This window comes from Rhinatrema bivittatum, chromosome 12, assembly GCF_901001135.1.
Source record: "Rhinatrema bivittatum chromosome 12, aRhiBiv1.1, whole genome shotgun sequence".
Classification (NCBI taxonomy): Eukaryota; Metazoa; Chordata; class Amphibia; order Gymnophiona; family Rhinatrematidae; genus Rhinatrema; species Rhinatrema bivittatum.
In genome coordinates this window covers 12,763,845-12,835,125 of record NC_042626.1, presented here as the reverse complement: position 1 = coordinate 12,835,125, position 71,281 = coordinate 12,763,845, and the positions used below count along the sequence as shown (strand labels likewise).

The window sequence follows — 71,281 nt, the reverse complement described above, 5'->3', positions numbered from 1 at the left end:
CGGGTGCTGCAGCTTTGATGTAGAAAGCGGGAACGTGTGGTTAGTCAGAGGAAGAGGCAAGTATGAATTTAAAGCAACAACAACAACAACCAAAAAACCCCCTTTTAACCCCAGTTTACATTAAAGATCCTCATATTACGGTACTTCTCATATACCATACAGACATTAGTGTATTCTTCCATTACTTCCAGTAAACGAGGAGTGTAAATTATTGTAAAACAAAACCTCTCAGCTTCTGTCCTTTTTAATTAGTTGAATAGTTTAAAAAGAATTCATCGATCACCTACGCCAAAGCACTGTGGGGCCGATGCAAAAAAAAAAAAATGCGTTGAAAGCGGGTGCTGAGCGTCCCGCGCCCGCTTCCCTAATGCATGCCCAGGCAGCTCTCCCGGGGGCACCACGCAATATTTTAATTAGGGGGTCGCGCTGTCGAGGAGGCGCTAGGGTCGATTGAGTGCCCCTGGCGCCTCCTTGACAACCGGCACTTCGGAAAACGGACGCTGGTTAACTGAGCGTTGGTTTCCCGAACCTGACTGCCGGAACTTTTTAAAAAAATGGTTTTTTTTTCTTTCGTTCCTCCGACTTAATATCACCAGGATATTACGACTGAATATCACCAGGATATTAAGTCGAAGGATGTACAGAAAAGCGGTATTTTCTGCTTTTCTGTACAACTTTTTTTTTTTTTTTGCATTCGGAGTGAATAACTAATAGCCTCATTCACATGCGCTTTTTTTTTCTTTTTTTGACTCAACAATTTTCTCCTGTGCCTTTGGGCTGAATTGGCACTGGGGGCTGTAATCTGGCAACACCTGCCATACGCCTAGGTTCCTCTCCAAGATCCTGCAATGGTGTGTCCTAAGGCTGGTCCCTAGGCGTTACCATTTGTGCACTGACTGGGACTCCCTCCCTCACTTGCTCCTACCCCAGGGGCTGCGAGCAGCGGCGGATCCCCGAGGAAGACTGGTCCCCGGGATTCGCCACCCAGGCTGGCCCAGGAGATACCACTTGGTCTGCCGAGCGCGGCTCTGTCACGGCCGCTCTCGGCAGACCACGTGACTAGCGCGACCGGCCCACCGGGGGATGCCCGATCCCCCGATAGGCCAATCCGCCCCTGGCTGCGAGCCAAGTGCTACTTCTGCAGCAGTCTCCCCCTGACCCAGCGAGCAGAAGCCCCCGGAGCCCAGGTGCTCTGCATGGCAGCACTGACAGTGGCAGGGAGCCAGCCAGCTGCCCTTCTTGCAAACATTTCTGATGCTCTGAGGATCTGTAGTGATGACCAAGCTTGAAGACTCGCTTTCTTGTAATCTAGAAAACCCACTGTCTGAATGATGTAGGGGAGAGTTCCACTGCTGGGCGGGAGAAAAGCACAGGAACTCAGTTTACGGCTGCCAAAAAAAGAAAAAAAAAAGTGCTGATAGATTCTGCTGGCCTTAAATAGTGACTTGGTGCTCCGCACTGCTAAGGAAGGACCACAGCACATTTTTTTTACCCCCTTCTGCCAGAGGGTATCAAGGCCTGCACCTCTCTGCAGCACAGGGTTACCGATTGTCCCTTCATTTAGTGGCAAATCTGAATTCTAACAACAGTATCATTTGCAAAAATGCCCAAATTATTATCACGTCTGTATGAATCATTCCATGTCTGTCCAAACGTGGGCAGCGGACGGGTCTGCGGGTCCCGTGCCGTGGGCTCAGCAGTATTTGGGATCTGGGGGTCTTATATTATTTCTTGAAGCATATAAATGTGTGAGTCTGGGCAGAGGCTGTCCAGCGGTGCAGAAAATGGCGACAGCAAAGCCTGTGTCCTTAGGAAAGGTTGTCTGGCAAACTGCCAGTAGACAAAGGAAAAAAAATCCCAACATTTTCAAGAGTTGGCAGCTCTGCTGCAGGAGTGATCACATTCACAGCCCTCTGCAGGTTATGATCATATTTATACCTCTCTGCGGTGCTCAGAGTGTATGTGCAATTCTCTGGAAACCCAATGATATTTATCTCTGCAAATGGTTTCTGTACCCGTAAATTAAGATGGAAATCATATTTACATCCTTCTGCAAGCCAGTGCTGATACTGGGGAGAGTACGCACACCTCTGTGCAGGCTGACAATACTGATGGAAACGAGACAGTAAAAGCCAGCCATACAGGGCTCCTGCCGCATGTGGGATTTCACCGCCACGGCGGGGCAAACACTTCTGGTCCTCAAAAGAACAAGGCTGGAAGGGGAACAGGTGGAGCAGGGTTAGGCATCTCCAGTCCTGAAGTGCCGCAAACAGGACCGGCATTCAGGATCTCCACAATGAATATGCATGAGCGAGATTGGCATGCACCGCCTCCATTGTATGCAAATATATCTCATGCATAATTCCTTGTGGAGATCCTGAAAAAGCACATCCGTCTCTGGCATTCCAGGACTGGAGTTGCCTGTCCCTGGGTTACAGCAATGATTCAGGAGTCGCCCCTGGTACGTGAGACCAAGACCACTCCTTGCATGACTCCCCCCCCCCCCCCCCCGTCTACCTCCAAGACCCTGGGCCAGGCTTAGCTCTTCAGTGCCCCTAGACAAAGCGGGGGAGGGGGAAGGTTTCCTATGGATGCAGGAGTGGCTGAGGTGGGAGAAGGGACCTGCGGGAGGGGGGGGGGACGGTCACCTCCTGTGACCCGGGGGGGGGGGGCATTTTCTTTCAAGGGCTGCTCAGCCTGAGCGGCAGCAACCCATCAGCCTTACTCCCTTAAAGGCGCAGAAGCAAGCCAGGGGTAACTCTGACAGCGCTCCAGACGCTGCCGGCCGGCCCCTGAGCCTTTGAGGGTGGTGGGTCCAGCAGAAAGCTGCCCCTCTGGTTAAAGGCTGCTGGCACAGAGGAGGAGATGCCCCTAGCGGGAAACAGGCCTGCCAAGACCATTTTTTTTTCTGTCTGTCTCGCTCTCTCTCTTAATCTGATTTTCCTGGGCAGCAAGTTTGAAAAACCAATTATAACTTGGTTTACTATTTTTCCATGCTTTCATTTCTTTCCGCTTCTCCCTCCTTCTCCAGCTTCTGGTTTCCCACCGCTCTCCCTGCTTCCCCTTCGCTCTTTCTCTGCTCCCTCCTAGCGCCCTCAGTATTTATTTATTTATCATCACCTGTAAATCGCCTCCCTGGTTTATTCTAAATCCCACAAAGCCATGTGCAAGAGCACAGAACACAAATTTAAAACATTAAACAAACATCCCAGTCACCTTTCTCTCCCAACTTTAAGACGATATTAGCTGAGCCTATCCACCCCCCCGTGTCTTTCATGTTTTCCCGGATTTCATTAGACCTTTTTCCTCTCTCTAAGCTCTAACGGAGGTTCATGCCACGGTTTAAGGCCCGTCAAGGAAAAGGCCCTATTCTGAAGCCCAACATGTCGGTGGCAACTGCAGCGGAAACTGATTTGGGACCTTAGCGACCTGCCGGACTGATTTCACGTGAGGTGGACGACGTCCATTCAGTGCCTTAAATGCCAACACTAATTGAGCAAAATCTTTCCTTGTGCCCAGGGAGGGATCACGTGGATTGAGTTTACCCCCCCCCCCCAGTCATTTTGAAAAAGAGCTGACTTCTCTGCCTCCCAGCCCCCCCGCCTCTTCTCCTGACCATTACGAAAGCATTGCATAGCTTCAGACCTTTCCTTGGAAACTTGTGGTCTGAGTCATTTCTTGGAATCTGAATTTCTGTCATTTCTTCGCAGAGTTCGGCCTCCGTACAGCAGCCTTCTCACACAGATAAGCTCATCTGGTTTGGTGCCTGCTGTGTGGTTTGTACTGAATTTCTTCTCTGTGTTGAGCAGCTCCCCAAGGACTGAATTAGGTGGAAGCAGACTCCGCTCAGATGAGCTAGGACTGCTTGAGGGCTAAGCTTGCCACCATCCCAACCTTGAGCCTTTCTGTGACCTCGGGCACGTTACATTATTTCTCTGTGCCTCACTTCCAATCTTGGCGTAGCCACATACTCGAGGCATGACCTTGGTCAAGCCACTTTCTCTTTTTTATACCTCGCTTTACCCAGTTCTAAGGAGCTGGCAATAATGTTTCTCCTCCCTTTTGGAAGCTGTGATGTAGGCCAGATGTTAAGAAATACTCTGCCAGGCTGTCCACCCTGGAGGCAGCTGTATGTCTGCACCTGGAATACCTAACGTAAACTATATTGGGACTGAATGAGTAGGGTTGCCAACCGGCTCCGGATTTTCAGGACCAGGCTGATCCGGTCCTGGTTTTACTTCCCCTGCACGCAGGTACTTATAGTCTTGATTTTCTGAGGGAATGCAATAAGTAAATTAGGATAAGTCCCAGCATGCAATGGGGTAAAACCAGGACCGGATCAACCTATCCTGAAAATCTGGAGCCGGTCGGCAACCCTGTGAATGAGAGATGCTGTATATGTCACAGATATTATTCCAGAGGCCAGCACAATGCCAAGCCCTATGCATTGCCTTGCGGAGCACCGTTCTGGGTCAGCCAGAAGCAGCACTCACAGGGGAGGGAGGGAGTCTCACACATTGCTGAAACAGCAAACCTACTGTTTGGACTTAGGGTGCACTCACACCTCGCTCCAGAGGGAGCTGCGGTCTGTGTGTGGCCCCTGGGCCACAGACTCTCACTGCAGTGTCTGGGTTAGGGGGAGGCAGAGTTAGAAAAATAGGTGACTAACCGCAGAGTAGTCGTGAATAGAGACTTGTGGTGCCAAAGTCTACTAGAGACCGGTTCTGACTGAGCTGGAATCCCAAAGAAGCAGGAGGAATCAGGTTAAAAATACAATAAAATTAAAAAAGTAATTTTCCCAGCCCAGCGGTTACTCGTTAGCTGTTTGAACTGCCAAGAGGCTATTTCATTTTAACCTCTAGCTGTGGCACCCGTCTCTAGATCTGTTTAAAACTAGAAGTTCTGCTGAAGTAACCCTTAAGACAGGAACTGCTTTTACAATGACACTCAGAGAGCTATCAAAAACAAAAAACTTGATGTTAGCGGTCAACCAAAGAGCAGTGTGATATATCATAGTGAAGTGAAGTCTGCATTGTGCATAATCACTCACTGGAAGCTGCTGCAATAATTGCTCTATATGTGGCAGAATATGTGCGAGAGAACAAGGCAAATAGCTGCTGATGGTGACAGTCAACCGGGAGTGACTCTCAGGTGACATAACACGTGGCGTTAAAGGCCAGATGCATTATGGGTTTTGACTTCTGAGAATAACAACATTCCGACCTCAGCATGGCCACACTATGGGCTTGTGTGGAGCCACATCCACGGTGCTGTTGACTCATAATTCCATGGTCAGGGTGCTGAATAGTGGAAATCAGTTAGCTCAGTGTGCTGTTCAGTGGAACTGTCTGGGGTCCCGATCCGTGGTGCGGTCTTTAGGGTACTGACTGGTGGAGTTGTGTTTAGGATGCTGATCTGTGGAGCTCTGTTCAGGATCTTGCTTGACAGATCTGTGGAATGGATGGTGGTCAGAGGGAGAGAAGAGGCCTATTTCATGCACATGCCAGATTCACAGGTCTACCACAAGCATGCACAAAGCCCTTCTGCTTGGTCTTGTGAGCAAACCACCATATCCTATCTGCCTGAATGTTTAACACAAGAGGTGCAATGTTTGCTCAGACCACGGGTCCATTGAGTTCAGCATCCTGCCTCTGACAGTGGCCAATCTGAATATCTAGGTGGTACCCAGTAGATCCCAAACAGCAGATCTGTTTCTTGTTGCCCACTCCCAGGATTAAGGGGGTGGCTTTCCCCAAGTCAACCTGGTTAATAATCGTTTATGGACTTTTCCTCCAGGAACTTGTCCAAACCGTAAAGAAACAAGGAGATGTATGAACATTGTTACCTTCTATCTTTGGTAGAAAATTTGCATATGGTTATAACCACTAACCAATAGCAGGTTAGCTTTCAAAATGCTCAGTGACATCACAATGTGCTCTGACCTGCCTGAGATTTCAAATGAAGGAATCTGTTTTCCTATAGGTAACTAAGCTAAAAAAATACCCCAGGCAGATTTTCAGTGTGTGTGTGTGTGTGTGTTGTGTGTGTGTGTGTGTGTGTGGAGGGGGGGGGGGGGGTCATGTGAAAAGCATGAGCTGGAGGTCTGTGGCAGAAATGTGACTGAAACTGAGTCAACAGCTCAAAGGTTATTAGAGGGCACAGATTTGCAGAGGGGTGGGTGGATATGTGTGTGTGGGGGGGGGGCAGAATGACACACAGACATGGTGATTTCATAAAGCCAGTTTTATGAGGCAGCCAGGCCAAAAATATCACATTCCCGAGTCTGGTAAATGATTTTTGAGACTTCTTATTAGCAAAGATCTTTACATCCCTGCATTTTCAGGGTCTCCATCTAGCTAGTTAGACTCAGACTGAAGTGGGTGCTCCATGCTATGGCGCAGGATTCTGCTGTACTCCAGGTATTCAGGCTTCCAGCGAATGCATTCAAATTCAGCAATTTCATTGGTAGGGATCAGAAAGAGAGGGAGAGAGCAAAGCCGCCACCAGCCTGCCCGTGGAAGGCTGACACGCATTCTGCAATGGGTTATATTGTCAGTCGAAGGAAGCACAGTGATGCAGTGCCCTAGTCAGAAGCAATATCCCTCATAATTTGCAAGATTTACGACTATGCTGTGCTGATGCTTTTTATAATAACATATTCATGCTCTAAGCTGAGCATAAACTTAGTGAATATATATTTATATCTGATGTCAAACTGGTTAACTGTACATGTATTTATGCGACCATACATTGATCATTTAGTATTCATGCATGAATATTCATGAATAATCATTTGCATATTACTACTTTTGCTTGTGAAATATGTTTCATGCCCCTCCCTCTGCAAGCACTAAACTGCTATAGGACCCAGTTTCTGAGAGAGACTTCTTGGACAATTATGGTTCGTTGTTTACCAATGCATTGTGATGTTGCGATCCCATTTCTTCCATTTGAACCCAGCAAGTGCCAAAATGCATCAGGACAGGTACCAAAAAGACAGGAATGGCCCGGCTTTAGTCTCCCTCCAGAAACTGGACGGTGCGGCAGCTCTGGACGTGTGCTGTTGAATATGTAACCGGGATGGGTTGGCACAGAGCCTGCTTTCTACTTTTCTGTTGTTGTTGAATGGGGACTTGGCTCTTGGAATCTGCTTCAACCCCCATTCTGCATTTCTGTTGGGAAGAGAAGAAACAGCCTCGGAGTCGGGCACCTTCGTCCCTAGCAGCCACCTTGCTCACAAAGCTTAGCTCCTCAGTGGCCGCCTTCCCGATTCCAGAACCTGGCAGAAGTGGCCCCTTGTTCTGAATGGTAACAAAGTAACAGAATCCTTTGTAACTCACCCGGTTCTGTCCAGTTGCCTCTGCCGTTACTGCCCACCCTCTCTATTGGTTCCAAGCTTGCTTGGATTTATTCTTGCCTTTGGTAACTGCTGGTAGGTATCCAGCACTCCCTCTGAACCACTCTCGGCTTCTTTTTTCTTTTTTTTTGTAATGACATGGGGTCACGGTTTAAAGTTAGAAGAGGGGAAGGTCAGAGGAAACGTCAGGAAATACATTGTCCTGCAGCGAGCAAGGTTCGTTCTGTCTGGGAGACTGTGAGCATGAGAACCGGACCTGTGCCCTCTGCACCACCACTCTTGCCTGGGCCGGGGACTCTCCGTTGTATTCTTGGGAGTTTAAGGTGGTTGCTTGCTTGGGCCTTGATTTCTGGCAGCCTGGAGGACTTCTCTGAGGGCCAGGAATCTAACTGAGAGGCAGATCAGAGATGGCAAACAGCAGGTCACACAGTTTCCCCATTGACATAAATTCCTTAACAGCAAATACCCGCAGCCTCTTATGACTCAACCCTCCCTTTCTTTCCTTAAAGGGATGCTTTTGATGTACAGAGACAGCACTGATGCAGGGGAAGGGCTTACTCTATTTGCTCTCTTGCAGGCTCTATCGCTTCAACAATAGCATCTTTTGTAGTGCTGTTGGGCGTCGCCATAGGGTGTGGTATAAATAGTACTGGGGTGAAAATCTAGGTCTTATTTATAAGTAGAGCCATAGGGTGGAGTCCAGGGGTGTGGCACAAGCCAAGAAAACTAACAAAAATGGTTGGCTAGCAATGAGACTGAGAAATGCCTTAAGTAAGGTTCCTCCTTCAGGCAGTGAGCCTACAAGGAAACACCTTGTCAGGAAGGCCTTGGTGTGAGTTTCTATGCAGTAAGGAGCCAGGCGTGCTGGTCTGTGTGTACAAGCAATAGTGTGAGGGGAGCAGGGCATCCTGGGCATAACATCAACCTGCGAAATATCCCTGCCAATATCCCCTCAGTGGTAACACGCTAGAGAACTATATAGATCTTCTCTAGAAATCACATGATCTTTGGCAGTCTATTATCTTTGGCAGTCTATCATTAAAACCCAGCCTCTAGCCTATATTAGGCACCGCTCATGTTAATTATGTTATTACCCCCATATATCTTAATCCAAGTTAATTCGACCTGTTCATTGTAAGACATTTACTTGTCATTGTTGTTATTGTTTAAAATGTAAACCGAATTGATCAATAATTTTGTTATTGGAAAGTCGGTATAGAAAAATGCTAAATAATAATAATAAATATATATATGAACAGTGCCGCAGCTGTAGTCCTGGGCTGAGTATATTAAAAGAACCAGAGGCGGAGTCCATAAACAATCCTATGGGTGGAGTCTTGAGTATTTATGAGGGTAATCTTATAACAGCCCTAAGTGGACTTATGCACATATTCCGCTTCCAAAGCGGACCTACCGGCCACGTTTGCACCTGCCAGAGAGCGGGGTCAAGTGTCCATGCAAAGATTTATGTGCGCACTTCCAAAAATCGAACGTGCACGTGCAAATGATTTCTCCTCTTTGTAGTACGTATAAAAGTGCTTCCATGCGTACTTTTACACGTGCAAACCCCCGAGTATCCCCTATACTATAGGGAGAGCCTTGGACCAGTACATGAACAGTACTGTTGGGGGCACCCTGGACTGGATGTACGAGCAGTATCACAGGTGAGGTCTTCTGGCCCGTGTCGTTGAGTCTTAGATGATCCACGGAGGGAGTCCTTTCACTTTTTCTGTCCTCTGCTTTCCATAGCCAAACAGCAGCAAGGTTAGAGAGACAGAGAGGCATATTTGAGTGATTTGTGCAGTTACTGGTTTGGAAGAATACAATTTAGGCTTTGGTTCCTGCCAGCTCCCTTCAGTTTAAACACTGCCCCCATGCTGTTCCCAGTTTGCTTTGATACAAGACCTACACGGACACAAATAGCATAAATCACTTTTTTCTTTTAGGTGATTTCGAGGCTAAGGTTTATCAGTGCTAAGCTCAGTTTCTTTAAGCTGAACTGAGTTCCCTTTCATGTTAATGTGCAATTTGGGGCAGTGCTAGAAGGGTACAGTTCCAAGTGCTGTGCATCTTTTGAACAAACAGAAAGATGATGGCAGAAAAAGATCATACAGCCTGTCTAGTCTGTCCATCCACACCAAGTGCTCAGTTCTACAGTCTCGCTCCCTCCTTCGCTGCTTACCCCAGGCTTTCTGGAGTTCAGATCCTGTCCTTGTCCCCACCACCTCCACGGGGAGGCCGTTCCACGCATCCACCACCCTCTCTGTAAAGAAATATTTCCTTAGATTACGCCTGAGTCTACCCTCTTTCAACCTCGTTCTAGAGACTCCTTTCCTTTCAAAGAGGCTCACCTCCTGTGCATTGATACCTCTGAGATATTTAAATGTCTCTGTCATATTTCCCCTAGCCTGCATTTCCTCTAGGGGATACATATTCAGATCTTTATCTATCCCCAGTACACTATACAGCAAAGACCAGCCACCATTTTGGTTGCCATCCTTTGAACCGGCTCCATCCTGTTTATATCCTTTTGAAGGTTCAGTCTCCCGCATTATTCACGGTGTCCAAATGAGGTCTCACCAAGAATTTATACAGGGGCAATGTCACCTTTTCTGCTAACCATTCCTCTTCCTCTGCACCCAAGCATCTTCCTGGCTTTTGCCATTGCCTTTTCTACCTGTTTGGCCATCTTGAGATCATTAGATTTGACTCGCCCTCAAATCTTGCTCTTAATTCATGCATAGAAGAATTTTACTCCTTATACAGAACCGCTCCCTTGGGTTTTGTGCAGGTGAAATGAATAACTGCATTTTTTTAGCATTAATCTTAGCTGCCAGAATCCAGACCATTCCTCAAGTTTCGCTAAATCCCTCCTCATGTTTTCCATACCTTCCTGGGTGTCTACCCTGTTGCAGATTTTGGTATCATCCACATTGCACAAAAAGACAAACCTTTCCCAATAGTCCTTCCACAATATCACTTATGGATATGTTGAAAAGAACCGGTCCAAGGATTAATCCTTGTGTCACACCGCTAGTAGCACCCCTCTCCTTGGAGTGAACTCCATTTACCACTACCCTTTATCATCTCCCTCTCAACTAGTTTCTAACCCAGTCAGGGCCTGGAAGGGGCCACCGCAGGCTGGAATTCAGCATTTTCAACATGCTCGTCCTCCTGGGATTCTCTAAACCTTGAGTTGAAAAATCTTCAGGAGGATAGCGGTGTTAGTCTGGTGCAACAAAAATGACAGGAGTCAGGTGGTACCTTATAGAATAACCAATGTATTGATGCTTGAGCGTTCGAGAACAGAGTCACTTTCTCAGATGCATGAAGTGATGTACAGGAGATGGGTAAAATATATACAGAACAAAGAGAAGGCATTGGATTAGGCAGAACATTGTATCGAGAGAGTGTTAATAGCCTACTGACAGCTGAGGTAAATGTGAACAGACAGAATGATCTGATAACAGTTACGTTCATGGATAGTTGTAGTGAGTCATGAAGCCATTGTCTCTGTTCAGACCTTGGGTGATGGTGTTAAGGTTTTTGATGAGTTCCAGTTCAGCAGCTTCATTCTGGAGTGTTCCTTTGAAGTTCTTAAGGACAGACAGAGAATGTCCTGGAAGGTTGAAATGTTCTCCTGTTGGTTTCTGGTTGTTGTCATTTATTCTTTTCCTTAGGGATTGACCTGTTTGTCCTATGTAGACAGCAGAGGGACATTGCTGGCAGGTGATGACGTATATTACACTGGAAGAAGAGCAGGTGAATGAGCCCCGGATGTTGTAGTCGATGTTGTTGGGTCCTGTGATGGTGTTGTCTGGGTTAATATGTGGACAGAGCTGGCATCTGGGTTTATGGCAGAGTCCAAACCTTGAGTTGTGTGACTCATCTATGCCATTCCCTTACCCCCCAGTATCACAATTACATATGCAATTATTGAGCTGGGTAAGGAAGTTTGTGGTGATCCAGTGAAAGCACCACCTTTTCCACTTCATATCAGAAAGAGGGTCAGTGAAATATTCTTCTCTAACTAAAAGCCGATGCAGCGGCTTCCAGTTAATCGGCCTTTTCCTCCTCTTTCATTAGATCATGTCTGCCTTGCAGGCTATGTGCATTCCAGTGCTCTGATGAGCCCTCTTGTTTGCTTCGTTAGTGCTGCTCTTACAGAATCCCTCTAGCCCATCCCATGCCACGCATTGTGGACAGCCACGCATTGCAGACAGCCACAATGCTGTGCTGTTATCTGGGTTTCCTGCACCGACTTCCAGATTCTCCCTTCCTTCTCGTTACTCTTTGCTCACCTCTGAGTGAAGGGGGATACTTTCCAGCTACGTCATAGAAAGACAATGAAGCTAGCGGGGCACACAGAATAAAACAAATAGTAGGTGAGGCAGCTGTAAATGGCACAGACCTAGCTTCAGCGGGAAACAAATGTTGCAGGACGAATATCTCCAGCTGTTTACACCTCTGGGGAATGCGGCAGAATGGAGGCCGCGGCCTCTGCGTTCACGCCGGTTTGGCCTGCCTTCATTTTTCCCTGCCGCTCTTCTTCAGCTGAGACTGCAGCCATTGTTCATAATTTGGCAGTGTGGAGCATCGCTCGCTTGGAGGTGTCTTCGGGGAGGAATCCCCTTATCGGGAGATTTTCCAATCTCTGCCCGAGGCAGGAATGCAGTGACTCAGAAGAAAAGCGTTTCTGCTCTGAGGAATCTCTCTAAGCCCTTTATTGCGCACTCCCTCCTTCCTTCTACCTGCTGGGGCGGCTGGCAGTCCTGCAGCTTGGGGTGTGCCAGGGGGAGTCAAAAGCCCTTGCAGTGGGCATCTTATGCTGTCATTTCCACAGCACTGACGTCCTTTTAGTAAAAATAACATGTGTCGTGTTTACAGCACCACTGGACATACATAGCCCTGTCCAATGGTGATAAGCATTCAGGTATAGTAAGTCCCTGCCTGAAAGTGGGTAGCTGAGGCAGTGGGAGATAAAGTGACTTGCCCTAGGTCACAAGGAGCCTCATTGGGAGAAGCAGGATTTAAACCCTGGCTTCTCTCTCTCTCACATACACAGAGCGCAAGCTGCAGCAGTGCAAGCTGCCCTCATATTTATTTATGTATTTATATTATGAAAATATTCACACTCGTGCCCTCAGCAATGTTTTAACAATGATCTGGAGAACTCACCTTCAGAAGAGATGCCAAGGGTCTTAGGCTAGTCTTGGCTTTATGGTAAGACCTCCTCATGCATCTGATGCTTGAAACAAAAGAAGCAGGACTTGTAAATGGCACTGTGCAATGGGATGAACATTTTTAGAAAGCAGGAATTGACCTAGAGTCGCTCAGCACTTTCCAGGAGGTGAGGGGTAAGAATATACATGTTTTCAGTTTGCTTCATTTCATTTGTTTTCAGCCCGTTTTTGGCTGAATTTCATTTGGGGGGGGGGATTTTTTTATTACAGCAAACAGTGCATACTATTTTTCAAACAAAAATGTAAAAAAATTTTCATTTTTTCATGAGTAATTTTGAATTTGATTTAATGATACAAAACCAAAATGGCCTCGTTAGGGACCTATATAACATAAGCTGATCAGAGCACTTTTGGCCATTTCCATTTGTAAATTGTCATCTTTGCGGCTTCCCTGACAGATACTCCCATGTGATCAATGCAGAAAGCAAGACAACCAATTCCAGAAAGCCGTGGCATAATTAAAAAAAAGAAATCTATGCTTCTGGCACGATCCAGTCACCTCACAGACCGTGAAGCTCCTCAGATTCGAAGGGTTGAGGGGATACCATTTTCCAGTGGAAGATCTGAGGGAACCCTCGGCCTCGTGAGTGTGGCTCATCCCGAGTTCAGTCCGTGGCCATCAGAGGTCATCGCCTTGCAGGACATTACCCCAGCGCCATGAATACGGCGGCTTCCTTGGAGCCCTTTCAATTACGCGCCGCTAGTCATCCTGCACCTTCTTTTTATTGTGGGGCTGTGTCGGAGGGCATCTTAGAGACCCACATCTCGATTGTCACAGCACGCAGCCCTGGGCTGCTCGGTTGGCACCCATTATGCCTGAGCCTAGGATGGCAAACATTTAGGGGGCAGCGCAGCGGGCTGGCTAAGATTTGCCACCTTCCAGGTCCGCTGACGCTCATTCAGCAGATAACGGCCCTCTGCCTCCCCGTAACAGCCCCTCACAGGAGGCTGGGGGTGGCGGTTTGGGTTTGAAAGCAACAAAAGTGCCCAGAGGCGGCAAAATCCTAAATCTGTCCCTGACAGCACGCCTACTGTTTGTTTCCAGCAAAATGCCAGTTGGCCTAGATTCCTCCCTGCAATGTTCTTACTCACGATCCCTGTCCCAGGCTATTTTTATTCTCCATGTTTTTATGAATCTGGGAACTACAGATGTTCCCTCTTGTGTAGTCCCAGCTTCTAAAAATGTCTGCACTGTCTCCTGGAGACATAACCAAAGAAGAAAACATGTTCATCTGCCTCCCCTCATCTCTAGAAAATGTTTCCTTTTAATACTCTCAGTTTTACTTGCCTTTTCTGGTCCATCTGCTTCCCTCTCTATTTCTGCCCCGTGCCCCTGAAATATTCCTGGACCTGCCCCTGATTCGTGCAGTTGAACCAACACAACTCCTTATTCCAATAGTGCAGAGGGAACGCAGCTACAAATTGGACGTATCTGACAGGCCCATTGGTGTTTAAAAGGATCCTTCAACTAATTATGAGGCGTGAGGGAGACAAGGAATTAGCCCAGTTACTTTGCCAGAGATGTAAAAAAAAAAAAAAAATCAATTTAAATTTTGCTGGGAATTGGCCAAAATTGAGGAAGCTGCTGTTTTTTCAACTTATTATGCTGCATATATGCTTTGTATGTTTCTGATGACGAATGGTGAAACAGCATAACCCCCCCCACCACCCCCAACTGTGGAGAGACCATAAAGAACATACGGAGGTGCATTGGTCAGCACTCACACCGTGCGACCACAAGAGCATTTGTAGGCTGTGATATATTGTCGAGGACCAGCAAAGGCTCATAGGCCTCATTGGTCAGCACTCACACCGTGCGACCACAAGAGCATTTGTAGGCTGTGATATATTGTCGAGGACCAGCAAAGGCTCATAGGCCTCATTGGTCAGCACTCACACCGTGCGACAACAAGAGCACTTGTAGGCTGTGATATATTGTCGAGGACCAGCAAAGGCTCATAGGCCTCATTGGTCAGCACTCACACCGTGCGACCACAAGAGCATTTGTAGGCTGTGATATATTGTCGAGGACCAGCAAAGGCTCATAGGCCTCATTGGTCAGCACTCACACCGTGCGACCACAGAGCACTTGTAGGCTGTGATATATTGTCGAGGACCAGCAAAGGCTCATAGGCCTCATTGGTCAGCACTCACACCGTGCGACCACAAGAGCACTTGTAGGCTGTGATATATTGTCGAGGACCAGCAAAGGCTCATAGGCCTCATTGGTCAGCACTCACACCGTGCGACCACAAGAGCATTTGTAGGCTGTGATATATTGTCGAGGACCAGCAAAGGCTCATAGGCCTCATTGGTCAGCACTCACACCGTGCGACCACAAGAGCACTTGTAGGCTGTGATATATTGTCGAGGACCAGCAAAGGCTCATAGGCCTCTTCTAAAGAGAATCTGCTGACACAGAAAAACCCACGGGAGAGCCGGCAAGCGCCCGCTCTCCCGGCACACAATTCAGAAAAAAAAATATGTAAATGAGGGCCCGCGGTAAAAGGAGCAGCAGCTGTCATCGGGTTTGACAGCCGATGCTCAATTTTACTGGTGTCGGTTCTCAAACCCGCTGACAGCCACGGGTTCGGAAAACAGACGCCAGCTAAATTGCGTGTCCATCTTGCAACCTGCAGGCCACGGGCAGATTTTTAATTTTTTTTTTTAATTTTTGGGGCCTCCGACTTAATATGGCCATGATATTAAGTCGGAGGGTGCACAGAAAAGCAGTTTTTTCTGCTTTTCTGTGCACTTCCCCGGTGCCGGCCGAAATTAACGCCAGCCTTTGGCAGAGTTAATTTCTGAGAGTAAAATGTGCAGCTTGGCTGCATATTTTACTTACTGAATCGTGCGGGAATAACTAATAGGGCCATCAACATGCATGTTGCGGACGCTATTAGTTTCGGGGGAGTTGGCCGCACATTTTCCATGCACTATTACCCCTTACTGTATAAGGGGTAAAAATAGCGCGTGGAAAACTCACGGCCAAACGGGGGCTAACAGTGCATTCAGCCTGAGCGCACTTTACTGCACCAGCCATCAGTAACTGGCCAATGCCAGCCCTATGAAGTCAGCCTATGCCTTTGTTCGTGGTGAAGAGTTCACAGCCTTTCATGCGGTGCGCGATGAAAGCCACCGGACATGGGCAGGGCAGAGGCCGTTTCCCTCCGAAACCCAGGGCACCCGACTGGCAGCAGCCAGGAACGTGCAGCTGCCTCCATCTTTGGAACTTCCTCTCTGCCCTAGCTCCGATCAAACCCCATAACAGAGACAAACCTCCACTGTTTCTGACTCAGCTCAGCACAGTTTTACTCCAGATTTCAATCACCTTCAACTGCTGCTGCTCCACGCCCCCGGTTTCACACCCTTCAGCCTGGGCATGGACTGATGGTTATCAGAACAGTTATGCAAACTTCTCCCCACTGCTCCTAGGACTGGGGCCATCTGTGGGTTCCATATCCTTTCTTCTCTCTAGAACCCCCTCACCTCTCCCCTCGCTTTTTTTTTTTTTTTTTTTTCTAAAGCCCTAATTTCTCTGCTATGTCCTGCAGCCTGCTGGGACAATCCCTCCCAGGGTCAAGACCCATGTCCAGTCCTTTACTGTACTTTGCGCAGCTGGCACCCCCACCCTGCTGAGCCTCTCGCATTAGGGAGCTGCGGGGAGGTTATAAACCGGACCCCTCCGGGCCTGGGAACAGAGGATGGAGCTGCTTCCTTCCCCGCCTGCAGTTTAATTTTAGTCTCGGGGACAGCCGCTGCCCCTCGGTCCCAAGCAGCCCTGCTTTCGCCTGCTCCCATGCAGGCCCCCCCGCCCGCTGCTGGGCTTTGCAGCCTCCTTAGCCTCTGCGGGATTAGTCACTCGCAGCAGCCTCAGGGCCGTCCCTCCACGTTCCTTGTTCATCCTCTGTCAGACAGTGTGGCAGATTCCTGAAGCGCTGACGGCATGCAGCAGGAATGTCGCTTTCCCTCTTAACCCATCATCATCATCTTTGTTTATTTATTCCAGCAGGAAAAGTGTTCGACCCAGATGTGCACTTCCTTTCCTTAGCTTGGTTTTCTGCTTGTCTGTCTTTCTTTAGAAATGGGGAGGAACCTTGGTTTTCAGATTTATTTTTTTTCCTGGGAGTTTCAGCATCCACTGATTTTTCTCCTGCATGTTATAATGAAGTCATTTTTTCCACTGACTTTATTATTATTATAACTTTGAAATTCCCAGGAAAAATAAGATACAAACTGAAAACAAAGGTCCCTACAAACGGGAACTAGTAAAGCCTGTAGGAGGGAAATAATACCTACTAATCAGTAGCCTATCATTCGGGCACATCAACAGTCAGTAAACTAATCTAATGGAAAGGTTCCTCCTGGTTTGTGCCGGTACAAGAACTCTCTCTGCCTCTGTCACTTTCTTGCTTTCTCAGCCTGGCCCTCTCTCTACCCTGCAGTGAGTCACGGGTTTCGGTTCGCATCTTGCACTCCTGTAACAATGGGATTTTAGAAACATGAGAACGTTTTGTATCATTTCTCATGGCCTTGTTACTCAGACTGTTATTTTGTTAACTTGCACACAACGAAATGTTAAGTTTGCAAGAAACTGAGACCTTACAGCAACATAACCTCAATAGTTTAACAGAGGTCTGCTTGTCTCTTTCTAAGAGAATATATCCAGATCTCTCTATAGCTTGCGAGTGCTCTACCTGTCACCCCTAAAGGAATGGGTAGGACCTTCTGAGACTGAGAGAGCTCCACCTGTCTCTTAAAGAGCGCTCCCAGGCCTTCCAGAGACTGAGAGAGCTCCACCTGTCTCTTAAAGAGAGCACCCAGGCCTTCCAGAGACTGAGAGAGCTCAACCTGTCTCTTAAAGAGAGCACCCAGGCCTTCCAGAGACTGAGAGAGCTCCACCTGTCTCTTAAAGAGAGCTCCCAGGCCTTCCAGAGACTGAGAGAGCTCCACCTGTCTCTTAAAGAGAGCACCCAGGCCTTCCAGAGACTGAGAGAGCTCCACCTGTCTCTTAAAGAGAGCACCCAGGCCTTCCAGAGACTGAGAGAGCTCCACCTGTCTCTTAAAGAGAGCTCCCAGGCCTTCCAGAGACTGAGAGAGCTCCACCTGTCTCTTAAAGAGAGCTCCCAGGCCTTCCAGAGACTGAGAGAGCTCCACCTGTCTCTTAAAGAGAGCACCCAGACCTTCCAGAGACTGAGAGAGCTCCACCTGTCTCTTAAAGAGAGCCCCCAGACCTTCCAGAGACTGAGAGAGCTCCACCTGTTTCCATACCCAATTATGTTAGCGACCTTCCTCTAAGAATGCTTTACATTTATTTATTTGATTTGACTTATATTCCGTTTGTTTTTTCAGGCGGATTACATCCAGGTTCTGTAGGTGAGAACTCTGCAGTTATGTGCAGAAGAGCCCTGTGCCTGCTTAGATCCAGTTCAGCAGAGTGTGGAGAAGTGCAAGAAACTTCTGTGCTGAGAGAAGCCAGCCTCACTGTCAGAGATTTCCCTGTCTGAGGAGAACCCTAATGCCTAGGGCAGGAAGCTAGGAATCACTAATGCTGGGAAAACCATTTCACTGCTCTGAAAAGCTGCTGTCAGTAAGAATATTAAGTGCAGGAAAGGAAAGGAAACAGTAAAAAAAAAAAAAAAAAAAGCAAGAAAGAAATGTATCTGAATAAAAGATGTTTCTTCTAATCGTTTCCAGGAATCTGGAGAGTGAGCTAGCGAGCAGCTGATGGCTGAAGAATGCAGCTTTTTATAGCCACAGTCTGTTTTCTGAATGAGCCAAAAATTGGTAACTGCGTCCTTTTCCCAGGAACAAGCTGTCACTTTCTCTTTTATGCTGTGAAAGACTTATTTATCCTGCAGAGAAAACACTGGAAGCGGAAGAGCTTGTGACACCGAAAGGGATGCTGTTTTCTCTCGCAGATTACGTGTTGAGAAATCTGAAAAGGCAGTGGGATATTGGGGAGGAAATGGCTGAGTGTGTACCAGTCCCGGGGAAGGTTACCTTAGGGTGGCGCTGACCACTGACCAGAGCCTTTTTTAATTGATGAATCTTAACCCCCCACAAATGTAGGACCCTTTTACTAGGTGACCAGTGGGGGAAATCTGGGCGATGGATTCTCAACTCATTTTATACCCCTAAATCTTCCCCTCCCTCTTCCCCAAGAAAGCTCTCACACTGTTCTCTCCCTCGGGTGCCTGGTACCCAGGGATGCAGTGAGGATGCTCTTTCCTTCGGGTACCTGGTACCCAGGGATGCAGTGAGGATGCTCTTTCCCTCGGGTGTCTGGTACCCAGGGATGCAGTGAGGATGCTCTTTCCCTCGGGTGTCTGGTACCCAGGGATGCAGTGAGGATGCTCTTTCCCTCGGGTGTCTGGTACCCAGGGATGCAGTGAGGATGCTCTTTCCCTCGGGTGTCTGGTACCCAGGGATGCAGTGAGGATGCCTTTCCCTCGGGTGCCTGGTACCCAGGGATGCAGTGAGGATGCTCTTTCCCTCGGGTGCCTGGTACCCAGGGATGCAGTGAGGATGCTCTTTCCTTTGGGTGCCTGGTACCCAGGGATGCAGTGAGGATGCTCTTTCCTTCGGGTACCTGGTACCCAGGGATGCAGTGAGGATGCTCTTTCCCTCGGGTGTCTGGTACCCAGGGATGCAGTGAGGATGCTCTTTCCCTCGGGTACCTGGTGCCCAGGGATGCAGTGAGGATGCTTTCCCTCAGCTGTCTGGTACCCAGGGATGCAATGAGGATGCTCTTTCCCTCGGGTACCTGGTGCCCAGGGATGCAGTGAGGATGCTCTTTCCCTCGGGTGCCTGGTACCCAGGGATGCAGTGAGGATGCTCTTTCCCTCGGGTGCCTGGTACCCAGGGATGCAGTGAGGAGGCTCTTTCCCTCGGGTGCCTGGTACCCAGGGATGCAGTGAGGATGCTCTTTCCCTCGGGTGTCTGGTACCCGGGGATGCAGTGAGGATGTTTTCCCCTCGGGTGTCTGGTACCCAGGGATGCAGTGAGAATGCTCTTTCCCTCGGGTGCCTGGTACCCAGGGAGGCAGTGAGGCAGTGAGGATGTTCGCTCCTCGGGTGCCTGGTACCCAGGGATGCAGTGAGGATGTTCGCTCCTCGGGTGCCTGGTACCCGGGGAGGCAGTGAGGATGTTCGCTCCTCGGGTGCCTGGTACCCGGGGATCAGTGAGGATGTTCGCTCCTCGGGTGCCTGGTACCCAGGGATGCAGTGAGGATGTTCGCTCCTCGGGTGCCTGGTACCCAGGGATGCAGTGAGGATGCTCTTTCCTTTGGGTGCCTGGTACCCAGGGATGCAGTGAGGATGCTCTTTCCTTCGGGTACCTGGTACCCAGGGATGCAGTGAGGATGCTCTTTCCCTCGGGTGACTGGTACCCAGGGATGCAGTGAGGATGCTCTTTCCCTCGGGTACCTGGTGCCCAGGGATGCAGTGAGGATGCTTTCCCTCAGCTGTCTGGTACCCAGGGATGCAATGAGGATGCTCTTTCCCTCGGGTACCTGGTGCCCAGGGATGCAGTGAGGATGCTCTTTCCCTCGGGTGCCTGGTACCCAGGGATGCAGTGAGGATGCTCTTTCCCTCGGGTGCCTGGTACCCAGGGATGCAGTGAGGAGGCTCTTTCCCTCGGGTGCCTGGTACCCAGGGATGCAGTGAGGATGCTCTTTCCCTCGGGTGTCTGGTACCCGGGGATGCAGTGAGGATGTTTTCCCCTCGGGTGTCTGGTACCCAGGGATGCAGTGAGGATGCTCTTTCCCTCGGGTGTTTGGTACCCTGGGATGCAGTGAGAATGCTCTTTCCCTCGGGTGCCTGGTACCCAGGGAGGCAGTGAGGCAGTGAGGATGTTCGCTCCTCGGGTGCCTGGTACCCAGGGATGCAGTGAGGATGTTCGCTCCTCGGGTGCCTGGTACCCGGGGAGGCAGTGAGGATGTTCGCTCCTCGGGTGCCTGGTACCCGGGGATCAGTGAGGATGTTCGCTCCTCAGGTGCCTGGTACCCGGGGAGGCAGTGAGGATGTTCGCTCCTCGGGTGCCTGGTACCCAGGGATGCAGTGAGGATGTTCACTCCTCGGGTGCCTGGTACCCAGGGATGCAGTGAGGATGTTCGATCCTCGGGTGCCTGGTACCCAGGCATGCAGTGAGGATGTTCGCTCCTCGAGTGCCTGGTACATGGGGAGGCAGTGAGGATGTTCGCTCCTCGGGTGCCTGGTACCCGGGGAGGCAGTGAGGATGTTCGCTCCTCGGGTGCCTGGTACCCGGGGATGCAGTGAGGATGTTTTCCCCTCGGGTGTTTGGTACCCTGGGATGCAGTGAGAATGCTCTTTCCCTCGGGTGCCTGGTACCCAGGGAGGCAGTGAGGCAGTGAGGATGTTCGCTCCTCGGGTGCCTGGTACCCAGGGAGGCAGTGAGGATGTTCGCTCCTCGGGTGCCTGGTACCCGGGGAGGCAGTGAGGATGTTCGCTCCTCGGGTGCCTGGTACCCGGGGATCAGTGACGATGTTCGCTCCTCAGGTGCCTGGTACCCGGGGAGGCAGTGAGGATGTTCGCTCCTCGGGTGCCTGGTACCCAGGGATGCAGTGAGGATGTTCGCTCCTCGGGTGCCTGGTACCCGGGGATCAGTGACGATGTTCGCTCCTCAGGTGCCTGGTACCCGGGGAGGCAGTGAGGATGTTCGCTCCTCGGGTGCCTGGTACCCGGGGATGCAGTGAGGATGTTCACTCCTCGGGTGCCTGGTACCCAGGGATGCAGTGAGGATGTTCGCTCCTCGGGTGCCTGGTACCCGGGGATGCAGTGAGGATGTTCACTCCTCGGGTGCCTGGTACCCAGGGATGCAGTGAGGATGTTCGCTCCTCGGGTGCCTGGTACATGGGGAGGCAGTGAGGATGTTCGCTCCTCGGGTGCCTGGTACATGGGGAGGCAGTGAGGATGTTCGCTCCTCGGGTGCCTGGTACATGGGGATGCAGTGAGGATGTTCGCTCCTCGGGTGCCTGGTACCCGGGGAGGCAGTGAGGATGTTCGCTCCTCGGGTGCCTGGTACATGGGGAGGCAGTGAGTATGGCTTTGCTTGCTTATTTCTTTTAATGAACAAGGTTAAACCTAAAAGCCGCATGGGTATCGGCAGCTCTTGCTCTCTCAGAGACAAGTCTGAAATCAGGATGGAGAAGCAAGGGGGTGCTCTGTACCGCCCTGGCAGCCCTAAAGTTTGGAAAAGCGCCTAAAGATCATCCTTGCGTCCATACTAAAACCCCACCAAATTATTTAAACAATTTTCTGTGTCTGATGCGTCACATTGTGGCAGAATCTGTGCAAAATGCAACATCTAATTGTACAGCCCTGCCAGGAACAAACAGCCACGGGCACGTCTGGGATGATCTGCCTTCAGGCTATAGGTTGCAAAGCAATTACAACTGATTTTGATTTCTGTGGTTGGTACCTTTTAAGCAGTCAGGATCTTAATGCATTTTACAGCTTTCGGTGCCTGGGTGCACGCTGAGATGGATAAGGAAGCGGCACATTTCTTTGTATCTTCGTCCCCCACCCTCGGGTTTTGTTACATAATGACCTCTACCCCCATCACACAGAGCCCCGGCCTTCTGCCGTACCTTGTGGGGAGGGGGGCATTGCTTCCACAGGAGGGCCCCCAGCTGCTGGGGGACCATCCTGGGCACCAGCTCTGCATCGCCTCGGCGGCCCTGTTCCCAGTTCTGTAAATTCAGCGTTCCAGGGCTCCAGCGGTTGATTTGCCCCTTCTAAGGTTGTCCCTGGCCAGAGGTGAAGGCTCTGAGGTGAGGGCTGGCTGCAGGTCCCTGCAGTGCAAAACCTAAGAGAGAGAGAGCAGACTGCCTAGCCTGGCGGTGCAGAGGAGCTGGCCCTGGCCCTCCGTCCCCCTGGGCTGGTCAGGGATGGGGGATGTCATGAAGGCGGCATTCACAGCCCCTGGAGGGAGTCTCAACGGCTGTGCAACAGTGACACCTAATGGCCAGATTCGGGATCCACGTCCGACAGGTTCCAGAGGGAGCGGTGGTTTGTGGCCCCCCCCCCTTGCTTGAGGACCTTTGCAGGACGGATCCCGGAGGAGGCTTAAGACCCCCTGGTGGTGTTGGCCTAACAGAGGTCAGAAACCCAAAGCAGCAGCAGGAGAGACGTGCCAGGTCATTTATCAAGGATTTCCTGTCCTGCATCAGAACGGTGCAGCAGCCGGGTGCTTCCGGGGTCTCGTTTAAAATAACCTCGAAGAAGACAGGCAGCGGAGAATTGTAAGAAAGTGAAAAAAAAAAACCAAAAAAAACCCCCAACCCCTAGCCAAATACCAATTTTCTATTAGCTTACAACTTTAAAACTGTTGATCAAACGTCGCACTTTCTCTTGGTGGATTTCTTGGGGCCAAGGTTGCAGGAGCTTAGGACCAGCTTAATACTGGGGGAAGGGCTTGATTTACATTTGAGGTGCTCCTAGGCTGAGGAGAGGGAGTTGCTTTCCAAGAATGGGGAGAGTGGCACAGAGAGGAGGGTGGGCTGGCAGTGATTCCAGCTGGTAGTGTTACCTGCCAATCCCTGCACTTTTAAGGGGGTGGACATGATCAGATGCTGCTGCTGCTGCTGCTTGGGCTGAGCAGTGCTTGAGAGAACATGCTGCCGGGAGAAGGTACCCCTTTCAGCCTCTTACCCCTAGTAGGGAATCCGGGCCTGGTTGTAGGCCCAGCGTCCTTTGCATCCCCCAAGTGAACACCAACCCCTGACTCTGGTCTTCAGGAGGAGCCGCAATCAGGAGATTCACGAGCTGTTATCTTCGTACAAAGACTTGAGTTTATGGGTTCATCATGCAGCCCTTCATGAGAACAGCAAGAGTTTAAGAGCAATAAATTCAGCAAAATTACTTGTCAAATGAATATTTTGGGAGCGTAGCACTGGACATTTTTGCCCTTAAACAGCAATTTGCAGTGCTAGCTGTCCGCCGCAAACGCCCCGTTCAGCAAATTTTGTCCACAGGGACTGAAATATGTGTGCAAAGACCTGAAGCAAACTACATTTGGAAGACTTTTTAACTCTTGGACACCACAAAGATGGACAGAGCAGATGTAGTGGACTGCAGAGTCAGAGAAAATTCTGACCAGCGGGGTGCATGCTTGGAAATCTTGATTTAACTGTGGCTTCCAGCACTCTCAGACTATTTCTGGTTCTTCTTTAATAACACGCATTGCGCCATGCGCTATTTTTTTATATTTTGTTGGAGGGAGAGGATGGAAGCAAAGGTTGCTCCGGTGAAAATATCGCAGTATGTTCAATGGGCAGCGCAGTGTCCGAGGGGAGCAATGGGTCAACATTCACATTGGGCTTCCTGTGAGTACCTGGCCGGGCAGAATCAGACGTGGAGAATACTTGGATGGGAGAGCACTAGAGAATGGCCACCAGTTGGGGAAACCAAAGATGCTAGTAAGCAGACTGAATTAAAGAAATGTAAGTCAGTCATTCGGTCAACTGAGTATGCTTAAAAGAAATGTACCATAGGGAATGGACCTAAACAGCCCACTGCCTGTGTGGCATTAGGGATGGGGAGGATTCCCGCAGTGAAAACCCGCTGATTGCTCTATGAAGGGATTCAGAATTTGTAAATATCCCCCACCCCCGAGCTCCTGAAGAAGGATAAATCCAAGCAGATCAGACACTGCTTTTTCCCTTGTTGCAAAGAGGTTTGTCAGGGATTGCACTGCAAATAGAAGTCTGCTCCTGAAATCAGAGGTGCATGCTGAAAATCACTTCTGTGGAACTGGACACGGGCTATCCAGAGCCTGTCTCAGGAGGCGCGAGCCAGCCAGCCACCCGTCCATCCATCAGATTCAGAAGAGCATTCAACAAACACACAGCGACTGTATCACATCAGGCACTGGAAATTAGGAAACCTGCTCCAAAGAGCAGAGTGTGTATTCTGGAAATGTGGGTTCCTGTTAGGGACATCTGGGTGCCTTCTTCAGAGACTAGGGTGTGTATTCCAGAAATATGGGTTGCTGCTGCTGCTGGAGTGCCTGTTCTGGAAATTGCTGCCTGATTTATGCCAGTAGTACCCACAAGCTGCCAACTTTCAAGCTAAGACAAGAGCTTGTGTGTCTTCAGTGGCAGTCCTTGTGTCGTGGGATAAATTCCCAGTGGATATTAGATTGGAGGTTATCTGAGTTTCCAAACGAAGGGGAAGATCTAGCTGGTCCCCTGGGGTAACTGGTAAAAGATGGGTTCGCAACAGTTTTCATTTTTTTATAAAATGTTAGAATTATGATTTTCTGGTCTTGTGTGTTTGTTTCTGTATTGTGTATTGTTTATTATGTTAGCTGTTTTTTTATTATTATTATTTTGATGGATATTGGTATGCATTTGTAATTTGTGTGTTTCTTGTTTTATATTTTTATGGAAAAAACTGGGAAGGTGGTTTAGAAATGTTTTAAATAAATGTTCCTTGCACTGTTTTTGGACAATGATTCAATGATGTTAAATATCTTCCCCCCCCCCCCCCATCTACATTTAGACCAGGATGACATTCCCTTCCCCCACTGTTTTTCACCCTTCCTTTCTTAAGGAGTGTGAGATCACACTAATCTCTATCCCCAGTTCTTGGCCAACAGGCATGAAGAGAGTCCTGACAGGCATAAATGTTGCCTTCAGGGACCTGCTCCTGGGTTCGGCTGGCGGCGGAGAATGCTAGGATGGCACCTCTCTTCTACAGCTTTCCAGGGAGGGATCCCAGGATGCCAGCATGCAAACCAGCCCCTTGCATCTGGCACATAAACCGGAGTAAACATTATCCATGGCTGTTCCAGAAACTCAGGGCACATACAAAGATCGAAGGCGCCCAAAAACTGGAACTCCCTCCACTGCTATCTGATTTCTGAGGGTCAAATCTCTTACCCTGCTTCTCTGCCTATAGGCACCATCATCTTAAATCCGACCCTAGCAGGCAGTGGCACCTTCTATTGAGCCAACACAAGAATTATCCAGTGATGTTCTGCATGAGATTTTGAGACAACATGGCTCAGCACTGAAACCCAAGGTAAGAGCTCAAAAACTGCATAGAATGAAGTCTGGAAAGAGTAATCATCATTTCCATGGGGGTCACAGGAGGCAAAGCCTGAGGCCATGCATTTTCTTTATTCATGCATTAAAAAAAGAATTCCTAATAATAATACAGGAAGCTAATGGAATGCAAAGGCATCTAGAATTTAAAAAGTATATTAGCCTGAAAATACTAGCACGCTGACATGCTTAGCATGCACAAAACATGATTTGTGCTCACAAACAGCCCCAGAAACTTTATTCCTCCTAGGACCAGGAGTTAAATTTCCAGTGTTAAGAAAACATGAGATAAGCCTAGGCACCTCTCTGCATTGGGGAGTAATAGTTAATGTCTTGATTAACATGGGATTTGCATGGATGAGCATTAACTTGTGTGCACAAAACTCCTTGTTTAATTGGAAGTAAAGGTGTATGCATAAAATGTACACAACTGAGTGTTAACGTGTGCACGGCTGAGCACACGTCATTCCATCGGGGCATAAAAGAGGGGGTATCACAGGGATGATAAGGGTTTCCCTATGGCACCATAGACAGCTCTTCTCCACCTCACTCCCGATCAACCAAGCAGGCTCATCCAGTGCATGTATGGATTTGTAGTTCTGATTTATAGAAGCATGCAGGCAAAAAAAAATGAGTTTGGGTCATGTCCATGGAGATCGTTTTTTTTTTTTCGTTTCATTCGCTCTTTGCATTCGTTTTGTTCGGTAAAGAGCATGGCACTCTTTGCACCCACAATGCAATATGGTTTATGCCAGCGGGGAGCTGCCAGCCCCCCAGCATTCCCTCTTGCACCCCATGCCTTCAAAAAATATTAGGCCAGACATCTCCCCCTCCCCATCTCATCTCCCTCCTGCTAGAAGCCATAATCATTCCTGGCACTGACAACCCCCTCCCACCCACCAAAATTAAAAAAAAAATCAATGCCAAAAGCCCTCCCAGCACTCCCAAGAAGTTCCCCCTGAAAGCCCCCAAAGATGCGGAGCCCAGCTGAGAGGCCCCAAGTTCCTGGCCTTGCTCTGGCAGCAGCGCTGTTACCATTCGCTCTCCGCGTTGCTGCCGGGGCATCACTAGATGTGGCAAGGAGCCCATGCAATGTCCAGCACGTGGCTATCAGAGCATCACGGGACCCTTAGCCAGGAGGGCGGAAGCTTAGGCTTTGAATATTTTCAGCTGGGACTTCTGGGAGTGGAGGGGGAGTTCTGGCACTGATTTTAACTTTGGGTAGGTGGGGGCACCACACATGAGTGTGGGAGGGAGGGAGGGGGCAGGGAATCTGGTCCAACATTTTTAATGAAGTACGGGGGGGAGATGCGGGGCTGGGGGCTGCCCCCAGCGTTTGGGTGCAAGGGGGATGCTGGCAGCTCCTCCTGGCGTAGCAGTTTTTACATCACAGGTGTAAGGGGGCCGGTGGCTTCCCAGCAAAGCAGCAGCGTAATCCGAAAACGGAAATACCCCTGTATATTTTTGGATGAGTCAAATTTTGGATTCGATTTCAATGAACCAAACAAAAATGGACTCATTCGTTGCATTTTTCCCATTTGGGAAAAACAAACGCACATCGCTGCTGATTTTCTTGGGAAACTCAATGAGAAAATTGGAAGCACAAATCCATGCGGGCAATGGGGAGGGGAGAGCAGGACGGAGGTGGCGGCTCCGCCTTTAGATATCCTAACCGGGCGATATAGGGCCCATAGGGAAGGGGAGCCCTCTCTGCCAGAAAGGGATGAGGGAGGCTGAGGCCCCGGAGCAGGAAAGAAATGCAGGCTCTGCCTGGGCCCTGCCGGCCTCCTCTCCTCCGGCTGGTTGCTGTAGAAACGGAATTAGCCTTGGGATGAAAGCCACTCCCCGGGCTCATTAAACTAATTACAGCTTCACACCAGCTGCTCCTGCAGTGCGCCAGGCCCCGGCTCCCGGGGGGGAGGGGCAGGGAGCATCCCTGGAAGCAGGATGCTCACTGGACTCCTCCAATCAATCCGCTCTCAACTCCTGCCAGTGCACTTAAACCTGGAAAAGGACCCCAAGCCCATCTGCTCTGCCCAATCTCCTTCTTGGTGCGATGCCAGGGGCCTCACTTGATCCCCGGCCATCCTCTCAGCTCTTTCACAGCCAGGGACCCTCTGTGCTTGTCCCAGGCTTTCTTCAGTTCCATTAAGGCTTCTGTCTTCGCCACCTCCGTGCATCCCCACCGCCCTGTCCATGGAGGAATATTTTCTGATGTCACTCCTGAGCCTCACTCTCTGACGTCTTGTTCCGTTGCATTCTTTCCAGTTAAAAGATGTTTTGCATTCATCTCTTTTGAGGTATTTGAAGGTCTCTAGCCTATACCCTTCCCCCACCCCGGTTCCTCCTCTCCTCTGGGGTGAGGGGCATCCCATGCACGGTTTTGCCTTGACTCTGCACCATTCGTCAGTCCTTCTCGGAGGTGGTTAGAGCAGCGAGCTGCAAACCAGTAAAGCCAGAGTTTAGATCCCACTGATGCTGCTGCTCCTTGTGACCTTGGGTACACTTCACCTTCCATTGCTTCAGCTCTAAACTTAAAGGTGAATTAGCAAAATGTTTCGGGTGTAAAAATTAGCATATATGCACATACGTACTCTCTGCTTGTATTCTGTATTTCATAAAAGTAAATAATATGTGTGTATTTTCACACTCACGCGCACTTATACAGTATTTGCATAAACAAGGGGTGCTCTATGGATATTCCTGGATGGAACCAACAGTTATGCACGTGATTTGCTATTTTAAAAGTCACTTATGCGCACAATTTGCCAACTTACCTTTATTTATTTATTTATTTGCAGTTTTTATATACCGACATTTGTTTAGTAACTTCGCGGATTTGTACACCTGCTATTGATCTGGCATAAGTGATATTAAACGTTTCGGAGGGCTGGGGGAACTGGGGGAGAGGTCAGGCTGACGAACCAAGAGGGGCTCGGTGACCTGGAGAAGGACTGGGCAAACTGGTGGACTAATTGGTTAAACTGGTAATTTATGCTTGCAAATCCTCACGTACGTGAACAAGTCCAACTTTATTTTTTCATGGAAAATATATGTACGCATATTTTTTAAAAAGGTGGATAAGTACATGTGCTCAATGAATTGAAATATGTGGTTTCCATGCATTGCATGTATTCATGTGTCAGACTACGTATGCATACTTTATGATATATGCGTATGTGATACATGCATGTTATAAAATGCTATGGTAAAACTATGTGCGGCCACATACATGTGTATATGTTGCCACGCGCAGGTGTTTGAAAGCTCTCTAGGGACAAGGAAAGACCCACCATAAGAACATAAGAAGTTGCCATATTGGGTCAGACCAAGGGTCCATCAAGCCCAGCATCCCACAAGTACCTGGCAAGTACCCAAACATTAACTAGATCCCATGCTACTAATACCAGAGACACAGAAGGTAGGCGCCGTCCACGAGTAGGAACATTATCAACATGACACTGGAGAACTAACAGATATCGAGTACCTGTTTAGGACACAGCACAACCCCCCCCCCATAGCCCCTGAAGCAGGCACAAGAGTGCCGAAACATGGCCCATGTCGGGCAGGCAGACGCGATTCCCGCGAGAAGCAATTGAGACGGATGCCCTGATAAGTATTGACAAACAAGTAGCGGGTCACCTCATAAAACGGGGAGACAAGGGGATCTTTTTAGATAAAAAGAAAATGAAAAAATAGAAAAACACGAAAATCTACATTGAAGTTTGGATAATAAAGATTAATAGACGGGGCTAAAAAGAAGGACACCCATAAAATTGACTGTCCTTGAATAACAAGCCACCGTACATAAGTAATACCAGAACACAAGCGTCCCTTGTATTGGTATATGTTATAGAACTAATACCAGTAATAGCAGTGGCTATTCCCTAAGTCAGCTTGATTAATAGCAGTTGATGGACTTCTCCTCCAAGAGCTTATTCAAACCTTTTTTAAACCCAGATACACTAACTGCACTAACCACATCCTCTGGCAAAAAATTCCAGAGCTTAATTGTGCATTGAGTGAAAACAAATTTTCTCCAATTTGTTTTAAATGTTCTACTTGTTAACTTCATGGATTGCCTTCTAGTCCTTCTGATATCCGCGTGTATCTCATTATTAAAACTACACGCATACTCTCCGTTTCTCACGTGCACGCGTGTATCTCATTATTAAAACTACACGCATACTCTCCGTTTCTCGCGTGCACGCGTGCATCTCATTATTAAAACTACACGCATACTCTCCGTTTCTCGCGTGCACGCGTGTATCTCATTATTAAAACTACATGCATACTCTCCGTTTCCCACATGCACACGTGTATCTCATTATTAAAACTACACACATGACTTTTGCGTGTACTAGAAAGTCGGCAGGGTACATGTGTATGCACCAAAATGGTTGTGACGAATGCACATCCCTCATAAGTAAGAAGGGTCTTCCATGAAAATGGGTCCCTTGTGAAGTAAACCCCCGCTTGCTGTCTGTAGTGCTAACCACGTGTTTAGATTTGCACAACATGGCCTTCTTGGCCAATCCGGAGCTACCAGAATTACATAAGCTCTCTCCTTCTCTATTTTCCTTATTACCCGACTTATCAGTGGCCAAGGGGGGAAGACATGAAGCATGACCTCCTTCAGCCAGCTTTGAACCAGCGCCTCTATGGCCTCTATGGCCTCATTGCCAAATTCCTTTCTGCAGCCGTTGTCATTAAATCCATCAGCGGATTTCCCCACCTCGGCCCAAAGACTTAGTTACATGTAGTTCTGATTGCCTAACCCTTATATTTAGCAGCTTCCTGTGCCACACTCCCCTTTCTTTAGTGCACCGACTCTCTTCTCTCATCTGGAGTCTCTCCTCGCCTTCCCTCCTGTTCCAGGGGTAATTAGCTGGACTGCTGGGGTTGCCACCTTACTGCTGAACAGACTGATCCAGTCCTGCTTTTGTCCCATTGCACACATGGATTTGAAGTTTTGATTTTCCCACTGATTTCCCTAAGAAAAGCAGAACAATAAATCTATGCAGGCAGTGGGCATAACACTAGGACTTGGTCAGCCTCTTCGGCTGACTTGATAGTGAGGTGGCAGCCCTGTGTACTACAGATTGTCCTAATTAACTTGCTTATTTATCCTTTAGTTACTGGCAGTGATAAAAAAAAAATATATCTATTCATCCTGAATGTTCCCAAGGGTTCGTCTCCTTTAAGCTGAGTCACAGCTGGGATCCTGTTAATTAAATGCAGGTCTTAATTATTGCAGTAGGTGTAGGGTTCTGTGTGCGCTTTCCGTCACTGCTCAGCGGTGCACACACTCACACGCAGTCCGCAGGGCCACCCCTAAATATAACATGCAAGATCTCTGAGAGACAGAGCAAGTTCCAGTCCTAGTACAACCTTCAGTTTAGAGACCTGCAGGTCATCAGGGAAGCTGGGCCAGTCTTGTGTTTCTCTTATCACATAGATAAGGGCTTATTTAATAAAAAAAAAAAAAAGGATTACCAGGCCATATATTCTATAGGACAAGAGTTTAACCCATTGTGTCCTACATTTTTTAAGAAGCTGTTCCCTACATAGGACACTGGGCCATAATGGGTTAAAGGAAATATGAACTCAGCTTGGACTTCTCCCAGAAAGTAACTGGAGCCCCCTTACCTTTTGGAATTTTCATTGACCTTTAATCCCCCTGGATTCTCAGAGAGATTCTTTTGTACTCTGTTCCAGTGTGTTCCTGACGCATCGGTACCTAAAGCCCTGAACCCTGACACGAGCCCAGCATCTCCACCTCCCGAAACCCTCCAACCTGAATCTCAACCTTGAACTTGTCTTCACATACATCGTGTTGCAGGAGCCTCCATCTGACGGTCTGGAAGACTCACCTACATATAACGTGACATACACGCACATACATACATATAACGTGACATACACGCACATACATACTAAGGATGTGCGTTCGTTACAACTGTTTCGGCGGGTACGCGGGTACCTCGCCGACTTTCGCGTACACGCGGGAAACGGAGAGTATGCGTGTATCTCATTAAAAGTACATGCATACTCTCCGTTTCCTGCGTGTGCGAGAAAGCCGGCGAGATACGCACGTACCCGCCAAAGCACGTGTGATTAATTCACATCCCTAATACATACACAGTGGCACACTATTGGCCAATACCCACTAATGCCTCTGGTCATTTAAATGTATTATAATCAGCCTTGGGTCCAGGAAAAAGCAGAATCTCTAATATTCATAAATAAATAGATAATATTCCTCCCACCCCTCTCTTCTCGGCCATGGAGAACGGCTGCTCTGACCTTTTCTGCTTCGGTGGCACTTAAAGCCCAACCTGGAAAAAAAAACCCCAACCTATATGCAAGATATAATTACAATCAACAGTTTGTAAACTGCCGGAGGGTGGACTAGGCTGAAGGTAGGGGGTCTCACAATGTTCCCCCTTAAGGGTCTCACCTTTGAAATGCTCTCTTTCCTGCTGGACTTTGGGTGGCCAAGTGTGACTAGGAAAACGTCCTATGAGGGAGATGTTGGTCCAAGGAGAAACGTCCGCAAAAAATAATTCTTGCGGTAAGAAATTTTTTCAGTTTTATTTTTCTAGAATAAAATTAAAAAAAATATAGATGTATGTAAAATAGTCCAGCAATAAACAGCATTAACAGCTACTTTAACTTTTTCCCTTTCATAATACTTCCAGAAAAGGTTTTTACATATCACAGTTACAGATTTCAAACTTGTTTTGTGTAGCGCAAGATATCATGAAACTCTTAAATTGTGTTCTCTCTTTCTCTTAGAAACTTTATGCCATGTGCAACTAAGCATACGCATTGTCCGTCTCTGTCTCTCTGCTTTACTCTCAGTACTGCTGGTTTTTAAGAAAATGAGGCTTTGCACTGTTTTGCTTTTTCTCTCTACGGGTTCTCCACATACCATGTCCCTGGAGGTGCGGATCTTTATTAGCTTGTGGTATCTTTCCGTGTACTAGACTGGCCAGACCTGGTGTGTGTGTCCTGGGGGGGGGGTGTGCACACTTAACTCCAGGCCCAGGGAGATGCTCCGGTGAGGTGGTCTCTGAGCAACTGGTCCTATGCATCGGGCGTCGGTCTCTCCTTCAGGATTGCCCGCTATACTAAATCAATAAGAGACACCAAAAAACTAAGCTGATTTGCTACCTAAGGAAAATAAAAGATTAAGCAAAAATCCTCTGTCTTGAATATCACTTAAAGGGGCACAGCCCACGCGCACTTCCACAGATCTCTGCCCTTCCCTCTAAGAAGGACAAACAAATAGCACCACAGTCCTGTCCAAGACGTTACCATTGACCGTCTCGTCCCCTTACCTTGGCATAAGGAACGAGGAGTAACTTCCAGTCAATAAAAGCCTCCTGCCTCTCTCAGTTTCCTAAGGCACAGGCCAGCACTGCCATTATATTAATCTCTTAAGCTCTTTTCCTTATCTATCGGCATCTGCCGTAGTCCAATCACACCTCATGTCTTTCTTTCTTTCTTTCTTTTTTATTAAATCCTTTGTCCCCAGAAAGCAGATCCCTGCTCTGATGACCTCACAAAAATAGCGTCACTTCAAAAGTTTTCCTTATTCCTGCAGTGAAAAAAAAAGTCCCCGTTCCATGACCCAGGCGGTAGCCGCTTTGAGTTGGTTTTTAACATTTTTATTTTTTTAGTTCTGCTGTACCCAGACTCCCTTGTACATGTGATGGGGGGGGCGCGGGGGGGAGGGCATGTCCTGGACACCCAATCTCTCGAATTGCCCCCAACACTGCATTTTTTAATTATTTTCCCTGGGGCTTTCTCGTGGCCCACCTTAAACCCGAGTCATGGCTACAGAAGAGACAATTCCCCCCTCCCCCCCCCCCTTTTTAAAAGGAATCAGGGTCTCTCTCAGCCCTGCTCCTGATTGAGCTGCACTGGGCCTTGGAGAGCTCCAAACCTGGGGCCCTGCTAACAGGCACTTCCAGGGGGCATCTTCAGGGGCCTAGGTAAAAAAAATACATGTAATGTTTCTTCCTCTTGTCCACGAGTTTGTTCCATCATTAATGAGTCAGAGCCTTTGAAGGCATGAATCATGATCTTTGGAGATGGCTGCATGACATCCCTTCCTCCCCCTGTCCCACACACACAGTCACACAACAACAACACAGTGCATGTCAACAGAGGGGGGAAATGTGGCTCGCCCAGCCTGTCCACACTACGCTAGCTCGGCTCATCTCTTCTTCTAGCTGCTAGCAGCACCCTCTGAGATAAGGGAGACCTTCCTACCCATTGAGCGCCCGCTTCCTTGTCCAATAAAAAGGCATCACTTATACTTTTTGCCAGCCTTCATGTCTGTGTCTGCTGTCTCCCCCTTCTGGCCCTCTCCCGCCCCAGATAGCTGGGCCAAGAGCCAGGACGACCCATTCCTTTCCCCTACCTCTTCCCTCCACTTCCTTATCGTCACCTTCTGTACCTGCCCCTCGCATGGCTTCCCCTACCTCTGCCAGGATCTACCATCCTCCTATTTCCTCTGAGCTTTCCTGACAGCCATTTCATATCATTACCCCTTGTCCCTGGATTTCTTTTTCTGTGGAAAATACCTTCTTGACATATATTAAAGTCTGCTAGATCTTTGAATGTCTCTCCCTTTGTTTGAGTGCTTTAAGCCTCCCTGGGTAGGGTTTGTGTTGCAGGTCCTTTGCCATTTTGGTAGCCTCCCTTTTCTTAAAAGTCCTTACAAATGCATGATCTCCAGTACTGAACACAGTATTTGAGGTGGTGGGGGGGGGGGGGGGTCTCACCAGTTTCCTCTGCCTGCTGGTGGTATCTCTTCCTCTAAACCCAAGCAAACTGGCAGCTTTCCCAGTTCCTTTATTACATTGGCAACTTTCAGGCCATCAGAGATGATTATCCCTAAATGCCTTTCTAAACTGGTAGTTCTCAGCAGAGTATAACATAATACAAAGCAACACTTAATACAATTCCGTCAGTAAAATAACGTCAACAAGAACCCCTACAGACAAACAGGAAAATATTTCTTCAGTAGGCCTCAACTAACAATATTAGACAAGACCTGTTTAAAAAGAAGTGTTTTTATCTTTTACGAAAAGCTAGATAAGATCCCCGAATTTGCAGTTAGAGCAGAAGAGAGTTCCACAATATTGGCAAAACTATAATAAAGTTCTGGCTTTAGTCCCAGATAGCTGCAAGATCTTAAAGGAAGGAACCATTAAATTAAACGTGCTCGTAGATCTGAAAGGATGAGCAGGTGTATAAACTGTGAGGATTCATTGCCAACTTCACCTCCAGCCTGCAGGTGGCACTGAGAGCTGGACTGTCTATCCAGTCCTCTCAACTCTGTTTCTCTCACTTCCCTTAGTGGCCATCTTGTTTCCTGCCTAGACATGGAATTATACTCAGGCTTTTTTGTCAGTCAGTTACCAAAGTTTAGTTCTACCTCCTGGTCCTCGTATTCTGGCTCTGTCCTTGTTATCTGTATCCAGAAGACATGATTTTTCAGACATTAAATGGACTATTTTGGATCAAGTTAAAATATGTTGGAAGGGGATAATCGGGCTAAATTATTGAAACAACGTAAACAGCAATGGACATATTGCCTTCAAATGGTCATTCCAAAGGGGCCTAAATACAAAGATTGAATGGAATTTATGTTTTTAATTTGTATTTTTCTAATCTTTTGTCCATTCAGTTTAAACAGCAGACTATCATTTCAGCTTCCTATGATATGATGTCAGCACGTAGGCAGTCCTTCATTACAGCTGATTGTCATAAGAACATAAGCTTGCCATACTGGGTCACACCAAGGGTCCATCAAGCCCAATATCCTGTTTCCAATAGTGGCCAATCTAAGACACAAGTATCTGGCAGTACCCAAACATTAAATAGATCGCATGCTACTAATGCCGACAACAAGCAGTGGCTATTCCCTATCGATTAATAGCAGTTTATGGACTTCTCCTCCAGGAACTTATCCAAACCTTTTTTAAACCCAGCTATACTGTTGTGGTCCTGAGCCGTGCCCCGGTCCCTCCATCTACCTCGGGGACGGTCCGGGCCGCTATAGCATCTCTTCGGCCTATACAGGCCTGCCTGGCTTTGATCCGCGACGCTCCCTCCTCGAGGGAAACGCCGCCGACGCTTCAGAGCTGGACCCGCCCCCTAGGCGCACGCGCACAGGGACCCGATTCTGAAAGGGGCCAGTGCGGGAAGCACAGCACCTCCCAGGAGTGACCTTAGACGCTCCCAGGGTATTTAAACCCTGCACCAATTCCACTCCTGGCCTTGCAACGAGGTTCACTCGCTTTAGAGTCTCAAGTTGCTTCAGTCTTTGGCTTGTTCCTGGCTTCTGACTTTGGCTTGTTCCTGGCTTCAGACTTCGGCTCGTCCTTCAGTGTCCTGCTTGCTCCTTCCAGGAGGCCTCTCCTAAGTCCAAGCGGCTCGGGTCTTCGCGGGCTCCTCCCGCGGGGGACCACGGGCTTCCAGTGGTGAAGGTCCAGTCGGCCTCCTGGCTTCAACTTCCTTATCTTCGCTCTAAGGAACATCTCTTCAGACACTCGCTTCAGGAGACCTCTAGTAAGTCCAAGCGGCTCGGATCCTCACGGGCTCCTCCTGGGGGGATCTCGGGCTTCAAGTGGTGAAGATCCTTCAGGTCTCCTGCCCCGTGCCGCCTCCCGGCTTCGACCTCCACTGTGGGCCTTCCCATGGTGCGCCATCGTCTGTCTCAGCTGGCTCAAGGGTCCATGAACTTAACATACACTAAATGCCTTAACTACATTCTCTGGCAATGAATTCCAGAGCTTAATTGTGCTTTGAATGAAAAATAATTTTCTCCAATTTGTTTTAAATGTGCTTCTTTTTCTGTTTTCCTAATTGGAGGTGTATTAAGTGTTTAGGGCCTGGTTTAATATTTGCAGTGTTGCCTTTTTATAGGTAGGGTTGTTCCCTGTGAGTGCACACTACAATGCAGGTGTCACTTTGTGTGGATTAGTTTGTGTGCAGTATTGCAGATCCTGGGACTATGTTACGTGCTATAGTTGTTTATAGGTAGGGTTGTTCCATGTGAGTGCACACCACAATGCAGGTGTCACTTTGTGCGGATTAGTTTGTGTGCAGTATTGCAGATCCTGGGACTATGTTACGTGCTATAGTTGTTTATAGGTAGGGTTGTTCCCTGTGAGTGCATGCCACAATGCAGGTGTCACTTTGTGCGGATTAGTTTGTGTGCAGTATTGCAGATCCTGGGACTATGTTATGTGCTATAGTTGTTTCCATTTCTCCAGTTTTGCACTGCATGCACAGTGGCTTTTTCTGTTTCCTAATTGCAGGTGTATTGGGTGTTTAGGGCCTGGTTTAATATTTATAGTGTTGCCTTTTTATAGGTAAGGTTGTTCCATGTGAATGCACACCACAATGCAGGTGTCACTTTGTGCAGATTAGTTTGTGTGCAGTATTGCAGATCCTGGGACTATGTTAGGTGCTATAGTTGTTTATAGGTAGGGTTGTTCCATGTGAGTGCACACCACAATGCAGGTGTCACTTTATGCGGATTAGTTTGTGTGCAGTATTGCAGATCCCGGTACTATGTTACGTGCTATAGTTGTTTATAGGTAAGGTTGTTCCATGTGAATGCACACCACAATGCAGGTGTCACTTTGTGCGGATTAGTTTGTGTGCAGTATTGCAGATCCTGGTACTATGTTACGTGCTATAGTTGTTTATAGGTAGGGTTGTTCCATGTGAGTGCACACCACAATGCAGGTGTCACTTTGTGCGGATTAGTTTGTGTGCAGTATTGCAGATCCTGGGACTATGTTATGTGCTATAGTTGTTTCCATTTCTCCAGTTTTGCACTGCATGCACAGTGGCTTTTTCTGTTTCCTAATTGCAGGTGTATTGGGTGTTTAGGGCCTGGTTTAATATTTGCAGTGTTGCCTTTTTATAGGTAGGGTTGTTCCCTGTGAGTGCACACCACAATGCGGGTGTCACTTTGTGCGGATTAGTTTGTGTGCAGTATTGCAGATCCTGGGACTATGTTATGTGCTATAGTTGTTTCCATTTCTCCAGTTTTGCACTGCATGCACAGTGGCTTTTTCTGTTTCCTAATTGCAGGTGTATTGGGTGTTTAGGGCCTGGTTTAATATTTATAGTGTTGCCTTTTTATAGGTAAGGTTGTTCCATGTGAATGCACACCACAATGCAGGTGTCACTTTGTGCGGATTAGTTTGTGTGCAGTATTGCAGATCCTGGGACTATGTTAGGTGCTATAGTTGTTTATAGGTAGGGTTATTCCATGTGAGTGCATACCACAATGCAGGTGTCACTTTGTGCGGATTAGTTTGTGTGCAGTATTGCAGATCCTGGGACTATGTTAGGTGCTATAGTTGTTTATAGGTAGGGTTATTCCATGTGAGTGCACACCACAATGCAGGTGTCACTTTGTGCAGATTAGTTTGTGTGCAGTATTGCAGATCCTGGGACTATGTTAGGTGCTATAGTTGTTTATAGGTAGGGTTGTTCCATGTGAGTGCACACCACAATGCAGGTGTCACTTTGTGCGGATTAGTTTGTGTGCAGTATTGCAGATCCTGGGACTATGTTAGGTGCTATAGTTGTTTATAGGTAGGGTTGTTCCATGTGAGTGCACACCACAATGCAGGTGTCACTTGTGCAGATTAGTTTGTGTGCATTATTGCAGATCCCGGTACTATGTTACGTGCTATAGTTGTTTATAGGTAAGGTTGTTCCATGTGAATGCACACCACAATGCAGGTGTCACTTTGTGCGGATTAGTTTGTGTGCAGTATTGCAGATCCTGGTACTATGTTACGTGCTATAGTTGTTTATAGGTAGGGTTGTTCCCTGTGAGTGCACACCACAATGCAGGTGTCACTTTGTGCAGATTAGTTTGTGTGCAGTATTGCAGATCCTGGGACTATGTTAGGTGCTATAGTTGTTTATAGGTAGGGCTGTTCCATGTGAGTGCACACCACAATGCAGGTGTCACTTTGTGCGGATTAGTTTGTGTGCAGTATTGCAGATCCTGGGACTATGTTAGGTGCTATAGTTGTTTATAGGTAGAGTTGTTCCATGTGAGTGCATACCACAATGCAGGTGTCACTTTGTGCGGATTAGTTTGTGTGCATTATTGCAGATCCTGGGACTATGTTAGGTGCTATAGTTGTTTATAGGTAGGGTTATTCCATGTGAGTGCATACCACAATGCAGGTGTCACTTGTGCAGATTAGTTTGTGTGCAGTATTGCAGATCCTGGGACTATGTTAGGAGCTATAGTTGTTTATAGGTAGGGTTGTTCCATGTGAGTGCACACCACAATGCAGGTGTCACTTTGTGCGGATTAGTTTGTGTGCAGTATTGCAGATCCTGGGACTATGTTAGGTGCTATAGTTGTTTATAGGTAGGGTTGTTCCATGTGAGTGCACACCACAATGCAGGTGTCACTTTGTGCGGATTAGTTTGTGTGCAGTATTGCAGATCCTGGGACTATGTTAGGTGCTATAGTTGTTTATAGGTAGGGTTGTTCCATGTGAGTGCATACCACAATGCAGGTGTCACTTTGTGCGGATTAGTTTGTGTGCATTATTGCAGATCCTGGGACTATGTTAGGTGCTATAGTTGTTTATAGGTAGGGTTATTCCATGTGAGTGCATACCACAATGCAGGTGTCACTTGTGCAGATTAGTTTGTGTGCAGTATTGCAGATCCTGGGACTATGTTAGGAGCTATAGTTGTTTATAGGTAGGGGTTGTTCCATGTGAGTGCACACCACAATGCAGGTGTCACTTTGTGCGGATTAGTTTGTGTGCAGTATTGCAGATCCTGGGACTATGTTAGGTGCTATAGTTGTTTATAGGTAGGGTTGTTCCATGTGAGTGCACACCACAATGCAGGTGTCACTTTGTGCGGATTAGTTTGTGTGCAGTATTGCAGATCCTGGTACTATGTTACGTGCTATAGTTGTTTATAGGTAGGGTTGTTCCCTGTGAGTGCACACCACAATTCAGGTGTCACTTTGTGCAGATTAGTTTGTGTGCAGTATTGCAGATCCTGGGACTATGTTAGGTGCTATAGTTGTTTATAGGTAGGGCTGTTCCATGTGAGTGCACACCACAATGCAGGTGTCACTTTGTGCGGATTAGTTTGTGTGCAGTATTGCAGATCCTGGGACTATGTTAGGTGCTATAGTTGTTTATAGGTAGGGTTATTCCATGTGAGTGCACACCACAATGCAGGTGTCACTTTGTGCGGATTAGTTTGTGTGCAGTATTGCAGATCCTGGTACTATGTTACGTGCTATAGTTGTTTATAGGTAGGGTTGTTCCCTGTGAGTGCACACCACAATGCAGGTGTCACTTTGTGCAGATTAGTTTGTGTGCAGTATTGCAGATCCTGGGACTATGTTAGGTGCTATAGTTGTTTATAGGTAGGGCTGTTCCATGTGAGTGCACACCACAATGCAGGTGTCACTTTGTGCGGATTAGTTTGTGTGCAGTATTGCAGATCCTGGGACTATGTTAGGTGCTATAGTTGTTTATAGGTAGGGTTATTCCATGTGAGTGCACACCACAATGCAGGTGTCACTTTGTGCGGATTAGTTTGTGTGCATTATTGCAGATCCTGGGACTATGTTAGGTGCTATTTCTGTTTCCATTTCTCCAGGTTTGCACTGCATGCACAGTGACTTTTTTGGGTTTCCATTCCAGTTTCTATCTCCATATTTGTAATTTGTGGTCTTTCTGTACTTGAAGGTCGATCTCGTGTATATAACCGAGGTGAGATATTTAACTAGCACGTAGGCTAGTAAAATACCTCACCTTATTTGTTGTTTTTTCCCAACAGGGCATGCATTGGTGGTGAACTGCTGTCTTTTTATAAGTAGGGCTATTGTGCCTGGTAGTAGAGGGAGTTTGTATTGCTGTTATCGAGAACACCAGAATATCTTTTTTTGTACGATGAGTTGTACAGGGAATGCTCTAGTTCTGCTTTATACCCAATTACTGAGGGTGGGGGCAGGGAAGGAAGTCCTGTGGATGCAAAATGTACATTTACAATTAGCCTTGTGACTGTCATGTGTTCAATGTCTCACACATGTGAGAACTATCAGGTGTGTCCTGACAGAAAAAATGATTGGGAACCACTGATATATACGTAATAGGACCCATTTAATTGCAAGGAAGTGAAAAGGTTTTCCCTACACGTTTGTCATGAAGGTGCAGTTTATTAAAGTAACACAGTAACATATTAAGTGATGGCAGAAGGGGACCAAATGGTGCATCCAGTCTGCCCAGCAAGTTTCTTATGGGAGTATCTGCTGCACCGTGCAGGTTACGCCCAAGTTTCTGCTAAGGGAGGCAACAGTTATGTACATTATTCCACAGCCTGCCTACAGGGGGCGTTTCTGGGGGCCGGGCCTGGAGTCAGGCAACTGCCTCTGTGGCCAAATTCTCCCTAGGCACCGGGGACGCCACCGATCTGGGCCTGCAGCCGCACCACACTGTCCTCCATTACAGGCGCCATCCCTACAGCAGCTGCGGCAGGAACTTCAGACTGCAAATTCAGCGCTGGGGGGGGACGGGACACAGCTAGTGCCCAGGGTCTGGGAATAAATCGCCATAAGCTCGGGCCAGTCGGACGTGCAGGCTTTCAGGAAGAGCTGCTGGTCCTTAGGACCACTGAGATTTGTAAGGCGACGCACTGGAGCGTGCCCGAGACTGCGGGGAAGGGCAAGCTCCTGGCAAACCCAGCAGAATGCATAAAGAGAAAAAAAACAAAAAAGGCACTGGAAATAGTGGCGATTCTGCAGACTGCTGGAGACTTGCGAGGTCTGTGGAATGACTTTTTCGTTTGATGAAGCAGCTCATCGTTTTGGGCAGCGGCGGCGGCGGCAGCAGCACGACACTGGTGCACTCTCTGAAAATCAACATTATTGCTTTACACTCGGAGACGGTGCGAAACCTTTCCTGCAGCTGCTGGTGGTGGTTGCTATAATTATATCAACTTCTGGGCATCTCTTGTCTGTCTGGTTCTCTCCCCCCCCCCTTTCCCATCTTCGTGACTTGTTATTCACAGCATCCCCGGGATTCTCCCTGCTCTCGCCAGGCTGCTCCTGCCCTGCCAGCTGGAACAGAACAAATGAGTCACATCCACGTTGCTGTTAGTGGCAGGAATGACTCACGTCCAGGCTGGAGGAGAGAGGCAGGGCTCACTCAGACAGAGGCCCTGAAAGCCAAACCCAGAGCACCAATGCGGGGTTTCCCTCTTCCAGCTGTTGCACTTGATTTACAGCTGTGCACTTCTTTCCTGGCTCAGCTCAGAGCTCACACCTAGGGATGGAGGAAGTGGCAGATTTCTCCAGCTCGCCCTTGGAGAGGATTTGGGGTCATTCCCTCTTTAACAGACTCACATGTGGGGTCCATATGTCCTCCTCCCCTATAACCTAAAAGGACCTTTGGAGCTGTGTTGGAAATGCTGCTTCTATTTATCATTTCTGTGGTGCTGTCTCTGTCCAGATTACAGATAGGAGGAATTTCCTGCTCCATGGAGCTTCCATAGACAAGACCAAAGGGAGTTGCTGGGAAGTGTATTCCTTACAACACACAAGTCTGAGAACAGGAAGAGCCAGGCTTTGGGATTTAACACAAATATGGTCAGAGCTGAGGCTGTTCCGGGCCTGTGGTGCAGCAAAGCAGAAAGGGTGGCGGGGAACAGTGATGGGAGGCGAAGGGCACAGATGAGAGCAGCACAAGGCTCTGAGGCGAGGGAGAGATGATGATTGTTCTGGATTGGGGGGGGATGGATGATGATTGTGTGGTGGGGGGGAGAGATGATTGCACTGGATTGAGGGGAAGGATGATGATTATGTGGAGGGGAGAGAGAGAAGGTGATTTGCTGGATTGGGGGGATGGATGATGATTGTGTGAAGGGGGAGAGATGATGATTGCGTTGGCAGAGGGCATAGATAAAGTGTAGAGATAGATGAATATGCTGGATTGGGGGGATGGATGATGATTGTGTGGAGGGGAAGAGATGATGATTGTGTTGGCAGGGGGCATAGATAGAGTGTAGAGATAAATGATTGTGCTGGATTGGGGGGATGGATAATGATTGTGTGGAGGGGGAGAAATGATGATTGCGTTGGCAGAGGGCATAGAGTGTAGAGATAGATGATTGTGCTGGATTGGGGGGATGGATGATGATTGTGTGGAGGGGGAGAGATGATGATTGTGTTGACAGGGGGCAAAGATAGAGTGTAGAGATAGATGATTGTGCTGGATTGGGGGGATGGATGATGATTGTGTGGAGGGGAAGAGATGATGATTGTGTTGGCAGGGGGCATAGATAGAGTGTAGAGATAAATGATTGTGCTGGATTGGGGGGATGGATAATGATTGTGTGGAGGGGGAGAAATGATGATTGCGTTGGCAGAGGGCATAGATAGAGTGTAGAGATAGATGATTGTGCTGGATTGGGGGGATGGATGATGATTGTGTGGAGGGGGAGAGATGATGATTGTGTTGACAGGGGGCAAAGATAGAGTGTAGAGATAGATGATTGTGCTGGATTGGGGGGATGGATAATGATTGTGTGGAGGGGGAGAGATGATGATTGTGTTGACAGGGGGCAAAGATAGAGTGAAGAGATAGATGATTGTGCTGGATTGGGGGGATGGATGATGATTGTGTGGAGGGGGAGAGATGATGATTGTGTTGACAGGGAGCAAAGATAGAGGACAGAGATAGATGATTGTTCTGTGTGGAGAGGAGAGAGAAAATGGTTGTACTGGATTGGGGGCTGGATGATGATTGTGTTGAGACAGTTGATGATTGTGTTGGCAGGGGGCATAGATAGAGGGTAGAGAGAGATGATGATTGGGGGAATGGATGATTATTGTGCTAGGGTGTATAGAGGGGGGGGGGAGAGATGATGACTGAGTGTTGTGGGGAGAAACAATTGTGCTGGGGGAGTCTGGATAGAAAGAGATGATGATTGTGTTTGGGTAGGAGAGATAATGGTTGTGCCAGGGCGTTGGGGGGGGGGGGGGGGGGGGGGGGGGTGGGGGGAGCACCACAGCCCCCTAGGGTCAGCCCGGCCTATGAAGCTGGAAGCCTAAGGGAGGAAGAAGTGCCCCTTCCCCCAGTATAATACCATAGGCAGGTCATTGAGCCAGCAGGATCTTGCTGTATTTATTCTCCTCTACACTTTCTTAGCCAGAGAGCAGAGAGCAGAGAGCGGTGCCGGTCTCCCCTCCCAGTGGGGGTCATTGTATGGAGTTGTGGGGAGCGGGCAGCTATTTCCATTCCTCAGGGATCAGCAGCAGCAGGGGATAGAGAGGGAGCGGAGGGAGGAGGAGGGCAGATGAGGAGAGACACCTCCCGCATGTGCTCATTGGCTGCCCGGCTCTCTGGTGCTCTGGGGATGAATGAGTGGGGTCTTTGATGTGCAGCAGGGGAATGCAGAGGGTGGGGACAGTCACGGGGTCTCCATTCATTCTCTGCCTCATTCCATCCCCCACTCCTTTCAGGACCCTCCAAGTGCTGATTGTGTAAAATACATCAGCCCTTCCCCCTTCTCACCACTAACTTTTGGAATCCCGCTTGCCTCGCTTCCCCTCCCCCAGTGCCGCTTTCATTTCAGATCCCACCCCAGCTCAGCAAGGATTTTGGTGAACAAGATTTTGCACATCAGAAACAGAGATTTCTTTCGCCTCTGTCACCCCTGCAAAATCTCTTACTCCTCTCCATCTGCCACGTTGACTCCCTTGCACACCATGGATAATGCATGCTAGGGATGGGCAAACTGACAGCTAGTGCCAGAGAGTTCAGGGTGGGAGCAGGCATTGAGCCGGCAAGAGGGAAAAAACGCCAGAGGCTGATTTGAGTGGATCTTGGAGGGTGCTGAAGGGAATGCCCACAGGGTCAGAATGCAGACAGGTGCAAAGGTTGCTTTTCCGCACAAACTACATTGCATCCCGCTCCTGAGCAAGCCCTGCTCTAGGACTGCACCCACGCCATCTCTCTAGCTGTCCCCTCATGGAACTTTTGCCTTGGACTTCCGCCGATCTTTCACCCCATATCACGGCTGAGCCGAGGTAGAGGTCAAGCAGGAAGTTAAGTAGTAGCAGCCTTTCCAGCTCCCATCTCTGTAAACAGCAATCCAGAGAGAAAGCTTTTCGGTTTTTTTGTCAATGGGCTGCACAGCTTCCCTGTTCTTACTTCCTGCGCTCTACCACAGTGCCCGCCAGTTTTACTTCGTATTTACCAGAAAACCTGACAGAGAGTGGAAGAAATTTCCAGTAAAGGTCCTGGGCTGCTTCCTCATTTTGCTTGATAAAGAGAAGTGGCCGAACATCTTCCAGAATCTCAGTTCCCGCTGGCGTGCAGGCAAAGTCAGGTTAGGAGAGCACAGATTGGTTCCACCATCAACACACACCCCCCCCCCCCCAACCCACAATGCACAGGCCCGGGCTCCTGGGAAGACCTTGTCTTCAACGGTGACCAAGAAAGGACCGAGGCAGTGCATGCGGAGCCGGCCTGTAACATCTGCAGAAGTGCCGACAGCAGTTCCACCAAGAGAGCAATCTGACTGACCGAGTGCCTCGTTCCAGCGAGGTCGGCCCTCACAATACAAATGCCCCCCCCGGTCGCCCAACACACAGGCTCCCCACTTCTCGCTCCATCACTTTTACCAACGTGAGGACCGTGACTCAAGCAATCATCGTGGGATACCTTTTGGCCCAGATATTTCCAGTGAATTTCATGGGCAGATCTGTTCAGGATCCACTCACCATGGCCGAGCGACAAACTCCCCTTTTCTCTACAATGAGATCTTTGGTGGTGATAGGAGTTTCTGATACAAGGAGCTCCAGGGCCGCCTTCCTTCTCTGAGCAATGAGTATGGAGTGCGGTTTTCATGATCAGCGTTGGCATCGGAGGTTTCCCGCTGTCTTCTAACGTTACATTGAGACGTCCCATGCTACAGCTCAGTGAGGGTGGAAACGCCGTTTGCGAGTTTTTCAAGTTGCCGTTTTTTTCTTATGAAATTTAAACTTTTTTTTTTTAATACTTTCTGAAATAAGCAGTTGATTTCTTCTGCGTTTTCCGTAATTGTGATCCTCGGCCTATGGGAGTGATGAATGAATGCGTGCAGCAAGTGCCGGCACCTTTAAGATGATGGTGTGCATGCCGGGAGCGCCCTTCTGTGGCTTCGAGCCTCCGAAACCAGAATGCTTGAAGAGTCCTTTTCAAAAAGCCCGCGCACATTGCACAGGAAGACGTTACCACGTTAGCTTCACTTTGAACTTCTTCGGGGTTGTTGGCCGGATAAGCGTGCACGTTCGCTGGCGTAAAGTTTACGCCTCCTCCTCGGAGGGTGGAGCTTACGTGCGCACGCCCACGCGAAGGCTTTGTGAAATCAAAAAGTAATGAGCGTAAGTGCTGACTCTGCCTCCCTTCCCTCCCAGAACGCCTCTCCTCCAGGCGTGTAAATGTTTGCACAAAACTGGGGTCCTCGCATCCTTTTACATGGACCAAGCCCAGGTCGATTTTAGAGCAGCCATTGGTGCCCAGAAAACCGGGATTGGTCCGCGTCCATGGCTTTGAAAAATATCCACTTTGTTCTAGTTTTCTGTTTGGAATATCAGGAAGCTTCCTCGTGTTGTTTACGGGCAATAACATTATCACTGCCTTTGGAACCTGTTGCACCTTGACCTCTGACCTGGGAAAGAAGGCATCCACTTGCTGCTGGCCTTTGATAAAGGGGAAGCTTGTTTTGAGGTTGACACAGAGCGCGGGCAGTGACTGCTGTTATTCCTCCCTGACGCAGCGGATGACATTGAATAAACAGGAAACACACGAGGAAGGATATCCAGGACGGGCTTAAATGGAACTGAGACCGGAAGATACAAGTTGTCCTAGCGGCTGCTAATGACACAGACAACGACTTATGAAATGTACAGTGGGCAGGGAAGCCACCTCACCCAGCTCAAACCGAAGAACCCGAACCAGGCCTGGTTTGGACTCTTTACAGGCATGCAGGCCTCGTTCTAGTTTTATTTAGGAAATCAGAACTAGAACTCCAGGCATGCAAACCCAGGACTGGCTCAGCCTCCTCAGGTACATCTGAATAGCCTTAGTAGTAGCTGGATAATCTGTAGACCTTGTGACTTAATATGGACATTGGGTAGTTTGTGGATGCCAAAGAGAACAAAGCACACAGGCGCTCTGTTGGCTTGGGATGCATATGGGGTGTCAGGAGTCAGGGAGCACAGTAGGTGTCTCTGGAGTTAGGGAATGCAGGAAGGTACTGCAGGAGTTGGGAGTGCAGGAGAGGCACGTCTGGAGTTGTTTCTGAATTTGGGAGTGGAGGAAGGGTCTCTGGAGTTGGGAGTGCAGGAGCTTGAGGGTTTTTTATGGAGTTGGGAGCATGTGACTTCCTCGCTGCACAGGCAATGTCTTGTGAGCTTGGGCATGGCATGGGAGTCTGACAGTAAGTGAGGGACCTGTGTAATTAGAAAGCGTGGAGTTTGGGACTATGGACACATAGAAGATATTGGCAGATAAAGACTTCATGGGCCACCTAATCTTGCCCATTTGTGCCTGCCCTATAGTCACAAGTCTTACTCAATCAACGGTCTTCTCCTACCCTTGCTCTGCCACAAAGGTCCTTCTGCATCTGTCCCCTGCATGCCTGACTTCTGCCACTCTTTCAGGTCCTATAATCTCCGCTGGAAGTCTCTTCCAGGTATCGGTGAAGAAGTATTCCTCCCTTTAGCTTCAGATGATGACCCCCTTGTCCTTCTGGTACTTTTATTGGAGCCTGCTAGATATTTGAACGTTTGTATCATGTCCCTTTCTCCTAGAGAGTGGCTCTCTGTGTACGGCTTACAGTGCAGTCCACGCACCGTTTTGAATCGATTCCATCTTATCAGTGACCTTTTGTAGATCTGCACATAGGGATTTTTATTTTGCATGGAACATATCAAGCTTGTTTCTAATCTATCTTATCCTTTATGTAAAGAATACAGTCACCTCCCAGCCCTGATTATTACTGTACCGTGATTCAGTGAAGGTCCTCTTTCACCATGATTTCCCAAGTTGTTTTTCGACTCCCCTTCCTCTTGCTTTCTCCATTTTATTCTGTAAACTGACCCACCATGATGCCCTCCTTCCATTGCATGGCTTCCATTATTATGCAGATGACTCTGTATCTTTATTCTCTCAGGATGGACTATATCTCCAGATCCCTGTCCAGGAGGTGTGTGTCTCTGGGGAGTGGGGGAGTCTCTGCAGGATATATATCTCGGGGAGTCTCTAGGGAATGCATGGAAGACTTTCTGGAGTTAGACAGTGCACAGGGGGATCTGGTGGGCATGCACAGAGCATCTCTGGAGTTCGGGGAATGCACAAGGAAGCCACTGGAGTTAGGAGTTTATGGAGGTGTATCTGGAGTTAGGGTTTGTACTGAGGATAAGCACAGGGAGTGTATTTGGAGTTACTAGTTGATCAGTTTTGCACATTTGGAATAAAAGAATAACAATTTAAATGTTAAACATCAAAAGAAAGAAGAGAAGAGAGAAACAGAAAGAAAAGAGACATAAGGAGTGACAGAGAGAAAGGGGGAAAATCCACAAAAAGGAGTGAGAAAGAAAAAAACATGAAAGATGCGGGTGAAGGAAAAGCACCTGCATCATCCGTTCAAGGTGACCTTGATAGAGGGACAGGAGAAAAGGCAGTGAGAAGATGGCAGAAGAAATGTGCCTTTTAGTCTCTGGTTCTCCACCAGAGCTAATACCAGGGTTTGGCTCCCCATGATGGGTGTGTGTGTGTGTGTGTGTGTGTGTGTGTCTGGCTGTCTCTCAGTGTGTTTGTGTATTTGCACAGAGCACAGGGGACACCTTGCTCCTTAGGGCCTTCACCTGAGCTAATACCATTTGTTTTCCAGATGCTGCCTGGGTTGAACCTGTTCTCTGTGTGTACAGAGGAAAGAGCAGCAGCCAGCTCCCTGTGTGCTTCACCTGAGCTAACAGCAGCTTTTATCCTGTAGTGATTCTGCACCAAGACTTCGCTAATGAGCAATGAGATTCGCCTTTCCAGGGACCAAAAGGGAATCAGCAGGTGAAACAAACGGAACAAGCCTGCCGCTGCCAAGTCACAAATACGGAATCCATTCCCAGATCTTGCTAAACTGGGGCTGTGATCACACAAGCCATCATTAAGACCGCACACCACTGGAGTTTCTACTCCAAACCGTGGGAGAAAAAAAGCAATGAAATACTAAGAAACCTTGATTGTTTCCTGGCAGACCTCCCTTGCCCAGGACAACTAGTTACAGCTGTAAGGGGGACATTCTGCCAAATAACTTCTTTCCTTTGTAATAAAATAAATGATAATGCAGTCAGCTGCCAACATATTTAGGATACCCTTTTAATGCAACTCCAACATTGCTCTCTGCTTCAACGGCAAGGGGAAATGTGGAAAAGAGGATTTGCATTCGGACAACAACCAACAAGGACTGAACTTCACAATCTGGGTAAATAAATAAACATGGGGGTAGCTTGCTTATTACGGCAGTTACTACCCTAAACCAATTAAGCCTGATATATCACTTTGAATGCATATACAGCGTTGCTCTCTGCTTCAACGGCAGGAGGAAATGTGGAAAAGAGGATTTGCATTCAGACAACAACCAACAAGGACTGAACTTCACAATCTTGGTAAACAAATAAGCGTGGGGGTAGCTTGCTTATTGCGGCAGTTACTACCCTAAACCAATTAGGCCTGATACATCACTTTGAATGCATATCCAGCGTTGCTCTCTGCTTCTACACCAGGGGGAAATGTGGAAAACAGGATTTGCATTCAGACAACACCCAACAAGGCATTGATGTGTGCAGTCTGGGTAAACAAGCATCGGGGTAACTTGCTTGATGCAGCGGTTACTACCCTTAGCCATTAAGCGTTATGCTCACCTTTGATGCAACTCCAACATTACTCTCTGCATCAATGGCAGGGGAGGGCTGGAAATTTGAATCAAACAGTTACCAACAAGGGCCCTGAACTTGGTGGTTGATGAAACAGCTAAGTATGGGAAAATAAGTGTGGGAGCTTGCTGGGCAGACTGGATGGGCCGATTGGTCTTTTTCTGTCGTCATTTCTATGTTCTATGTATTCTTTCTATTATATATTTCTTACATCAGTACAATAATTCTGTGGACAGTTTGAACACTTTTCTTGCTTATCCAAAGCTGTTACTACAGATCGGAGTCAGGCCGGGGGCTGCAGTGCTGTTTGACATCATTCATCTAGTGTGGCATCATTCCAATGTAAAGTGTGAGTATACTGGTGCAGCCCAAATGTGTGGTGTGCAATAGTCCATCCAGCCCAGCAGCCCGTCTCCCACGGTGTTTGATCCAGGTCAACGAGAAGCACTTGACAGATCCTAATGGGGAATCTGTTTTCTGTAGCTCACTCCCAGAAGAGGTAGCAAGCCCCACATCTATCTGGCTATTATTCCTTAATGGATCCGTCCTCCAGAAAAATGTCCAAACATTTTTTTTAAATCCAGCTATACTATGAGCCTTGCCTACATCCTCTGGCAATAACTTTCATATTTTAATTGTGTGTTGATGGAAATTAAAAACAAAACAAAACAAAACACTTTCTTAAATTTTGTTGTAAATCTGCTACCACTTCCAAAATATAAATATATATATATATATATATTATTTTTTTTTTTGCAAGGGCATCCATGAAGCTATAAGGAACCAAGTAGTAAGTGCGAGAGAAAAAGGGAAGACCACACATCTGTGAGGTATCTTGCATGATGCTGGATTCGCCTCCTTAAAAATGCTCCAGTAAGCATAATTGAAAGCATTAGGGATTGTACTGTGCAAGAAAATCTGTTTTTTGGGTTTTTTTTAACAGTGTCTACGTTAAAGGATTTCACTCTGCTAAATCACCTAAGAGCAGTTAAGAGAGCCAGGGCCTGGTTGAATCACAAGTTAGGATTTGCTGCCCTCTGCTGGGGTGTGTGGGTATGAGGGAGAGATAAGAATGTGTGGAGAGGGGAAATTTTGTGTGTGTGTGTGTGTGAGAGAGGTGCATATGAGTCATACCAAAAAGGTTTAGTGAATTAGAAGCTGTTAATACCTGCATTACATTTGTTATAAATAGTCCTGTATTTCGTGCATGAGGGATAGACTGAGTTGATCCTAGTTTTACTCGCACTGCTTCCTGCTGTTTTCATAGAGAAGGTAGAAATGAGGGCTTGACAAACATGTTGCAGGTGAGACCTTTTTGTTGGATGATCCCAATCCTTCTGTGACTGGATCTGCAGAATTCTGCCCTCTTCTTCGGGTCAGTGAAGGGACAATGCCCCCTTACACTGAGTTTAAACCGAACAGAGACAACAGACTGGCAGGACACCCACAACACTTTGCCCTGGGAGAGTGGAAGCATAGGAGCCGACTTTTCAGAACGATTTGGGGAGTTACTAAACTCAGCACAAATTACCCCTCCCTGATCACAGTGAAGGAGTTTAACACAGGGAGTGCTCAAGTACTCACTGCATCCAAGGTCCAGAGACAGAGTGAGAGAGAAAAACAGAAGGAGCTGTGTTTATGGCTGATGATCTGATGCTGCAAGTTAATCCTAGAAGCCGGGGGCATTTCAGAGGGCTCAGCCCTGTACATTTGCTTTCAGTTAAAAACCTATCAAGCATGAATGTTGCCAGCTCTGAGTTCCAATAGCAATTCTGGAGAAATATTACCATAAAGTTTATTTCCCCATTTAAACAAAAGGAGACAAAATAACATTTAATTTCCCCTTTTTTTCTTCTCAAGGGCAGAAAACGTTACATGGTTTTTTTAAAAAACATTTATCAAGTATTCTTTCCATTAATAAGTTAAAAGTAAAAAGCGTGAACATCTGGATATACTGCCACCTGTTGGCGATATCATGGAACTGCTCCACTAGTTGCAGAAATAAAAATGATTCAGGGAAGTTATGCGCTAGGGCGAAAAAAGCAAACAGAATGTTAGGAATTATTAGGAAGGGAATGGTTAATAAAACGGAAAATGTCATAATGCCTCTGTATCGCTCCATGGTGAGACCGCACCTTGAATACTGTGTACAATTCTGGTCACCACATCTCAAAAAAGATATAATTGTGATGGAGAAGGTACAGAGAAGGGCAACCAAAATGATAAAGGGGATGGAACAGCTCCCCTATGAGGAAAGGCTGAAGAGGTTAGGGCTGTTCAGCTTGGAGAAGAGACGGCTGAGGGGGGATATGATAGAGGTCTTTAAGATCATGAGAGGTCTTGAACGAGTAGATGTGACTCGGTTATTTACTCTTTTGGATAATAGAAGGTCAAGGGGGCATTCCATGAAGTTAGCCAGTAGCACATTTAAGACTAATCGGAGAAAATTCTTTTTCACTCAATGCACAATAAAGCTCTGGAATTTGTTGCCAGAGGATGTGGTTAGTGCAGTTAGTGTAGCTGGGTTCAAAAAAGGTTTGGATAAGTTCTTGGAGGAGAAGTCCATTAATGGCTATTAATCAAGTTTACTTAGGGAATAGCCACTGCTATTAATTGCATCAGTAGCATGGGATCCTCTTAGTGTTTGGGTAATTGCCAGGTTCTTATGGCCTGGATTGGCCACTGTTGGAAACAGGATGCTGGGCTTGATGGACCCTTGGTCTGAACTAGCATGGCAATTTCTTAAGTTCTTATGTTCTTGCTGCTGGAGTCTTACTGCATTAGTCACAAAATCTTAAAGAATGGTTAGTCCAAAGTAGGTGTACATGGACTGTTTTTGTTGAGGATTTAGGCTGTGAGTTCCATAGTGTGAACCTTCAGTGCATTCTGGATATGTATTAACATGAAAAGGCCCAAGTCTCAGATGTGTTATTTATGAATATTTTATATACCGCCTGTAAAAGCTACCTGAGCGGGTGCACAGATAAAACCTGCATAAGATCTCAAACTGACAAACAGCAACAATAAAATAACAAAACATAAGATAAAAGGCTAGGGGATTCTAGGAAGTCACTGGTAGGATGCTCTTAAGACATTTTGATCATTTCAGTCCTGAAAAGCTTGACAAAAAGGCCAGGTCTTTATTTCCATCTGAAGTTTCACAAAATCCTTCTCCAGTTGAATGGAAAGCGTTCCAAGGAATTGGGGCTTGGTAGCTGTAAGATTTGCGGGTCATACCCAGCCTGATAACAGAAGTGGTACATGCAAAACATTTTTGTAGAGCACAAACTGGCAAATATGGTACCAAACGTTTAAAAAGATTTAAAAGCACCCCTCACTGAAGTGTGGGGAATGTTAAACACAGTCCGATACTGGACAGGTAACCAATGCGGAGATTTAAAGATAGGCCTTGTACGATCTTATCTTTTAGGTTTTGCAATACTGTAAATGCTTTAACTGATGTTTCAGTGTCCCCAGCTGTGAAGAGTTACATTAGTCTATTCCTGGGATAACAAAGGCATGAACCAATACTTTTAAGTTAGAGAGGTCGCAAACGTCTCATGTGGCAGAGGAAGAAAACTTATTTCTGATAAGTAGTCATGAAAAGATTAGAATGCAATTGAATATCTGAAATGGTGATTACAGACTGAAGAGGAATTTGTATTCCGGACTTTACTGGAATTAATGTTTATTCTGGTGACCGGTTGTAGGCCTACATTGCCTCCGATTTTGCAGGTTTGACCTTGAGTCTATGCTCAAAAAGCCAATGGGCTACTTTGTTTAGTCAACCTAGCCAATGAGTTGGTGGTCGTAGAATTGAAGGAGCCCCTGCTCTGTATACCATCCACATAAAATACTGGTCTTAAACCCAGAGTCCTAAATTATTATTGCTAAAAGAGAAAAAAAAATGTGAAGCAGCAGAGGAGACCGAATCGATCCTTGCAGAACTGTAGATGGAAGAGGAAGGGGCTTGGACAACTTGGAATGTCTGGTCTGATAAGTGAGAATGAAAGCAATTTAGTGGAACATCCACCACACCAAGACGACTCAAAAGCAGCTGATGGTCAATGGTGTCGAAGGCTGCACTCAAATCCAAGAGGATGATAAGCACATCCTTCCCACCGTTGGCCAGGGAAAGGGATCCTTAGGGAGGGGGCCCCGAGTTATCGCACACAGGCTCAGTTACAGGATTCTCTTTCCGGAGCCACGGTTGGTTCAGCTCATCTTCTGGGCTGGGATTCTCGCCGTTGGCCGCCTGGCCTATAGTCCTCGCCCAGCACCGCCTCAGCTCCTCCGACTCTGCCATGAATGTGTGAACCTGGGTGGACTGGAGGAGCTGGAAGAGGTGGCGTGAGTCGTGGGGCAGGAGCTCATTCACTTGGTAGCCCAGCAACGGGATGGAGGTGTGTGCCTTAGCATCCTGCAGGAGATGGAGGAGAAAGCCAGAGAGTGTCAGAGCGATTGCAGGGGAGGAGCAAGACGAACACGACAAGGGGGAAAGTGAGTCATAAAGACAGCAGGGCTGATAAAATAAGAAATGAGAGAGCGATGGGGTAAGAGAGAGAGAGCAGGAGAAAGGTTTAATGTTCAAAGATCCTCCTTCCACACTTTGCAGCGGGTGCTTGGTCTCGCTCCTCCGTGACTCCCTTACCTGGGGTGCTGCAAACATGTAGAGCACATAGGGGTCATCCTTCGGGACCACACACCAGCTCCGCGGCCCGCCTTTCCCACTCTTATCCAGCAGCTGCAGGAAGCCGCACATCAGGCTCCGGTCGCTCACCTCCGATGCGTCTCTCTGCAGCAAGTGCACACCAGGTTAGGTCCCAGGCTCTGCTATAGGCCAGCCAACTGGCTCTACTATCGCAGGACCAGTCCGGTCCGGTCCTGATTTGACACCATTGCATGCATGGGCCGACAGCTGGGCTACTTTCTCAGGGCATTCAGATCCAACAGGCACAATGAGGTAAAACCAGGACTGGACCAGTCTGTTCTGAAAAAGTGGAGTCAGTTGGACGCGCTAATCTCTAGATATTAGGCCAGGGAAGGTGGTCAAGATGAGAAAGGTATAAAGGAGGAAAAGAGAGCTATGGTGATACACGGGCTAGCTATGTCAGTGAATGGCAAAGACCAGAGGGCACTGAGATGGGATTTGGGAATCCAAGAACAGATCAAGATGTCCGATTACAACAGCCGCAGAGGAAGCAGCTGACCTCTCTTTTTCAGGGCCCCTCAGGGTCTGGGTAATCAGACTTCCATAACGGCTCTGTCCTGGCAGTGGGTCGTGCGGCTCTGGGGTTAGAAACCTGAAGACCCAGGCACTAATTTCACCTCCCTTACGGACTGTGCAAGTCTCTGCAAGGAAGTCCATTAACCTTTCTGCACTCAGACCCCCGGCATGAAGCTGAAGCTTACAGGCAGGGATCTTCTAGCCTAATACAGTGCTGGGTGCACTGTCAGCAGCACAAAGATCAGACTCGAGCACGCAATAACCTGCCACCTGCCACAGGTGCCAACTTTCCACAGCGACTGCGGGCGCTAAAGTCAACCCGAGTTATCCCTCTCTGGACACAGGGAATGCATTTCCTCAGTACTGGGGGGGATACAAGAGAGCCGGCACTGCCGTCACCTGCAGACCTTAGATTCCAGTGGAACAAGTCTTCATCTACAGCTCAGCTGCCCGGGAGCAATTTCCGTGGCATCCGATTTCTTCTGAACGAGGCAACCTGGAGCAGACGTTTACTGGGAGAAATTGCCCAGGGAGAGGAGGAACATCCCAGCTCCTGAGAGAGGAGGGAGTGGGAGGTGATCCCTGAGAAGTCACCGAACGCTGCAGAAGCCCCTCCATAGTCTATGAAAGAGTGAGGAGGGGGACAGGAATGGGGAATGGCGAGCAAGAGGCGGGGGAAGGAGAGAGGCTGGGCTGAAGGGCGTTTGCAGTTCTTCTGGGGATGGGGATGAGGCGTTTTATTTTATTTAGGCTTGGTTTATTGGGGGGGGGAGGTCCTCACTTACTTCCAGGATTCCCTTCTTCTTGTCGTCTCTCTCCTTGCTCACCACGCATCCAGTCAGGAAGGTGTAGCAGTCGATGCAGACCCGGTTCAGACGGTTCCGATCGTACTTCAGCTTGGCTCTGTAATCGGAGCATTTTCCGCACACAACCTGCTCTCAAGATGCACAGAACAAGAGGTTGGGCGGACGCTCCAGGGCGGAGACCCAGAAACCTCACGGAGGGAAAATTCCTTAACCTTCTGTCTTTGGGCCCTCGGGTATTTTGATCGTTTTCTCCAGCCTCGTTTCACAAATTATTTAACGTTTAGGGAACGGTTTTCATATACGGGTGCAAGGTCCGCAGAGAATTATCAAAAGTCACCCCAGACCTTGCACCTGCCATATCTGTGAGTCAAGGCACTCAGGCCCGTCCTCGCCCCCCAGGACTGCTCATTTTCCCCCGTGAGGTTTGTCTTGCACTCTGATGGGGCACAGTTTCACTGCTGCTGATCTAGCTGGGTAACTCCTTAATTATCTGGCTAGATCCCTTCGAAGACTTCCATTTCAAAAGCAGTGAAATTGCCCTATGAGGGGAGCCATCTTAGTCGTCCCCCCCGAGCTCCCATGATGCACTGCAGGTGATGATGTCAGGCAGAGCAAGAGCAGGCACTGCTGATGCTAATTGTTTTGGTGCAGCAGTTATGTTACATTTCAATTTACTATCCTGCCCTTTTCTAAAAAGGATCCAGAGCGGTTCATAACATCATATCAAAATACAATAATAACTGCTATAGACAAGGCTGAAATCATGGAAATGGATGATAGGAACTAACTGGTGCCTGGGTATGGTGGGGAGGGGGTGTCTGTTACTCACATATCCGCAGGCTCTGCAGTGGTGCCTGGATAAGATGGGGGTGTTTCTACTATTGCTCACACAGACTGCAGTGATACCTGGGTATGGTGGGGAGGGCTGTCTGTTACTCACATATCCGCAGGCTCTGCAGTGATACCTGGGTATGGTGGGGAGGGGTGTCTGTTACTCACATATCCGCAGGCTCTGCAGTGGTGCCTTCGTCGTGTGATTGGATGGAAGGGCTCCATGCAGCGCTTGCACAAGGTGACCAGGTTATCTCGGACCCACAATGGAGCCCTTTTCCCTAGTTCCTCGGACTGGGCCTGTGCAGGGACGAGAAAGGGAAGCCGAGTCAGATCCTCAGGTTTTCTTTCGCTGGATGCAGTGATAGGAGGGAGCCAGGCAGTTTGCATGTGTGTGTTTATCAATGGATTAGTTACGTTGCAACCAACACAGCAGTTAGAGAGAGTTGGTTGGTTTATGAGGCTAATGAGTAGATAACGCTACTAGCCTTTAGGACTACTAAGCTCCCCTTGGGCTGTGACATATCTTACCCAAAGCTCTGGAACTGCGGCGTCTGAGCCTTGAGTTGCCGCTTTGAAACTCTCAGTCCGTTTTTCATTCTGCTGAACAGCAGCTCGGCAGGCCTGAAAAAGTGCAGAGGGATTGTCAGAGAATGCTGCAATTAATTTAGCGCCTCTCTCTGTCCTGAGAAGGGGGAGGTGTCAGCAGAGTTCTAAAGATCACTCAGTCCTTCTACAAAGTCTCAACCATCCACGCCAGTTACATTACAGGAACACTCAATCCTTCTGTGAAGTCTCAACCATCCACGTCAGCTACATTACAGGAACACTCAATCCTTCTGTGATGTCTCGACTTTCCACGTCAGCTACATTACAGGAACACTCAATCCTTCTACGAAGTCTCGACTTTCCACGTCAGCTACATTACAGGAACACTCAATCCTTCTACGAAGTCTCGACTTTCCACGTCAGCTACATTACAGGAACACTCAATCCTTCTGTGATGTCTCGACTTTCCACGTCAGCTACATTACAGGAACACTCAATCCTTCTACGAAGTCTCGACTTTCCACGTCAGCTACATTACAGGAACACTCAATCCTTCTACGAAGTCTCGACTTTCCACGTCAGCTACATTACAGGAACACTCAATCCTTCTACGAAGTCTCGACTTTCCACGTCAGCTACATTACAGGAACACTCAATCCTTCTACGAAGTCTCGACTTTCCACGTCAGCTACATTACAGGAACACTCAATCCTTCTACGAAGTCTCGACTTTCCACGTCAGCTACATTACAGGAACACTCAATCCTTCTACGAAGTCTCGACTTTCCACGTCAGCTACATTACAGGAACACTCAATCCTTCTACGAAGTCTCGACTTTCCACGTCAGCTACATTACAGGAACACTCAATCCTTCTACGAAGTCTCGACTTTCCACGTCAGCTACATTACAGGAACACTCAATCCTTCTACGAAGTCTCGACTTTCCACGTCAGCTACATTACAGGAACACTCAATCCTTCTGTGAAGTCTCGACTTTCCACGTCAGCTACATTACAGGAACACTCAATCCTTCTGTGATGTCTCGACTTTCCACGTCAGCTACATTACAGGAACACTCAATCCTTCTGTGAAGTCTCGACTTTCCACGTCAGCTACATTACAGGAACACTCAATCCTTCTGTGATGTCTCGACTTTCCACGTCAGCTACATTACAGGAACACTCAATCCTTCTACGAAGTCTCGACTTTCCACGTCAGCTACATTACAGGAACACTCAATCCTTCTACGAAGTCTCGACTTTCCACGTCAGCTACATTAAAGGAACACTCAATCCTTCTACGAAGTCTCGACTTTCCACGTCAGCTACATTACAGGAACACTCAATCCTTCTACGAAGTCTCGACTTTCCACGTCAGCTACATTACAGGAACACTCAATCCTTCTGTGAAGTCTCGACTTTCCACGTCAGCTACATTACAGGAACACTCAATCCTTCTACGAAGTCTCGACTTTCCACGTCAGCTACATTACAGGAACACTCAATCCTTCTACGAAGTCTCGACTTTCCACGTCAGCTACATTACAGGAACACTCAATCCTTCTGTGAAGTCTCAACTTTCCACGTCAGCTACATTACAGGAACACTCAATCCTTCTGTGATGTCTCGACTTTCCACGTCAGCTACATTACAGGAACACTCAATCCTTCTGTGATGTCTCGACTTTCCACGTCAGCTACATTACAGGAACACTCAATCCTTCTGTGAAGTCTCGACTTTCCACGTCAGCTACATTACAGGAACACTCAATCCTTCTGTGATGTCTCGACTTTCCACGTCAGCTACATTACAGGAACACTCAATCCTTCTGTGATGTCTCGACTTTCCACGTCAGCTACATTACAGGAACACTCAATCCTTCTGTGATGTCTCGACTTTCCACGTCAGCTACATTACAGGAACACTCAATCCTTCTGTGATGTCTCAACTTTCCACGTCAGCTACATTACAGGAACACTCAATCCTTCTACGAAGTCTCGACTTTCCACGTCAGCTACATTACAGGAACACTCAATCCTTCTACGAAGTCTCGACTTTCCACGTCAGCTACATTACAGGAACACTCAATCCTTCTACGAAGTCTCGACTATCCATGTCAGCCACATTACAGAACTTCTCTGCTCTGTTACATGTTGTCTTTATCATCCATGTTAGCTACATTATGGGCGCACTCAACTCTTCTGTAAAGTCACTGCTGTTTCCTGCACATTACCTGAACCCAGGATTCTGCTTCTTCTGAAGACCTGATAAAAAAAAAGAGAGAGTGCAGGAGTTAGACAGCGGTTTTGGGACTCCCGGAAGCCTTAGCGTCGGAGGGCTGGGTGGTGCCCTACCTGGCTTGTAGTTCTAGTGTTCGCTGCTTCCCAGAGATCAGGAAAACATACGGGAATTCTGTGTCTTTCAGTTCCTTAGCCTGTGATACCCACAGAGAAAAGAGCATTAGCAGCCCAAGGATCCGCACACACCTGAGAGCTAACCCCCATCCCCTCCCCCGGGAGCAGCACATACTGGAGAAGGGACTGCTCAAATAGGGAAGTGTCTTGGAGAGAGGGCAGTAAGGCCCAAAGGTGCCGGCCATCAGCCCAGCCAGGAGAAGTCCTACAGGCACTGGTGTTCTTCCATGGATGAGAGAGAATGAGATCTGATCCTCACCTTCATGCCATCCACATCGATTTTAATGCGGACCTGGAACTCTGAGCCCACCTGGATGACTTTCGGCACGCAATACAGCAACATGTTGTTAAACTGGAGGGAAGGGAGAGGACGCATGAAGTCAGTGAGGCAGGCGCAGCACAGGTGCCCGGGGATGCGGGGATACAGCACACACACATTAAAAAAAGGCTGTTTGGTGCTGGTTCCCAGTACCATTACCTATGCTGGTATCCAAGGTTAGGCCTCGGGAGGTGTTCCAGCCCATGAACCTCTCCCCCCCCATTCCCACTGACCTCCTACACTGAATAGGCCTCTTACCCTGAATGCAACCCTGCAGGGACCCCCTCTAAGCTTGGCTTCCTCCACTCACATCCCCCCTGCCCCTCTCCTCCGCCCACTCGCTTTAATCCATCACCGGTGGCGCAATGAAAACCAGAACTTTTATCATAAAATTCTGACTCTCTCTGCAGGGAACACTGGGGCCTTGCACCGTGGCTCACTGTGCACCAGAGGGAGCAGCCGCCATGGATTCTGCCCGCTCAGAAACTCATTCACGCCGCAGTTATAGATCAAAGCACCGCGTTGGTCCACTGGAATACATAGAAGTAAGGATCAAACACGCTGTGCAGCAGGTGGGACCCTTTTATTGGACTAACTCAATACGTCTGTGACCAGCATTCAAGAGCTGAGCTCCCTCCAACAGGTCAGGGTCCCACGCCACATCAATGGATAGTCTTGCACAAGGAAGATGATTTTCTTGCACTACCCCAGCACTTAGGGGCCAAATAACCTTCCCCAGCACAGACCTGAAACCTAAGGGATTGGCTTCTTCTCCTAGCTGTTAAGTACCACCCACCTACCTCCCTCTCTCGCCCTCTAGCTCGCTTTCTTCCTCCCGGGACCTGCACGCTTGCTCCATACCAGGAAGAGGTATCTCTCCTTCGTGGTGTTGAAGCGGAAGGAGATCTTCTGAATGGGGCCTTCTTTTATAAGCTCGTTGGAAGGGTCGACAAAATCATCTTCTGCAATCCCAAGCTTTTCATAAACCTGCCAGAGCTTGTGGATACGTTCCTGGGGAAGAGAGCGGGGAAGGGGGTGTAAAAGAGAAACGCAGGCGGGCAAGAGAGGAAATAATGAGCGAGACAGAGAGAAAAAGCAAAGTGACCGGGAGACCCCTGTAAGCCTGAGGAAAGGATTATCTCCATCCATTAGATGAATTACTTTTTTTCTTTTTATACTAATTTTCTTTTTGGCTCAGTTCAGGGCTAGCTGAGGGTGGGGGTAGCGTTCACAGCCTATGCTTGTGGGGGGTGGGGAGGAAGGAGCGCCAGCTATTGCAGACTTGGGGGGGGGGGGGTGTGCATACCAGATTCTGGACGGGCCCATGGCCTGTGAGCTGCAATGGCTGGGCAAGAGGGGAGGAAGCTAAGAATGGGGAAAGCCCCGCCAGGTAGCTGTGAATGAAGACTCCTGGCATCCTTAACCCAGGAGAGACTGGTTCCAGATTGAGCTGGAAGCCCATGGAAAGAGAAGGACATCGCCCCCCCCCCCCCCCCCCGGGAAATTGACAGGGTAACCCTCTTTTCCAGGGTCTGTAATAAAAATGTACCCTTTCCAGTTTTCCATTTGAATCTTGCTAAGGGCGCAGCATTTTAAGAGGAAAGGCTGTCTGTGGCTGGGCCGTGGTGGAGCCAGGACTCACCAATTCTGCGATGGCGGCATTTGAGTGTTTGGCTGCTGAGAAAATCATGCCCAAGGCCTCTGAAAGGAAGCAGAAGACAAGCAAGTGAGGAGTGGGCCCGAGGAGCAAGGCCTGGCCTAGCACTGGTAGGTTCCCTGAGAGAAGGAGACACTCTCGTGGACAGTCCTTGCTCAGTGCTGAGGGGGGTGGGACACGTGCCAGCGAGCCTCTGGTTGTGTGTGTGTGTGTCTGTCTGTCTTTCTGAGCCACCAAGCACGTGATTCGCTACGGCTTTTCTCCCATTCTCTGCATACAGGGAAAGGCTTTTGACGAATCAGGCCCTCTCAGGAGTGCGACTGTCTCTTAAGAGGATGATGCTACAGAAGCCCAAGAAAGGAAATAATGGTGGGGAAGGCCACGAAAGTTGAATGGTGTGGTTGGGTGGATGTCTCGAGATGTACGGTGTGTGCGGCCCAGGAGAGGCAGTGCTCCTAACGCCAGGGCTCAGAGACGTTGCAGAGTCCTAGCCATGACCAGTCAGAGGCTGCTAGCATGCACGAGGCAGAGCAGGGCGCGTGCCCCCGGCACGGACGGTCTGAGCGCCGTAGGTGTGGGGCTGCTGGTTGGAAGAGGAGGGAATGGCGTCGAAATAATGATCGTGCTTCCTTCTCTCCAGCAGAGGGACTACCCTAACTCCTTGGTTAACGAATCTCCCCTCCGCTCACTGATGCTATCATGGCGTCCCCAGAGCTCTAGGCAAGGCAACTTGACTCTCATTCTCCTGGACTTTGAGGGAAGGCTCATCCTTCATACTCTCTGCATCCGCTCTGTCCGGTGACTCAGGAGGTAACTTTTTCACATAATCCTTCAAGAGGAGCTCGTAGCGTGGGATGCGTTGCACGGGTTCCAGCATGTGGTGCTGCAGACTCAGGTTGGCAGATGCCTCCCTTTTCTGAGAAAGAGGAGGAAGAAAAACTGTTTACGGTCAATTTCCATCTCCCACTGCAGAAATACTGAACTGGATGGGCCCCAGGGCTGCTGATACCAGCAGAGGATGGAGTGGAGGTGTTCAGTGGAGTGATGTGTCATGGAAAGCAGAGAATGGAGCCCATGGGTCCTGTGACAGCTGAAACAGCAGGGGCTGGCTAGATTTTATGACAACTAAGATAGTAAAGGGAAAACTGGACAGGCCCCAAAAAATTCTGAGATGGGAGGGTTTGTAAGGCTGGATGGATCCTATCATGGCTGAAAGCAGGGCTCCCCAAAGCTGTCCCAGGGACCCCACAGCCAGGACATCCACAATGAATATGCATGAGATACATATGAATATCATGGATACTCAGTATGTGCAAACGTAACTCATGAACATTCACTGCAGACATCCTGAAAACCCGACTGGCTGTGGGCTCACCAGAACAGGTTTGGGAAGCCTGGGGTCGGAGGTAAACACTAGCTAGGCCTTTAACTCTTCTGCTTTACCTGTATGTCCGTGATGATATCCTGGAAGGACTGACACTTCTCTGTCCAGGTGCTGATAAGTTCCATGGCCTTGTCAAAGTTCTTAACGTACTCTCCATACATCTTCAGGAAGGGAGCTAGCTTCTGTATCACATCCCCAATCCTTGGGTTGTAGGCCCTGCAACCAGAGACAGAATGTACCTGAGGGAAGTTCAGGGGGAGGGGGGGGGGGGGGTAACATGCAGCCAGGTAGTCAGTCTGAGGCTGCTGACTACTGAACAACCAGGGGTGGTGCCAGGGAGTGAAACAGTTCTATAGAGTAATCTAGAGAGCTGCAGTCCATCTGCTTAATGTCGTGAAGTAGCGTATGAAAAATCTCACTTCAGTACGTAGCCCTGCGGTATAGAAATGGTATGCCCCAGGAACACCCCTGAACTGACATCCCATTCGGTTAGATTCTGCATATCAGAGCCCAGACGGTGAGAAAGACGCAGAGAGGAAGGCTGTGGAGGACAGGGAACAGTGGGCAGGGGAGAAGCCTGACCTCCAGAAAAAGAAGCTAAGGGACCAGCGAAGACTGTTGAGTAAAGGAGGGTTTGAGCTCCAAGAATTCCCCCAGCGGAGATATCTGGGAAGAGCCCCTTCTGGGTGAAAGGGATTGTTCAAGGAGAGGGGAGCCAGCCAAACTTCCTCCACACTCATCAGCGTTGGGTATCTAAGACCGATGTCTTTCTCCACACCCACCAGCGTTGGGTATCTAAGACCGATGTCTTTCTCCACCCCCACCAGCGTTGGGTATCTAAGACCGATGTCTTTCTCCACCCCCACCAGCGTTGGGTATCTAAGACCGATGTCTTTCTCCACCCCCACCAGCGTTGGGTATCTAAGACCGATGTCTTTCCTTCTTTATTTAAATCTGTTTCTGGTTTCTTGGTTCTGCTCGTTCACAGGTTGATAAAAGTCTTTTTTGGAGGCATGACTTTGCGTATCTTTTAGTGGTAACAAGCTTGAGCATGATTTTAGTGCTTTTCTTACATAAGACTTGCCACACTGGGTCAGACCAAAGGTCCATCAAGCCCAGGGTCCTTATTCCAACAGCAGCCAAGCCAGGTCACAGGTACCTGGCAGGATCCCAAGGGGTAGAGAAGATTCCAAGCTGCTTATCCCAAGAATAAGCAGTGGATTTCCGCAACTCTACCCTAATAATGATTAATGGACTTTTCTTTCAGGAACTTGTCCAAACCTTTTTTAAACGCAGCTATATTAATAGCTTTCCTCACATCCTCTGACAACGAATTCCAGAGCTTAATTATGCGTTGAGTAAAAAATATTTTCTCTTATTAGTGTTAATGTATTTCCTAGTAACTTCATTGTGTGTCCCCTGGTCTTTCTACTTTTCATAAGAATAGACAACTGGTTAAAGTTTACTCGTTCCATACCACTCATTATTTTATAGACCTCTGCCGTCTCCTCTCCAAGCTGAAGAGTCCTAATCTCTTTAGCCTTTCTTCATATCCCTGACGTGGGAATAGTGACTATTTCTAGCTTTGTGTCATTTTGCAGAACTGCTGTGGCTATTGCTTGCCCGTTACTGCCTTGCCATATGGTTATATGGTTATTGTTGCCTGCCTGGAAGTGGCACAGAGACATAGAAATGACAGCAGAAAAGGACCAAAAAGGTGCAGCCAGTCTGCCCGGCAACTTTCTTAAGGACAGAGTTGGCTATAATATTTAACAGTTATTTGCCCAAGAAAAGAAGATCCTTCTGCAGGTACTGGAAGAGAACGTTTCAGTAAATAGTGTAAAATACTAGCATCAAGTGCCTTCGTTTGGAAAGTGTGTGGAAGGCACTGTGCAGATGAATCCTGTTATGAAGCTGGTAAGCAAGATCAGTCAGTTTACGATCTCTGCTACTGCGTCATTTGCCTTCTTGGAAGAGAGCCACAGGTACTGGATACCCTGTTCTATTGTAATTATGTCTGAGGATAATTTTGTGTTTTCCCCGCCATTTGCTGTCCACCTCTTTATAGAGCTGTGCCAGGAGGCTTACCTGGAGATCGCTACAAGTATGTTAAAGTAATCGGTGACGCACAGTTGTTCCTACTACTACAAACCCCAGCTGCGCCCTCGGCCTTCACACACACAAATATTCAGGCAGTTACGCAGACGTACAGATCCCTCTGGCCTCCCACGGCTCTTCAAGCCTTACCAGTCATCCATGCGTCGCTGCAGCTCAGGCAGAAAGAACTGGCGGTGAAACTGGTAAATGGAGGAGATATTAGAGAAGACAAGTTTGACAACATCTTCAGGGAAGGACTTCATGCTTCGAGCTTCTGCCAGCAGCTCCGCACAGAATACCTGAAAGCAATGCACACCAGAGAGGTTCTGACAAAAGGAAATGGCTTTGCCGGGCCAACGTTCTGAACAGCCCCACAGGCAGCTGGTTCCTACTACTGACAGAGCTGCAGCCAGCTGTAACCAGGGCCGCTTTTAGGGGACAGGGGACAGGGGGGGGCGATGGCCCAGGGCTCTGGCCTCACAAGGGATCCCCTTGAAGAGCTTCAGAGCGCCTGGCACTGGCTGGGCTCTCTGCCTTGGGCCCCAGTTGTCTAACACCGGCCCTGGCTAAGGCCCTATCTCTTCACTTCCTTCAAACGATCCCTGTCCCGCGGGACCATCACTGGGCTAAACGGCACCCCGGGCATCTCCAATGATGTGAACGCACGGGGAGCTTTCCTCTGGCGCTGCAGTGACGGTGGTGACACGGCGCACTGGCGCTCCAGGCAGGCATCCGTCTTGCCCACCCCTTCCAACGTCTCCGCTATCCCTCTCGTCTGCTTGAACTTCTGAACTTTCCTCCTCTGCACAGACTCACCCCTGGGCCCCTGTCCTTCCAGATCTCTCCTTCCGTAGCCTCCAGAGACTGCCTACACCTGATTAGAAAGGGCCTCCCTTCCAGGGCCAGCGTCAGGCAGACAGAGGACCAGGGCAGACGCCAAGGAGTGGGCCCAGTGAGTGAGGTCAACTCACCAAAGGGGTCCCTTGTGGTACTGAGGGCCCCAGATAACTCCACTCCCCCCAAAAAAAACCAACCCTGCTCAAGTCCCTCTGATCTTGATTATTCTGGATTTGTCCCCAGTATTTTATCCTGTTGACCTCTCCATTTTCCTGTTATCTCTCCTCTCCTTGTATCCAAAATTCTGCTCTCTCGTGCCTTCCTTGACGGCTCTTTTCAGCTCTTCTTGGGGAGGGGGGAATCTCCTTCAACCAGGCCTCTTACTCAGCTCCCTCTCTTCACCCCTTACACTTGCTTACATGCACATTGCTCATTTCTAGTTTTGCGTTCGATCTGCCACCTGCACCACAGTTTGTCCCCATCCTGTCAGTGCTATTCGCATCTCTGCTCGGCCGACGACTACAGACCTGATCCAGTAGATAGAGACGTTTCACGTAGGCCTTTTCTGTCTCCAGCAGCTCGGTGGCGATCTTCTTTTCTTCTGGGTCCTAATATCGGAAAGAAAACCAGTTTCAGATCCCCCAGCGCCGGTCGGCATGCGTGCGGCCAAAATCTCCTCCAGCACCAGTCGCTGTAAAGGGACGGTCCGCCAACACTAGTTACTAGGCGAGGGTGCCGCCAAAACTAGCCGCTGTATCGTCAGGTTCCCCCAACTATTTCTGCAAAATCACAGGTCCCACATCCCAACCCTACATCACCTCGGAATCTGGTGAAACAGAGAAAATTTTAAGGAATAAGGACTGGAATGAGTGCTGCCCATATTCCATTCCTCTTCCAGTACCTCAGGCCCAATGTGATTTCTGGCTTTGTATTCACTTCCCTGCAGCTAAGGATCCTCTGTGCTTATCCCAAGCCAGCCTGACGGTGGTTTCTGGTCTCCATCACTGATCTTCAGAGCCTTTCCAAGCATCCCCGCTCCCTCCACCTGCCCACACTCACACTTTCCCTGTTTTATCCCCGAGTTCCACCCCTTTTCAACTTGATTCTGTGATAGAAAAAAAAAAAATGCAAGCTCCTTGTGAGGTGTTTGAACATCTCTGCCCCGCCCTCTTCTCTAAGGTGTGCAGATTTTTAGGTCCTCAAGACTCATCTCAATTTGGTATCTCTCTCTGGCCTTCAGATGAAATGTCACCAATGCTGTGTACAGAAGCGCTCACACAGCACCTCACCGTGAAATCATCGTTCGCTCCCCGTAGGGTGCACATCAGCATCTCATGCACGACTGTCACCCGGCTCACTTCTAGACCTATCTCAGCGTGCCACGTGCCTCCCTTTCCAGGCCTGGTATTCTTCAGCTGATCTGAAATTACACTCCGGGGGGGGGGGGGGGGTGTGTGTGTAATTTTTTAAGCCTGCTCGCAAGCAAATTTTAAAAGGGAAACTCTCTGCGGAGTTTCCCTTTGAAAATCCAGGGCTGGCTGGCCTAGCGGGCACTGTTACCCGCGGAGGGGGAGGAGAGTTCTGAACTCATTTTACCCGGGTAGCAGTCTAGTTACCCGGGCGAAGCTGACTGGAAATTGGCCCTCCCGTTGAGACCGTTCTGTGCAAAGCACAAGGCCAGGCTCACCGTCAGAGTTTGGCAGGGTTTGCGCTGGTAAAAACCAAGGAATCCACACCTGCATGAAGAGCACCAAGGCCTTCCTACGTCTCCAGAGGGAGAGTGACTGGGACCCAGCACACAGACTCGCGGGGACTGGAGATACTGCAGGCTACAGTTAAAGGCAAACTGGGCTGGGACAGCCGCCAAAGAAATTCCACCTCTCGCACTATAAACACGCATTTTGTTATAGCTTTGTTCCCCAAGCGTGTCCCCCTTGTAAGACACCGTGAAATAAAGGTGCCGAGTAATCAGGTGATGGGTTAGCCGCTTATCGTCATCACTGGGAGGTCTTGCCTTTTGAATATTGTTTACCTCTCTTTTTCCCCTGCTGGCGGGTGACCTGGTTACTATGATGTTTACTTGCCCTTTTATCCTGTGATTAGCTTGGGTTCTTACCCGTGGTGGTTCGCCCAGGATGCTTGACTACCTGCGTATGCTGGACATGGGACTGCTTGGTTATCTTGAGAGCTGGCTTGTCTAGTTGCTGAAGGTGGCGAGTTACTTACGTTATCCCAGGTAACTCAAGGTTGCTGGCTTACTTGAATGTGGCTGATTGCATAATTCATCAGCAGGGTTATCATGGGTTATCGGGCTGGTAGTAGTCAGTTATGTGGTGAGTTACCTAGTTATTCCAGCTGCTGGATTACATGCTTACCAATGGTTGACCCTTGTTGACCCTGGTGCTGAGTTACCTGTTCCGCATTCTCTCCATTGTCTGAGTTCCGCCCCCCCTGGGCAGTTTCTTCCTGCGTCCTCCAGGAGAGATCAGGAATCTGGTTTGGGAATGAGTGCAAGTATCTCCTGCTGACTCTCTGCCCTGCTCCTTGCCTCTGCAGCAGGGTCTGCCCAGGGCTCTGAGCTTCACTCCTGCCTGGTGCAGCTTCCAATTCCTGTGGAGGCTGCTGTGTCTGCTTCCTGGGAGGGGGGGAGGGGGCTCTGAGAGGAGGAGGAGGAGGAGGAGGGGGGGGAGATGGGGCTCTGGGAAGGGGCAACAGGCTTCTCATTCCCTCTTCTCCATCTCCGGCTGCTGCTGGAGGTGTCGGGATTACGTGGTCTGCAGGTGGCTGGTGCTTCCGAGGCAGCCACGGTGGTTCCTGCCAGGGGGGTTTAATAATCAGTGCTTGGTGGAAAGCTGAAGGAGTCCCGGAGCTCCATTCATCCCTGGGACCGATTGCCCTAAACACATAAAACAGGGGTGTGATTAAGTTACGGAACATTTCCTGCACCTCCAGGACAACTCGTTCCTTGCAGAAATGACCAACATAAGGAAGAAAAGTGATTCAGAGGGAGCAGGGAAAGCGACGGGAAGGGCTGGCCCGCCAGAGGACCCCCTGGGAGAGCTGAGCAGAGACCTCACATCAGCAGCTTGCCCGGTCTCTCTTTCTATTGCTGTCCCTTTGGGTCTTATTCCTGCTTCTCCTTTCTCCCTTTTTCCTAATATGTTTTATTTATCATGTTTCTACACTTTGATAAAATGAAAAGCTGACCCAGTCTTAAGCATTTTGTCTCTAAGAAAAATGTACTTTTTTTTTTTTTAATTTTTTTTAGTTTGGGGAGGGGGGGGGGGGCGTTATTGACATTTTTTGGGCTTCCAACTCAGCCAGAAGTGGGCCATGGTGCCAGGAGGCCTCATTCACAACTAACCCGGAGTTCTCCCCCCCTCCTTGGTTAAGAGACATCCCGGCCCAGTGCACGCACATCCTGATCCCAGGCAGCAGGAGTCGCCACTGAGCAACGGCTGAGGCTTCCTCTCCCCGCTCCCCAGAGGCTGCGAACGCTACCTCTGCAGCATCCCCAGCCAGGAATCGAGCCACTGAGCCACCAGGCCGGCCCACACGTTCAGCCCTTCTTACTGATGTAGAAATGACAAGCAATGAAAGTGTAGTGCAGGGGCATCGATCACTTCTCGGTCTGGTCCTCAGGCTCCCCCTGCTAAATAGTTCCCAGATGCATTCGTATCCTTTCTGCTACTTTTACCCCAAGCAGAAGTGGACAAGGCTCGGCAGCAGCGAAGCCCTGGCAAAGCTCCTTTTGTCATTTTAAGGCTGCTTTAGCGGCTTCACCCGGGACTCAGCCCAGACCTGGAAACTCTGCTGCAGAAGTGGCTGAATGGTCACGAAAGGCAGAATGTAAATCCAATTAAAATATTACGTTAAATGAAAATGACATTATTTAGCTCAATAAGGCAACATCGGGGGGAAGCTGCCTGTATTAAAACTGCGTTTGCTGTAAATGAGGTTTCTTTTCAGCCATTATTGCCTCTCATTTATGTACAAGACCCCTGCATCTCAGACAACTCAAGTACCCTCTGAGGCCAGGAGGGCGAGAAGGAAGTCTCATCCACCACTTGCCCTCACGGCCTCTCCTTTGGACTGGCAGGAGTGCGGTCCAACCCCTGCCTGCCCACCCCCCCCCCCCCCATTCTCCCGTGACCCGAGCCCCAGGGGATTGGGGTGAGGCGCTGTCCCTGCAGCCGGCCGCCACCACTTCTGTATTTTGCCGTGGCGGTGCCTTCTCCTATTTCTGTTCCTGGTCCCACTCTCAGTTCTGCGTTCGCTCTCTCACAGAGAGACATCCCTGAAGCAACGCGCAGAACTGCGGCGAGAAGGGCGGGAGTGCAGGCCGATGCATGCAAAGAGACCCCCGCCGACCCCACCACGCTGCTCGGACCATCGCGTTCCTCCCAGACACAGTGCGTAAGAAGGGCCAGACCAAAGGTCCAGCACCTGGGCTCTCAAAGTGGCTAATTCAAGTCTTAAGTCCCCAGCGGGCTCCCAAAGCATAAATCCAATCCTTCTTGCTCAAGAGCAAGAATAAGCAGCAGCTCTCCCGAGCCTACCTGCCTGAGAAGGGCAGCGTGGGCTTCACCCACGCGTTCCCCTGCCAGCAGTGCACGGGCCCGGGACCTGCAGGCAGCCACAACCATCGCAGAAGGTGGACAAGGTGTCGCGCTGGGGGCAAAGCTGTGCCGTGCCGGCCCTTCCGAGCGAGTCTGCGAGCACATGAGCCGGCAAAGGCAAAGGGAGCACAAAAACCGTCTGCCCTGTGAGCAGTGCCCCCCCCCCCCCCCCCCCCACAGCTGTGCCACTCTGCACCCGCTGTGCTCTGCCTCCCTGGAAATCCAGACACGTGGTTACCTTTCTCTTTCAAAATGGGCCACTAGGTGCAGCACGCTCAGCTTGCTCCCCTCCTCCATCTCCGATCTCCCGGCGCCAGGCACGAAGGGGTCGCGCAGGAGCTCCAGAGCGGGGCACAGGGGAGACTCCTTTCCTCCAGAGAGCCCAGGAAATGCGACAAGCTGATCGCAGCCAGAAAAGTCCAATGCAAGGAGGAAGTGGGTCCAGCTTTGAAGCCAAGTGAGGAAGGTGAAACCACTGAAGCCAAGGGGGATGTTTCTGAGCTGCCTACGTAGGATTTAAGCTTCTCCTACGGGTTTTGCATTCTGTGGACAATTTGTAAACCATCCTTTTTTTTTTTTTGCATCATTTGTCAGTATTTTCCCTGTTTTGTTTATCCTTTTGTGTTGTTTTTTACATGCATATATTAGGCCTTATATAGAAACATAAATAAATATGCTTTACAATTTATAGAAATCGCAATAGTAGGAACTGGGCTACAGTGAGAGATTTAATGATGTGCGGGTCTTCTAGGCCCATGCCATCGCTTAACCAGCATGGGAAAACGTGCCCAACACAGAGATAAACCCTTTCACGGCAGAATGACCTCCAGAAGCTGAGATTTCACCTCTGGAATAAATAAGAG

The 71,281-nt window shown here is 48.6% G+C and overlaps 1 protein-coding gene across 1 annotated transcript; it reads right to left on the bottom strand.

Moving 5' to 3' along the window:
• Positions 1-52,605: 52,605 nt before the first annotated feature.
• Positions 52,606-70,782, bottom strand: FGD2 (FYVE, RhoGEF and PH domain containing 2). Its single transcript, XM_029573835.1, has 16 exons — positions 70,657-70,782; positions 68,212-68,695; positions 66,327-66,407; positions 65,113-65,261; positions 62,925-63,081; positions 62,259-62,397; positions 61,467-61,525; positions 60,686-60,835; positions 59,765-59,857; positions 59,446-59,525; positions 59,325-59,355; positions 57,075-57,167; positions 56,712-56,843; positions 55,692-55,838; positions 54,331-54,474; positions 52,606-54,099 (listed from the first exon to the last, which is right to left on the bottom strand). The coding sequence occupies exons 1-16, from the start codon at positions 70,713-70,715 to the stop codon at positions 53,824-53,826; spliced, it is 2,274 nt and encodes a 757-aa protein (XP_029429695.1). The 5' UTR covers positions 70,716-70,782; the 3' UTR covers positions 52,606-53,823.
• Positions 70,783-71,281: the final 499 nt, after the last annotated feature.

What these genes read in the sequence shown, in the direction of transcription:
- FGD2 (XM_029573835.1), bottom strand. Translation starts at nt 70,715, where the DNA reads ATGGAGGAGGGGAGCAAGCTGAGCGTGCTGCACCTAGTGGCCCATTTT. An exon ending in ATGCCGCCATCGCAGAATTG is followed by an intron (nt 60,836 to 61,466) that starts GTGAGTCCTGGC and finishes TCTCTTCCCCAG; the next exon opens with GAACGTATCCACAAGCTCTG. An exon ending in ACTGCAGAGCCTGCGGATAT is followed by an intron (nt 55,839 to 56,711) that starts GTGAGTAACAGA and finishes TCTTGAGAGCAG; the next exon opens with GTTGTGTGCGGAAAATGCTC.